Source organism: Brassica rapa, chromosome A07 (genome assembly GCF_000309985.2).
Source record: "Brassica rapa cultivar Chiifu-401-42 chromosome A07, CAAS_Brap_v3.01, whole genome shotgun sequence".
NCBI lineage: Eukaryota > Viridiplantae > Streptophyta > Magnoliopsida > Brassicales > Brassicaceae > Brassica > Brassica rapa.
In genome coordinates, this window is record NC_024801.2 from 15,165,887 (window position 1) to 15,234,814 (window position 68,928).

Here is a 68,928-nt window from a genome sequence, read left to right on the forward strand (position 1 = left end):
ATGCAAATAACAACAAATTCGTGACTCGTCACAAGCCCAAACTAATCATTTGAAATGTGAACATTGAAATTAGTACAAATAGATTACTTTTCCCAAATGTAAACGCTTAAAGGCGAAGAGTTATTGTCGCTTCTTGAGCCCTGTGTTTCCTTTTTAATGTTACCAGTAGCTCAAGGATTCTGGTTATTCTCTAGCTGATGCTCCAGGTAATGGATCGAGCGAACTTAATTAAGAAAACCTTTTAAATTGAATCATTTTGTACGAGACAGCTTCTAATTTGAACCATTATTCATGCATTCGGGGTTGATTAAAAAAACAAATTTAGCCTTACGTTAGAAAAGTAACTAAAGTTTATATTTTCATATGCACTTTTTTACAAAAAAAAACCGCAGATCTTAAACCATTTCCAACAATTCACTCTATTTTTCATTCTAAAATAAAATAACTTTATAATAGAGTTGAATTATATTCTAATAGTATTCTGTTTTAGAGTGAAAGATAGAGTGATGAACAAAATTTTATATATAGCTCTATTTTAGAATAAAAAGTTGAGTGAGGCTGGAAATGGTTTTAGTATTCTAGTAACTTTTTTTTGGTCAAAGTATTCTATTAACTACAAACAAAATTTTGTTGCCACTGTTCTGGTATCAATTTGCACATCGACACACATCTACCATCCAACATTTCAACTTGATTCGGTATATTATTCCCACGAGCAAAAAACAAGAAAAACGAAACATGGAAAGCACTTTATAAATAGAGAATAAAAAAAGTGAGTATGGGGTATAGTGTTTGTTGCCTTCTCAATATGACTTCTACATTAAAACTTCTATAAAATAAATCATTTATTACTTAACTGGATCGTTTTCTTACATAGGCAGAATTGGAGAAAGAAAAGACTGTTTGTTTTGACAGTCACCCGCTCTTTGCTTTTCTACACTCTTGTTAGTTTTCAAAACGAGAAAGCACGATTAGTTAATTATCATTGTCGTCATGTACCACATGGATCCCATTTTATTATAGAGTCCATGTCCCCTTATATATATTTCTCCTTATACTCAAGATATTCACCATTGAAAATGAATGCTAAAAAGAGATTTTTCAACAGAAAAAAGAGAAGATATTTTCACCATTCAAAGGAAAGAAATCTGAGTAAAGATTTTGTTCATGTGGGTCCCGAGAAGTGGAGTCATGGTTACTCCAAATGTCATTCTCATGCACATGCAGACGCTTATACTGTTTCTAAACTACTGTATCAGTTCAGTTAATTACTGAATGCGACATATTAATCTATTTAACTACTGTATATTTCACATAAAACTTATTTACCCCAGTGTTAATTATTTATTAATTTCACGAACTGTAACATTTTTTTAATATATATACATTATATAACTATATAGGTAACTCACACTTAACTGGGTCGTGGCTTGTGGGCAGTGCCGTGCGAAGAGATATAGGGGCCTGAGGCGAAATTATATTTTTTTTTTGTTTATATAATTTTATGCGTATTATATTTAAAATTAAATAATTCGAAATAACTTATTTTTGCCACATGGATTAAAAATTAGAAAATAAAAATGATACAATTAGAATGTAAAATTTTTGATTAATTTATTTTGGTTCTTTAATAATTTTCACCAAATTATCATAGTATATAAAATGTGATGTAAATTATTAAATTAGTAACATAAAAATGAAGGTTGTTTTTTTTTGTTAAAATGATGATACTTTTAAGAATATTAAATCTCTAAAAGTTAGTTACTTTTAAATGTTTTACATTTACTTATATTCAGAAAATGATACAAAATATATAAAACCAGATAAAACCTTAAAAATCAACAAAAGTTGCTTCAATTTTTATTTCTGTGATTTTTTTCAGCAAATCATCTTAATTTGCATGGGTTAGAACTTAGAAGTTGATGATTTTAAAAAATAATTAAAATCTCTAGAATTTTAACTAAAATAGATTCTAACAAAAAAAGTTTCAAACAAAAAGTGGATCTGAAATTAGGTAAAAATCTAACTAATATTTACTAGATACAAAAAATTAAAGATTTGGGGCCCCAAAAAATTTACATTATTAAGGGGTCCTAGGCGAATGCCTTTTTTACTCCAAGGTAAGCACGGCTCTGCTTGTGGGTTATAGAAAGTCCCCACTCTAGAAACGAAGGGTGGGATCAAAGTTAACAATATAGAGGCTGCTGAAAAAATAAGGACCACTGTTTCTCACGCCTAATTTTCTTAGTTACTTTATTATTGCAGACCTTATTAATGGCGAAGTTGCAAACCCCTGCTTTTAGGGCTAGCTTATAGGTTTATAAAAATTATTCGAATCTCTAATTACTGTATCGTGGAATTAATATCTGGTGTATGAGTAAATATATATAAAAATGGATTGGTTGTGTCGCTTGACTAATTATCAAAGTGAATATATGATTGAATGGATATATAATTACTATGTCCAGTGATCTCTTGAACAAGAAACTATTATCATCCGAAAATATGTTCTTTCCTTTTGTATCTCATCTTCCTCGTTTTGCATATTTTTTGCCTACTTCATAAGTTTGGGTAACAAAAGCTATGTAGTTTTCGATGTTTGTATTTAATTTGAAAACCATCTTCAAAAAAAGAAAATATATTCGATGTTCGTATAGCGGTAAAATATAGAAAGATATTCATATGCAAAGTACCATCTCAATCATGTACTTTAATAACATCTCATATAATATATGGATGCTCATAGATAATTACATTCTTCTTTGATGGTAACAATCAAACATCTAGATATGATTATCAATACGAAACTTATCAATACAACCTGATTCATCTCTGTTTGCTACATGTTATAATTCAGGATTTTACCATGTTTTTACCTTTTTCCCATGGCCGTCCCTGTTAGCTTAAAGTTTAAACTCTTTGTAACACAACCTGCTCATTCTCGTAATGCAATTCATATTCTTAGCAAATAAAAAAAACTTTTCAAAGAAAAGTAGAGCGTGATTGACGTGATATTTTGCAACATATAATAATGAAAAGTTGAGCCCAAATCTCTATAATATTATTTAAAAAGTTAGTATTACGACGGTTAATTATATTCTTAATGAATTTAAAATATTACATTTAAATACTATTACTAATATTTTTAGCATTTTTTGTTAATTAAATTTTTAATTAAGTTTATTTTATTCAAATAATATATATAATAAAAAGAAAACATGTATAAAATATAGAAAAAAATTTAAAAGCGAAAACAATTGTATATAATGTGATTTCATAAAAAAAATAAAAGTTCTCAATAATGATCTTAATATTAAGAAAGTATACAATATTCCCTTTAAATTAGTTTTAAGCAATAAAAATATATGTTCAAAGTAATAAAAATATTTTATTTATATCTATGTAGTTAACGAAAATATATTTATATATAATGTGATTTTATAATCAAAATTCACAAATATAATTTTGATATCAAGAAAAAAATATTTTGTAATTCAAAACACAATTTAAGCAACATAAATTATATTTTTTATATTTATCTATTTTCTTAGATGATTACATAAAATAATTAAATTACATAACTGATGTCTTTAATTGACTAAAAATAGTTTAGTATTATTGAGATTTTTTTTACATTTTCTGCATAATCTCTAGCTGATTATATATATATATCATATAATTACATAAAATTTAAAAATATATATAAAAAGGATTTTACTTTATAATATACTTTTAAAAACAATCACAAAATATTGGTATTTATTTTCAGGAGATATGAAAAAAACTAAAATATTTATTTACTATAAGCATATTTTTGATCACCTAATTACAAAAAAATCTTTTTATATAGCTTCACTCTAGATACTTTTATATAGCATCACTCTAGATTCTTGGACTGGTGGCCTTACCTTGGCGTTTTGGTGGGTCTTGTTCATTTCAACCGTTGCCGTGAGAGCTCCGAAAGAGCCTTCTACTTCGGAGGTACGTTCAGCTTGCGGCTACTATAGTGCGGTGGTGCTTCAGGCGTAGGCGTAGGGAGCCAGGAAGGGTTATCCTTGGCGTGGTCGTCTTTGGCCATCCCGCAGCTTCTCCGGCGGTCTTCCTCTCATCCTCATCTCTGCTTCTCGGTTCTTGTGTTCTGGTTTCACCGTTATAGCTGTTTTGGTAAGGTTCAACGGCATTTTGACTCCTTGTGTTCTGTGGTGGTTGCTGGTTTGATCGTCACAGCTTTTGACTTTAAGAAAAAATTGTGTCCTGGTTCACGGTACCGGCGTAAGGCGAGGTTGTTGGTGGGTTCGGGTTGTTTCCGGTCTTCATCATTGCCTTTGTGACTCCTTGTGGTGTTTGTAGCACATCCCAGTGCTGATGGTTTTGTTCGCTTGAACCCCTAGGCAGTGTTACTTCACTGAATCTTCTTGCATGTTATGGAGTTCTTTTGGACATAAACAACTGTTTTCTCCAGCCCATGTTTTAGAGTGTCTGTTGTTTTAGTTGTGGTGAAGTCTCTACCGTCTCTATTCGTAAAGGTTATAGAGGTCTTTTTATCGACTGTCTTGTGTTGTGTTTGGAGGATGCACATGGTGTTTTCTTCTAGAGTCATCAGCAGAGGCGTGCCTACAGTGTATTGAAAAAGGCATTCGCCTTAGGCCCCCGAATAATATTACGTTTTTAGGACCTCAAAATTTAAAATAATTTCTAGTTTAGTTGGTTAAATTTATTTCTAAAAAAAACTTTCCATGAGAATCGAATAACTCTATTTCTAAATCCATATACTTTTTTCTTATAGGACATAACATAGCATATTTACGTAATAAACTTATTTTTGTAAGTGTTAAACTTATGTATTTCGCGAAGGTAATATACCGTATTAGAAATTTTTTTTTTGTATAGTTGTATATAATTTTTTTTTAAACTTGCCTTAGGCCCCTAAAACTCTTCGCACGGCACTGGTCATCAGGTCCGTGTCTATTCATATATGAGCTTCATAGTCTACAGTTACCTCATTGAGGAAGAGAGTGGGACTCATATCCTTTACCGGATTAATCGGAGAAACGGTAATGAGGGAAATATCCGGAGTTGCGCCCACAACTTGGATGTGTATCCTATGACTTAGAGCTATTAATCCAATGATTGTATAGACTTTTGATTGAATCTTTGTATGATTGTAACTGTAAGAATGCCCATTTTTAAAAACTAAACAAATTAAATTATTTTTTTTAAGAAGAGTTTATGATCTTGTTATCATCATCGAGTATAACAAATCTACTTCCATTTAGAAAAACCTACGTCATTTAGTTGTTATAAACGTTTTCCGGGAGAAACAGCCTGCCGTTTCTACAGTCAGAGATCGAACGATACGTTGTTCGCATCTCACGTGAAGAGCCTGCACATGACAGTCTTATCTCGGTTTGTCGTTTCAAGAAATTGGCCACAAGAGACAATTTAAAAAGAAAAAGAAAAACAGACATACAGATCTCTCCCTCCGTCGTCTTTGACTCTTTTGGTTTCATTCTACTTGGTCGGAGAAAGATGTCTCCGATAGCAGCAAGAGCAAAGCTTCACGTAGCGATGGTGGTGTTTCAGACGGGATACGCGGGGAATCACGTGATCATGAGATTCGCTCTAAACTTGGGAGTAAGCAAACTCGTCTTCCCACTTTACCGGACCATCATCGCTCTCTCTGTTCTTGCTCCCTCTGCTTACTTCCTTGAAAAGTATACACTTATTTTGTTTCTTTAATCCAACCAATCTTTAGTTATTTATTCCAGTTTTATGTAATATTGATTAATATTTTCTTTGGTAAAATGTAATATTGATTCTTAGTATTTTTATTTGTATATTGGTAAACAGAAAAGAAAGGCCGGCAATGAACACCAGTTTACTGATTCAGTTCTTCCTTCTTGGACTTGTCGGGTACGATCTTCTTTTAAACCTTAGATTGTAGGTTGGACTTGATATGTTTTTTGTTTGTTTGTTTGTTTGATGGGTGTTTATATCTATATATAGCATAACATTAAACCAAGGCTTTTACATATTTGGATTGGACAATACCTCACCAACATTCGCATCAGCAACTGAGAATGCTGTCCCTGCTGTTTCATTCCTCATGGCCGCCTTGCTCGGGTATATCTCTCTCGTTCTTGATTCTTCTAAAATAAAAATCTCACTTTCACTCATTAATACTTTAGACACACACATTATTGTAGAATAGAGAAGGTAGAGTTGAAGAGGAGAGATGGTATAGCCAAAGTGGTGGGCACATTTGTATCGGTGGCAGGCTCTTTGGTCATAACGCTATATAAAGGGCCAACCATTTACGAACCGAGCTTGCGTATAATGGACCAACCCATATTAAATGGTGGATCAGAAGGAGAGGAAGAAAACAAGAACTGGACGTTGGGATGTCTGTGCTTGATGGGTCACTGCTTATGCTGGTCAAGCTGGATTGTGTTACAATCACCATTGCTTAAGAAGTACCCTGCTCGATTCTCCTTCATCTCGTGCTCATGCTTTTTCGCAGTAATCCAGTTCTTTGGCATCTCTGCTTATTTCGAGCGAGATGTGGAGAGCTGGAAGATACTATCAGGAGGGGAAGTGTACGCGTTGCTATACACTGTAAGTGTTTTTTTTTTAATCTTTTAGATTTAGTATTTTCTTTCTTTTATATTTGGTAAGTGTTAATATATGGATCAAATGAATAAAACCTGTGTATATAGGGATTGGTGGGATCAGCGATGGTGTTTGCAATACAAATATATGTGGTGGAGAGAGGGGGACCTTTGTTTGTATCAGCCTACTTGCCACTACAAACTCTAGTAGCTGCTGTTTTAGCCACCTTTGCTCTTGGTGAACACTTCTACCTCGGAGGGTACGTACATCTGTATAGGTTCTTCTACTCACAATAAATCATACCATAGAGTATAACTAAGTGCTTTTATAAATTGTTGTTGGTATGACAGAATGATTGGGGCAATACTAATAATTAGTGGACTCTACTTGGTTGTGATGGGAAAGAGTTGGGAGAGTCAAGCTCTAATTGTTAGCCGCCAACAGCAACAACGCTTTGTTTATTCAGCAACAGAAGAAGATGGTGATGAAGACGAGCATAACAAAGAAAGGAGATCTTGTAGCATCATTCAACCATTAATTACATCTTAATCTCTGCTCTCTCTCTCTCTGAAGGTCCGAATAGTAACACACGGGACTACTGCGAAACAATGGCTGTTCTGTTCGGTTCTAATTGCAACAAAAATATATAGATACACAGATACATGTAAAGATTTTTGTTACTATTAATCGAGCCGTCGTGTGGTTGGCCACCATTCAGAACTCGAAATAATAAAAATTGCACGATTACTTCATCCTTATTTCAAAATTTTGAAGATAAAAAGTTCGATTTTGTCAGGTACTTCGTTTCTTATAAAAGCGAACGAGGCAGCATATATATATATATAAGAGGCGGAGGCAGCTTAGTGGGTGGGAGGTCAGCTGACCCCACTTCTTTTTTGTAAGAAAAAAAATTTTAGATAAAATTTGAATAATTTTTGTATTGATCTCATTTAAAAAATAAATTTGACCCCATAAAAATAATTACAAAACACTAAAGACAAAATTTAATTACAACTAATATATTTTTATTTTTAAAACTTTGGATTTATATTAGTTTTAATCTTATTTTTTCTATAATTACAAAAAATTAGTAAATCACTAAACATATTTTGTAATTTTAAACATTGTTAATGTTAGTTTAATATAGAAAGTTAGAAACATTAAAAATAAACAAACTTAAAAAAAAAGTTTTAAGCTATGAATAAGTGTGAATACATTTGTAGTTTTTTGGTCGTTTATACATTATGCTCTTGAACTTTTTCTGACCCAGTCCAAAAATTTCTAGCTCCACCACTGTGTATATATATATATATATTTATATATATGTGTGCATGAGGTCGACACAGAGATAGAGATGATTCAGAAAACAGTGGGCAGTAGTATCAAATCAAGTACCTCGTGCTTATCTTCCTTCTTACTACTATTTCGACGAAATTCTCACTCGCGGATTCGCGGGTACGAGAGTAACGGCCAAGTCGTAGAGAAGAAGAAGCAACACGATGGGTTGTTTCTGCAAAAGAGCAAAGGCCAACACCTTCTTACCAACACCAGAATCCTCGACTCCATCGTCCGAAGCTCAGATGTTAGGCCCACCGACACTGTCTTGGAGATCGGTCCGGGTACCGGAAACCTCACCATGAAACTTCTAGAAGCTGCCCACCACGTCGTCGCCGTGGAGCTAGATAAGCGTATGGTTGAGATTCTCCGCACAAGGGTCTCTGACCATGGTTTTCAACATAAACTTACGGTACACTCTCTCTTCTTATTCATTATGTACATAAGCGCACACAACCTGTTCGATGAAATGACCAAAAAAAAAGACAGAACTGATTTAGAAGTCTCCAAACTAATATTTATTTAAAAAATATGATAGATATTTGTTTTTTTTTTCAAAATATCAGGAGTGATTTTATTTAAAAAATGTGATAGATATTTGTTTTTTTTTTCAAAATACCTGGAGAGATTTTATTTAAAAAATGTGATAGATATTTGTTTTTTTTTTCAAAATACCAAGAGTGATTTTATTTGAAAGATGTGATAGATATTTGTTTTTTTTTTTCAAAATATCAAGAGTGATTTTATTTGAAAAATGTGATAGAAATTTGTTTTTTTTTTTCAAAATAGTAGGAGTGATTTTTAACAATAAAATTGTTATAAAAATAAATATATTTTCATATAAAAAAATTTAGACCTTTTTCTTATTTTCTAATACAAAAAATACATGCATTTTTAAAAATTGAACCTTGTCTATTAAGAAATAGGGGACAATAGGACCGAGGGAGATCGCACCGCTTGTCCTCTGGCCGGCACTGGAGAGAGAACTGACTTCTTTGTTTTCTGTTATAGATCATTCAGAAAGATGTCCTCAAGACAGACTTCCCTGAGTTTGATCTCGTGGTTGCTAATATTCCATACAACATATCATCCCCTCTGGTGGCGAAGCTTGTCTACGGCTCCAACACCTTCCGCACGGCCACGCTCTTGCTTCAGAAGGAATTCTCCCGCCGCCTCTTGGCTAACCCTGGCGATTCTGATTTCAACAGATTGGCTGTGAACGTGAAGCTTCTGGCTGATGTCAAATTCGTTATGAATGTGAGCAAAAGAGAGTTTGTCCCGCCCCCTAAAGTTGATTCGTCCGTTGTCATGATCACGCCCAAGGAGGTCAAACCTGATGTTGATGTTCGAGAATGGCTGGCTTTTACTCGCACTTGTTTCGGGAAGAAGAATAAGACGCTTGGTTCCATGTTTAGGCAGAAGAAGAAGGTCGTGGAACTGCTGAGTTTGTCCAAAGTTGGAATTACTACGAATGCAAGTGATGTTGTTGAAGAAGAAGAAGGGGAAGACCGTGTCTTGTGTTTGGATACAGATGCAAGTATGTTCAAGGAAAGGGTGATTGGAGTTCTGAAATCGAATGGGTTTGAAGACAAACGACCATCGAAGCTTTCTCATGGTGAGTTATTGCGTTTGCTTTCTTTGTTTAACCAAGCTGGTATCTTTTTCCATTCTTTACCAATGGATCTACACGATTATTGATGCTAAGTTTTGTTTTAACTAGTAATTTTGTTTATTTTCTCCGAGTAATTTGAGCTGCTTTGCCTTTAATCGAACCCATTAATTTCCCAAGTTTTTTATTATGTAATTGTAAATAAAAAAAAATGACACTGTCTTCCTTGAGTTAAACCAAATAAAAAGATTAAAGATGATGATATATTATCCCCTTGGAGGTTGTTTTAGCAATTTCAGCATGTTTTCATAGACGATGAAAGTGATGGAAGAAGCAGGCACATTTTTCAAATTAGATGTTAGTCCCCTGTAGAAACCTCAGAGAGCATGAGCTGTGTTCTTGTACTTTACTATTGTTACCAAAAGCGCCCCAATACTTTTAAATTGACCAAAAGCATGTTCATCTAGTGCACCTTGAAAATTAGAGTAGTGAAAATTAAGCAATCACCAAAATAAATCTTCAAATACACTCGAAGGAGAGCACACATTCATACAAGCAAAGGCAAAAGAAATAGATGACACGTCGTCCATGCCAAACAAATGCATGAAACTAAACCATGATATATAGTATAAGGGTTTGATTAATAAGCTGCATGGTTAACCCTCCGACAGATTCTCCGGATCTCTCCCCTCGCGCCGGTCAATGGAGAGATATTCCCCATCTTCACCATCGACCTCGCGAACTGCTCAAAGAAGGCCTCTTGATTCTCTCAGCATAGAGCTCCACCAGCTCCTTGGACTCTCTGTTCTTTGTGAACAGAACCTCGTCAGAGCTCAATAGCCCTTTGTACATGATGAGGTTCTTGAAGTAGTGGTTGTCGAACTTGAAGGGTGTCACCAAGTCGAGGAAGAAGAGGTTTTGGTCACCGCCGGATCTTGGACATTGCTTACGCAACACGGAGGCGTAGTATTGGTTTAGGGTTAGATCAGGCTTGCCGTTGCCAGACTGGTTGTATAACCTCTGCCTGAAACTTGTGCACCTTGAGTTTCCAATGGTGTGACTTCCTGCAAATCATACGAAACAAAACCCCTTCTAAATATTTTTTTTTGAATGAAAACCCCTTCTAAATATTGCAACTGAACTTAATCAGCAAAGCGAATGTAACAATACTTCCGGGGCTTTCTTAACGGTTTTATTTATTTAAAATTTAGCAAAGCTGGTGTAACAAGCCCTTCAACATTTAAAATGTTTTCAAAAGCTAACAAACATTTTAAAATAAAAATAAAAGAGGAATAAAAGTAAAATAATATGGGGAGTTTTCTAACGATTTTTTAGGGTCGGTTAATATATATATAGGTAAGTTGTTACAAATGAATATTGTAATTAATTAATACCAGAGAGGGAGACAAGATCGACAAGATTAAGGCCTTGACGCTTGAATTTAGTGAGGATAGTTTGAAAAGTGTTGTTGGGAGCAGGAATGTCATTGTTGGAACCACTCAAGCTTGCTCCTCTCGCGTCTCTTCTTCCTAGAGGTACTTCCCAACTCGGTCCACCTGTCTGTATTAACATATGACCATGTGTTGAACTAATTAAGTTTTTAGTGATAATTCGTATTACCAATAATTTGATAATTTGTTATTCTGACTTACAATGACGGTTGAGTCTCTAGCGGCTAGAGCCAAGATATCAGCGCAAGAAACCGTTTCAGGACACTCTTGTTCTAATGCATGTTTGATCTCTTCGATGACCTCGAAACCACGAGCTGAATTTCGGTTAGGGTTTGATCGTTTCTCGCTGATTATGCTTCCACTGTTGTCCAGTAGTATGGAAGCATCACATCCCTGCGGTACGCGAGAAAAATAAATGTTAAAACGAAAATTTAATCGTTCATACTAAAATAAGGTTGAGAAGATGCGAAGGTTGAAACCTTGACGAAACAATCGTGGAAATGGAGTCTGAGCAAGGAGGCGGGCATGCGAGGATCCTGTGCGAATGCTTTGGCGACAATTAACTGAACAATCTCTTGAGCTTTAGGACATGAGTGGTCGTAGAATTGAGGGAAGAGATAGCCGCCACTTCCATAGGCTTTGGAACTCAAACAAAGAGGAGAGAAGGCGATGAGGGAGAGGGCTGCGATAAGAATGTTCAATGATACAGCCATTTTGGGGATTCTTTTGCTTGATTTTCTACAAAAGTAATTGGGGTTTAACTCAATCGGTTTCTTGTGATAGAATGAGTTCCATACTTCCATCATTTATAGAGTAGACTTTGTGGAAATTTTAGAAAGACGTTGGAGTTGGTAACTAATCTTAGATATTGGGTTAGATGGATACATTATTCTTTAAGGATTGGTTTGAATACGAGATATTTGTTGAGAGTTGTATTGTGTTCACCGTCGATGATGATCAATTTATATATGGAACTAATATTAAATTTGCAGTTAGTCAAGTCATATACCAAACCGAGAAGATGATTAGACATATTAATAAAATTAATGAATCGAGAGAACATCAACATTCAACACAAGCTAGCAAAACAATTGCGTACGTATTGGGTTTTTAGTTTTTACTTGGTTGACATTTGAGATTTGACCATATATAGTCAAGAAAACAATGCTAACTGTTGTCTGTTGTGTAAGCAAAGTAATACTCGTCTTATCGTGTGCTTAACAGGTAGATACGGTTGCTAGACTACGACAAAGACAATAGTAATTGGTAGATAATGCCAAAATTATTAAGAACAGCTCCAACTGCTATTCATCACAAAACCAAACAATCTATTTTTCCTTTTGTTTTCAGTGCAACAAAATAGAACAATGAACATTAAAAAAGCATGATCAAACAGTGTTTCTAGACTTTCTAAACTATTTAAAAGTCATCACTTATTTTATGTAACAAATCTTAAAGATATTGAATTATTGTGATTGAACATACTTGCTTACATGTGCAAATGAAAGCTTAAAATTTATTAGAACTTGATCCACGTCTCTGCGCAGATGTTTGATTTAACTTGTGTTCAATGTAAATTTATAAACCGTTGGTTTTATAAAAAAAATTCATGTATATATTTTTATGTTTTGTAATTTGATGATTTAGTTAATCCCATGAAAATGTTTTTTTCCTTTAATACATGGCTAAATATGTAAATAAAAGAAATTACTAAAAATATTACTATACATATTTCAAACAATTATCATTTAAATTTTTATATATGTTTCCAAACAATAACAAAAGATACTTCAGTTTTAATAATATAGATGAGTCTATGCGGAAGAGTGACACAAGAACAATTCTCATTCGATGTAGAAAAAGTTCAATGTATTGGGGAAACGGGAAAATTCCATTAGGTTTATAGAACTACAGCCGTTACAAAATACGAACCAACGATCGACAAAGGTGTATAACACATTTTAGCAGAAGTAACATATAAGTAAATAACTTAACAAGAAAGTAGATATATAGATATCAAAATACAGAATACAGTAAAAACATGTCCATAACATAAAAAGAGCCAGATTCCCCTAACACACTCCTCTCTCACACACACACTCATATTAAGCCATATAACACATCGCAGGATCGCACAATAAAAAGGCACACCTACAACGTCTAGATGCGACTGCGTTACTTTTTATTTATATGTATATGCGTTTGTTCCAAGTTTTAATAGTATGTTTTGTTATTAACGATGACGACCACCAGAAGCTTATCCTTGATCTTGTCTATCATGCCCTTTTTCTCGTGGCGCTCATCACCGTGGCCTCCAGCATCATAAACGGTGATAGTTCACATCCACTGAGATTGACCAGACTGATCATGATGACCATGCAACTTCTCCTTAATCTTATAGGTTATTCCCTTATTCTTCCACCTCTCACCTTTCCCAGCATCCTCCTATATACTATATATCATCATATCGGAATTGTCAAAACATACACCTGCATATGTATGATTATAGTAATTTGTTAACGTACCAAGATAGAGCTGGATCCAGATCCATAGCGGTGAAGCATTCCGCCCAAGCCGGCCACCACCACTTTCCTTATGGAGTTGCTCCTGGCTGTGGTGCCCAGGGGCGTCCCTGAACCAAGCAAACTGAAACATAGGTTTTGGGCCTCCAACTTCTACAGGCCCCAATTTTAATAAAAAATATTTATGTAATTATATAATTTTCTGATAAATAATAAAAAGAGTTCTGGAGAAAAGAAAACAGAAAAAACCTATAGTAGATATCTCTTATATACTAAAGCGCAAGTCGCCTGACGAATCAGGTTATGACATTTGGCAAATTTTTACAAAAAAAAATTAAAATAAAAACAAATTTTCGCTATCTCCTATTTTTATGCAATCCTCAACTACCTAAAAACATTCCTTATTTTTCTCAGAATTTTAATACCACGTTAGTTACTTTTTTATCAAACTGTTTTCTTCATCTCCTCCAATATATAATCTGTAAGTGTACTGGCTTTCTTCTCCACGTTTTATCTATTACCAAAAAGTTTTTAGTTTGTGATTACATTATCAAAACCAGGAGCATCACGTTTTAAAAGGAAGAAGTAAGTGATTCATTGTTATTATAATGATGGCAAATTATGAGAAATCCGTTCCATGTTTTACTGCAACTATAAATCTTCTTCTTTTTGTCACCACAACTAGACTCCCAAAGCACAATATCAATCTATAGAGGAAAAAAAGAAACAAATGAAGAAGAATATATTTTGATAAAAGGTAAACGAGTTTCTATTATTTCAGTAGGAAAGGATCATATTGTTAAACTGTTTTCCTACTGTGCAATAGGTTTTACACCAATAGGTAGATTGAAAACATCCTCAACATTCGATGGTGAGCAATTTGGTACTTTTTCTATAGTTTTAGTCTTTCAAATATTCAAAAATACAATTGATTTATATACGTTTCACATTTGTAGGAGCAAAGATTAGCATGAAGCATCGAAGATAGCATAATCAATGCTGCCATGGGATGATGGGAGACAAAATTACCAGAGGTATATATTAGCAGCTACATATTTATATTACTGCAGTTTTTTCTTTTTTGTTTTTTTTTTGTCAACTACTGCTGTTTTTTCAGTACACAATATTCTTTCAAATATTTGATATTTCAATAAACAACAATAAGAAAGTTATTTTTCAATCTACTACATCCTCTTGACTACCATAAATAATGTTTAGTGAGATAATGGAATTTGTCAGGTGATGTTATAGTTATCTAAGATAACTTTTTGAAGTCTTTCTAGATATATATAATGGTTATGTTTATCTTTTTGTGTGTTCTGCAAAATAATGTGAAACTATCCATTTATAATTATAGTTACCCATTTCTATTATATCCAACTTAAAAATTTTCAAAATATTTGTAAGAAAAAATAATTCCATGCGAAGCATGGGGTCAATACTAGTTATAAATAAACTGGGATCCACAATTAATCAAAAAAATCTACAGCAATGTTTCTTCTTCCTTCTCTCTCTCACGATTCTTCTTCTACTCTCCTTTTGAACAACTAAAATCATTTGAATGAGAATGTGTAATTATATTTCTATAATGTTAAGTATAGACAGGGTCCCCGTTTTTGTTTTGATTATGGCCCCAAGTATTGCAGGAACGCCCCTGGTGGTGCCTAACTCCAGGGCCAGCTCCCAAGGCGCAAGTTCCAGAATCCAGCCTCGTATCCTTCGCCACCTGTCCCATAGGTCCCACCGGTGGCTCCACAAGTTTTTGGTGGCTCCACCAGTTCAGGTGGCTCGAGATATGCGTAAAGTCTCTTCGCCGTCCTCTAGCAAAAACGACTCTGGCTTCCAAAAACCCTCACAACGAGAGACCCATGTGCCCGGTAACCTCGCCCACCGAATACTGCATCCTCACCTCTGGAAAGAGGATCAAGCTCATCCCTTCACTGAGGCGTCACGGATGGTAACGGCATTGGCAACGTTGTTGGCCAACTCATGTCTAAATTTTATTTTGCTACTAACTCCTGTCTAGTTTCATTATTCAAGTGTGATACATTTTTTATCATACCAAAGACGTCCATTTACTGTCCTTGCAAGTTGCATGTATAGTGAAAAATCCTGAGAAACAAATGAAGAAATGCATGCAGCCACCGCCCACCGAGCAATAAAGAATAATGCAACTTACTTGGTGATAATAGATTGTTAGTGAGAGACATATATAGTTACTCTTCTCTCTTTTTTTTCTTGTCGAGGTTGGTGTGTACATATATAGATCTGAAAATAGGAACTTCTATGATTACGTTCTGACAAAGAAAAGAAAAACGACAAGACCGGTTCAACTTCGCGGAAATCCTGCGTAAAATTAGAAAATAATAGCTCTTTCATATGGTTTTTTTTTTGAACAACTCATATGGTTTTAGTTAGTGTTCTAAAAGTCGGTACAGAACATCCCATTCCCATACGTGCCTTAAATCGGACATAACTGAAATGAATTTTTTTGAACGATTATTTTCGTTTAAATAACTTAACTAGATTTTAACCCGCATTTGGAAAGCGCGGGTTTTGTTTCAAAATTAAGTATATATTTTTGATGATTTTCTATATAAGAGTATAAGTTTAAGTACATTTATTTGGAATCTCGAATCGAATTGTACCAAACTGAAGAAAAAAAAATTTGAACTGAATTTCATAAATAACCGAGAATATCATATTTTTCTAGAATCTAAAATTAAAACTGAACCAAAAACTAAATGGGTACCTAAATATTTAAAGTACAATTGTATATTTACAAATATTAATGATGATGACTAATAGTGCATGTACATTTAATTGGTGAGAAGAAAGCATTATATTTTCTAAATTATTGAACTCTTTTTAGTGGAGTACATATGTGATCTATAAACGAATTAAGATATAAACAATTTTTTTATATCCGATCCAAACTTGTGATCGAACCGGTAAACATGGTGACCGTATATAATCCATACCGGCTTATGTTTGTCATATAACATTCTTTCAATTTTTTTTTACAAACTCATCTGTTTCCACAAACTTCGTATTTAGTGAAAACTTATTAATTAAAAATCCAATAAAACCAAAAAATCTGTCATTAACCTGTGGCCCGACACTGATTGACCCAGGAAAACCATAATTGTTTTTAATACTTATTTATTATTTCATCAATACCTTATAATAGTACATAAAACTAAATAAACTATTTTTGTCATATAAATATATTCATTGTATTTATATTATGCATTTTAATTTATAGGTTTTGTAATGATCAACATTATTACAATTTAAATGTACATATATTATTTTTTAGAAGCATACAATTGGTTCACACCTAATAATAAAATTAAAATTAAGATTGATAGAATGAGAATTTTTAATGTATCATGAATCCAAAGAATTAAATTAATAGGTATGCAGTCTTTATCCCAAAAACCAAAATACAAAATTTTAATCAATGAGAATTAAATTTTGTTTGTAAATTTAAGAAAATTTTGGAAAATAGTCATTTTCATTAAAAGAGAAAAAAAATATGAATGTTTATGTCTTAATAGTATAGATATTCTTATTTAACTTAGATTGTTGTAGTTGTTAGTATATTTAAGTGTCATTAGATTTGGTAATCGTAGTTGATGGGATAAATATGATCGATTTAATATAGTATTCTCGTATAGGGGTTTTAATTTTTTGACTTCTTCATCACAATGATTGTGATCCCACCATGTTAGGGGTTTTAATTTTTTATGGTAACATAAAAAGATAAATATGCATAGTTAATTATTAATTGCATATAGTTAAAGTAATTAATTGTAGGACTAAAAATATAATAAATTGTTATAAATAGGTCCAACAACCTTTTATAAGTAGATTTTTAAAGATTGCTTCCCTTTTAATAGTATAGATTTTGTCATTTAAAATAGGTCACAACACTTAATAATCGCCTATCGATTAGTTTTTGTTAATGTCATCCATTTACAATACTAGCTCACCATCAATGATATACCTTAGATCTGGAACGGCTTGGAAGCAAGCTTGGCTGATTAGTGATTAAATTTCTTACAAAAGACCCAATATATATATATATATATAGACTATATATACTCTATCTCTATGGTAGGTGTAATACATTTGTTTAGGCTAACATGGGACACGTTTTCTATCTGGACAATTGTATAGAAAGCAGAAAAGCAAAAGCAGTTCAGATTCGTACTAAGTGCATCCCATCACCATTAATACTGTACATCAATGTTCCACTATATGGTTATTTATTTACTCTTTTCCTTTCATTTTAGATAAAAACATCTTCCAACGGCCCCTTATCCCATCATTTTTTGAAGGGTACAGGCGTATAACATTACAATAGCCTCTCATCCTCTCATTTCTTTAAAATACTATTTACTTTTTTATTTTAGTCCATATAATTATATATTTTTGAAAATAACATAAATATTTTTTTATATATCATATTTTAGTATTTATCGTTATATATTCTTAAAAATATTTTGAATTAAATTATTTTATTAACATTTGTGTACTATTTATACTTATATCTGACTATATATTATTATATTTTTCAAAAATATTTTATTTTAATATGTTTCAAATAGTATGTTTTATTAAATTTTGAAAGTTTAGTGATTATAGTTAATAATTAATAATTTTAAGGACTAGACTGTAAATTTTTAATTTTTCTAAAAGTAAATTTGAAAGTGATAGTTGGAAAACCACTCTCTCTTCTCTTTATTTTAAAGGTGGACTCCATAAAAAATGAGGATGCTTGTTGGAATGCTCTAATGTTTAAAGTTTTTGCATAAAATTAGAAAATACAAATTTGTATGTATTTATTTTTGTTACTAAAATAACATTAAATAAAAACTAGTTCGACCAATTAAAAATGTAGCATTTTATAACTGATCATAAATTACAAGTGACATTAAATTTTATCTAAAATAATAAAAAAATCATTTATGTTGCAAAATGTTTTTTTTAAACACCAAATAAATTGAAACAAAAAGAGTAATTAGTTGCTCAGTACTCCGCAGTTTCTTCCAATGGAGTACTATATATACTACTACTAGTACTTAATTAACAAGTATTTAATTGACACCACCACCAATCCAAGAGTTATTGGGATACGGTTGTGCGTTGGCGTGTCACGTGAAAGTGTATCACCGTCACCCGTTTTGAGAAAAATATGATCATTTGTTGTCAAGTTCCTCTCGCTCCCAAAACACAACTGTATATGTCTCTGATAAAGAAGAATTCATTAGAGCTAATGAAATTACAAAACATATACGCATTAGATAAGAAATAATATATCATAAGATTAGTAGAATTCAACCAAAATAGAAAAAATGTGGTTTAGACTTGTTTGAATGGAAAACTCTGTTTGAAAAGACCAAGTCAACTTGTCAGACGAAAAGTAATCAGCATAAAATTAAAGGTTGTTTACTTATGAGACATAATAGCTTATATATATATATAGTTGTAAAAATCTTGGTTTTAACTTTTAATCAGAGAGTTGGGATTTTGGAGAAAGCGACTGGGATGTGGAGTACAGGCTGGGCTGACTATATAGAGTTGGTTAGAATCTAATAAATGTGTGCAAAATATGTGACAATAATAATCTCTAATAATAAGAGCAACATTAACGGCTAATACTTGTGGAGTTTCTAAAAAAGAATATTAATATTTAACTATTTTAGTATTTTTGAAATATTTTCTAAAGAACAACTGTTTTTTAAGTAACAAACCGGTTCTAAAAGATTAGTTATTAAAAAAATTTGTGATTTTTCATTTATTTTTATATTTATCTTTAAAAACTCCTTTTCACCCCCACATTGGAGATTTGGAGGTGCATACTTTGGTGCTGTTTTTCTTTCCTAAATTATTAGTTTGAAGTTTTGATCCAAAAAAAAAAATTATTAGTTTGAAGTCTTTCTCTTCTAATCACTCTAGCCTCTAGGCTTGCACACTATCGTAAACAAAATCAACCCACCCCTTTTTGCTCTATCAATCAAACCTTTTGTTTACTGTCCTGTAAATAAATAAATGGGGGAGAGTGTATTTTACTTACTGTTGTAGTAAAAGTTAAAAGTAGAAGGAAAGAAAAGGCAAAGAGGAGGGAGGGACCAAGGGGGGAGGAAAGTGGAGGGGAGATTTCGTTTCATGATTCACTCGCTCTTTGGCTTTGACCAACTCAACCCTCTTCTCCTTCCTCTCTTCTTCTTATTTTTTTTGTTTGTTTATTAAATCTTCATCCACCATCCCACTCTCTCTCCCTCAACTCCAAATCCATGCTCTCTTTGGAATCGCTCTCTCCGATCTTAGCATAATAAGCCAATGGGTGTGTGTTTCTCCGCCATTAGAGTCACCGGTGCCAGCAGTAGCAGACAGACCAACAACAACAACAAGGCTCATAAAGGATGCAAGAAACCTACAGAGAATAAGCCATCTACCACCACCACCAACACGAAGCGGAGAGCCACCGGGTCCGTCCCTTGCGGCAAGCGCACCGATTTTGGATACGCCAAAGACTTCCACGAACAGTATACCATAGGCAAGTTGCTAGGTCATGGTCAATTCGGGTATACTTACGTTGCCATCGACAAGTCCAATGGCGATCGTGTCGCCGTTAAGAGACTCAATAAGAGTAAGGTAATTATTATCATTAGGGATTCAACTCAATCATATTTAAATCGTTTTGATTTTATTTCCACCATTATATACTATTCAGTAGATTCTATCTTTGATTCACCTCAGAAAAGTTTGGGGATCTATTTTTTTTTTGTATTTTCGAAAATCACTGCTCAATGTCAGATTGATTCTCCTTTTGTAACGATTCCTTTCTTGTTGCTCACTCACACAGATGGTTCTTCCCATAGCGGTTGAGGACGTGAAGCGGGAGGTTGAGATACTTAAAGCTCTTTCAGGCCACGAGAACGTTGTACAGTTTTACAATGCTTTTGACGATGATGACTACGTCTACATTGTTATGGAGTGAGAGTCTCGTCTACCCCTTCCCTTTGTTTTCTTTATTTTATTTTATTTGTTTCTATCCATCATCACAATTTTGAATCTCACTCTCTTTTAGGTTGTGCGAGGGAGGCGAGTTGCTGGATCGGATTTTATCAAAGTTAGTTACCATCTCTCTGAGAAAATAATCTCTTCTTCTCCCCTATTGAATTGACTGACACCTTCTCTTGCTTTCAGGAAAGATAGTCGTTACTCCGAGAAAGATGCAGCCGTTGTGGTTAGACAGATGCTCAAAGTCGCTGGAGAATGTCATCTCCACGGTCTTGTTCATAGAGATATGAAACCTGAGGTCTTATTATTATTATTATTTTTAACGTCTTTAACTTTATTGATATCAAATCAATGTAACTGATTATGTGAGACATAAATTACAACAGACAAGAAGAACACTAAATAGAAGTAGCAATAACAAGGATAGGCTGACTCTCTAGCTTTTTTCATCTTCGTTCCACTAATTTTAACCTTTCTCTTTTCCCTCTTTCAGAATTTTTTGTTTAAATCAACTCAACTCGATTCGCCTCTAAAGGCTACAGATTTTGGTTTATCCGATTTTATCAAACCAGGTTAGTACAAGTCCACCACACTTAACTAAGTGGCTTGATTTTGTGTAGATTAACAATTAAAAAAAAACAAATTTCAGGGAAAAGGTTCCATGACATTGTGGGAAGCGCCTATTATGTAGCTCCAGAAGTACTTAAGCGCAGATCAGGCCCTGAATCAGATGTCTGGAGCATTGGTGTGATCACCTATATTTTACTCTGTGGAAGGCGCCCTTTCTGGGATAGGACTGAGGACGGTATTTTTAAAGAGGTCTTAAGGAACAAACCTGACTTCCGCCGCAAACCATGGGCAACTATAAGTGACAGCGCTAAAGATTTTGTTAAAAAGTTACTTGTCAAAGACCCTCGAGCACGTCTAACTGCTGCTCAAGCCCTTTGTAAGTGTTGTGGTCCTTGCTTTTTTTTTTTTTTTTTACTAATTGTTAGGTAATTTTAATCATTAGCCTAATCCTCTTCTGTCTCTCTTGCCTTTTGCAGCACATGCGTGGGTTAGAGAAGGAGGGAACGCCACTGATATCCCTGTCGACATTTCTGTTCTCAACAACTTACGTCAGTTTGTTAGATACAGCCGTCTTAAGCAGTTTGCTTTACGGGTAAGCCCGAACGAGAAAGTTGTAAGAAAAAAAAACTATAGAGATTAGGCTTGTCTCTTATGCTCTCTGACCCCTTTCTGGCAGGCGCTTGCTAGTACACTCGACGAGGCAGAGATTTCTGACCTCAGAGATCAGTTTGATGCAATTGATGTGGATAAAAACGGTGTCATTAGTCTTGAGGAGATGAGACAGGTAAGTGAACTTTATGACAAAATTGCTTTAAGAAACACAACTAGTTATGTCTATGCATGATTCAGAGTCTTTCTCTACAGGCACTTGCCAAAGACCTTCCTTGGAAACTTAAGGATTCACGAGTTGCTGAGATCCTTCAAGCGGTACTTACAGTTTTTCTTATTTTTTTCTTCCTTTTCCATTGCAACTACATCTTGTGGGTGGGGGTAATATCATTATCAAAGAGAAATGCAGTTTACATATAATCTGAAAATCTTTGGTGGACACAGATTGATAGCAACACTGATGGATTAGTGGACTTCACGGAGTTTGTAGCAGCAGCTCTACATGTTCATCAGCTGGAAGAACATGATTCAGAGAAATGGCAGTTAAGATCAAGAGCAGCTTTTGAGAAATTCGACATTGACAAAGATGGGTACATCACGCCCGAGGAGCTTCGAATGGTAAGCTTTAACCTCCTCTTGTGTTGTCTTTTGTGGAGTAGATGATGGAACAAGAAAAAAGAAAAAAAGAAAAATGAAGAGTGTATATTTGTTTTGGTGAATTTTAATCAGCATACGGGATTAAGAGGCTCAATAGATCCACTTCTGGATGAAGCAGACATAGACAGAGACGGGAAGATAAGCCTGCATGAGTTCAGGAGACTTCTAAGAACAGCGAGCATAAGTTCGCAGAGAGTTATTAGCCCTGCAGGCCACAGGAATCCTCGGTAGTTTTAAATGGTATTTTTGAGTAGAAGAAGAAGAAGAGGAGAATGGAGACAGGGCAGTGTAATTTGTTGTTGGGATGTAATATTGTCTTTATATGTAATGCTGGTTGTACAATAACTGGGGGGTTTGGGAGAGGTTGTATTGGCCTCTTGGGTGATTCCTTGAAAAACATCAGGAGCATTCTTTTGGGTCATCACCAGGTGGAGGAAGTTATGGAAGGCCACGTGGCATACACTGAGTGGACCAGATCCAATTTTAATGGGTGGGGTACAAAAAGAAAGAATTTTTTTTTTTGTCAACCAAAGAAAGAAAGAAAGATTCCAGCTGTAACTTGATTCTCTTGTAATATTATTGTGGGTGTGACCAAACGAACACACAATACAGACCATTTCTATTATTTTCCATGATCCTCCAGCCAGGATCGGAGTTGCTCTCTCTATTTTTGATGATTAATATAATATTACAAACGCAGTGACAAAAAAACATATTACAAACTTTTTAAGGAATATTTATTCAACAACGAAATTATATTGGTAAAATACACCAAGCTAGCTGCAACTAAGAGTTGGTTGGTTAATCAAATGGATGTTCACAACGCACCGAGTTTCTGCAAGTCATTGTATGCCTACGACAAGCACCAAAATGTTGGTATGCCAAGCTTACATCGGCCCTCAAACAATTTGGGTTTTCGCATGACTATGTGGATCACTCTTTATTCTCCAAAATTCTTGGGTCTATTTGTCTTCATATTTTAGTATATGTCAATGACTTTGTTATAGTTTGCAACGACGCTAATACAAGAGTTTAAAGACTGTCTATAACGTTACTTTCGTATGAAAGACCTTGAAAAATTAAAATACTTTCTTAGCATAGAAGTGGCGCAGAACGAATCTGAATTTTATCTTTTAAATACCCACTTGATATTGTCTCATTTCTATTGAACATGTAACTTCCAAGAATTAGCTAGCAGACACTTCAGTAAAGCTCTTCCTCATCCACTTTTTGAAGATCTATTATCCAATTTGGGTGTTCGAAATCTCACACTTCCAATTTGAAGAGTATAATGAGTTAACTACTAGATTACATAGGATAATTCCTATTACTCTTAAGATAACGATGTAACTACTCAAAGTCCTTAGCTGATTAGGATTTCATTGTTGTATATATACCGGCTATTTACATAGAGATCCACAACACAAACTATTCATTCAACACCCATTATATTTCACATTGCATGTTTCGGATTGATTAACAATATGAATGGAGTTAGGTGAGGTTTCGTAAAGAGAACGACAGTCGATAGGAGTGATTCCAGATGAAATTGACAAAGAACGGGTAGCTCCACAAGCTGAGGTTATACTTTATTGCCAGCAGTGACTTCAGTGACTCCAAAACCATGAGCTTTTCTTTTTCCTCTATCTAACAATGAAGACGATTTCCACAGAGTTGATCTTCTCTCTTATTTTCTATCTTTCAATGCAAGTTTCTCTTTGTGTCAAGAGATTGGTTTACACTCAGACCCGGCTCTTACTATAGCAAGAAAGGTTGTTCATAAAAAGATTTAGTGTTATTTTATTGATTATTAGGGCCCATTTTAAATTGTTAAATGACTAAATATTTGATAAAGTTACAATAAATGACCCATAATTAACTAATACTAACTCACATACAATAAAACAAAACCCCAAAAAATCTATACATTTTCCCATTTTTTTATTTTTCCGATGAAAATTTTTATTGGTTCAATTTAAAGAAATAAACTCCCTCCGTTTTTTTATATAAGTCGTTTTACAGCTATGCACGTAGATTAAGAAAACCATTAATTTTTTATATTTTCTAAACAAAAACATCATTAATTATTTACCTAACCACAATTCAACCAATAGAAAAATAGAAGATATATTACCATTGGTCATACAACATTAATTATTAATAAATTTTACATAGAAAACCGAAAACGACATATAATTTGAAACAAAAAAAATTCTCTAAAACGACTTATATTAAAAAACGGAGGGAGTAACAAAGAACAAATTAAAAAAATGTTTATGAAAGGGCCCATATTTAATGTTTCGCTAAAGACTATCTAAACTATTAAAACAGGAGTACAAATTAGTAATAGCCCTGACTTTTCCTAAAGAATTACCATCCTATGCCATTGAAAATAACTTTAAAATAAACTTCATAAGATATTCCTTAAAAATCGCCAATCAATTAATTATGCATTTAGTAATTTGTTTCCATATTCTGCGCCACATATTTCAACAATACCTAATATATTGATTATCATATATTTTCAAATATTCGATTTAGTTTAAAAATTGAAGGCAGAGGATATTTTCACTCAATAATTCATTGGCTTGGGAAGACAAACCCTATGACATCGATCAAGGATGTTGATTCTCACTGCAAGAGTCCTATCAGCAAAGGCCTTGTATGTGTAGCTGATATCAAGTTCCCTCTGCCGTACATGCCAAAATCTTTCTCTCATATGCTCTGGATTATCTCCCACACAACCTAAACAAGACCATGCCTGAATTTGCTAGAGTTGCTTCAGATGGTGTAGTTCTTTTTGCAGGTATCTATCTTAAAACTTTGAGAGTAATAAAAAAATTCATTCAAGTTTTTGATTTGTAACTTTTGAGCTTGGACTGTTTCTAGGTCTCCTGGTCAAGCAAAAGAGTAAAGTTGCTGAATTTTCTAAATTCGGGCGTCCAGTAAGTTTACTACACCATGTTCTCGATTAATTTATAAGTGGCATTAGCATAGTAGACTTAGTAGTTTATGTAGCTAGCCGTTTGTATTGAACACATGATTAAAAGGACAGTTATTACTTTTTCTTACTGCAGGCTAAAATGTGTAGCACATCATGGTGGGACCGATTCTATAACCAGACAAGCTTAGAAGGAAGACGCACCAAGCAAGAAGTTTGAACAAGCCTGCCAAGTCTTTCACCTCAAGCAAGCCATTGCATTAGTCAGCCACCACTAATCCAAACTAAAGCATATTCACACGTAAGGAATTAAATAGATAATTGTTATTCTCCTTTGTATTTTGCAACAAAGTCTTTGTCCATGTATCTATGAACACCATTTTTCATATTGAATTTAAATCATTAGCATCACCAGTAATTACCCCCATGAGGCCATGAACACTTGCCATCTTTAAATCAATGGAACCTAAGGTTATTCCTTTCTCTGATTTCTCTACCCGTAACTGCATACATAAATTTGATCGCATTGTGACAATAAACCCAAAAGCCACCGCTAGCCTCTCGATGTGATGTCCACCACCAAAAAATTGAAATTTCCTCTGTCCTATAAGGCTATAACATCAAGGATATCTATATTATTAAAGTATCTATATTATCTATATTATTAAAGTTGAAGTACACATTGAGATTGTTTGGCAATATGGATAGTAGTTAAAAAAATAGTATTGTTTGGAAACATGGATATCAGTAAATTAAGAAAAAAGATAATGGGCTTATGCTACTTAAAAAATTGTAAGTCCATTACATTATATTAAAAAGTAATGAGTCTATGTTACTTGATATATATATTCAAATCAAAATAATAATTTAAAATTGATTTATATCAAAAATTCATTCAAAAATATACATATATTCAAAATTTGATTTTACTAACATATTTTTCAATAACTATTATAAAAATATTTTTAATATATATATAAACAAAATACAATACAAAACCCAATTTCAAACACCAACTTAAATTATGGTTTTTATATTTCATATTAAATTTTAAAATATAATATATGTGATTATTTATATGATTGTAAGTATAAAATATTATTAATTATAAGAAAACTTATTTGATGGTACGCATAAAATACGATTAGTTATATGATAACACATATTTTGTAACCTATAATGACACATATAGGATATATATAATAGTGATTAAGGGTGGGCATTCGGGTTCGTTTTCGGGTTCGTTTTCGGGTCTTTTTGAGATTTCGTGTTCAGTTTAGATCTTTGAGGATTTGGTTCGGATTTGGTTCGGATTTGGATAATCAATTTAAGTAGGTTTGGTTTAATATTTGGATAGAGGATAAATAATTATTTAAGTATTTTTGGAGTTTTGAGTATATTTTAACTATTTAAGATATTTACGTTTGATTATTTGTATATATTTTCAAGCATTTAAGCAAACTTAAAAGTAGCATATATATTCTGGGTGTTTTTATATATATTAAATCTAAAAATAATTAATATATATAAGTATATAAATCTATTTTGGATACCCAAAATACTTCGGTTCGGATTAGATTTCAATTCTTCAAATACCAAAATTTTGAATAATTCAGATATTTAATCAATTTCGGTTCGGATTTAGTACTACTTATTCGGATTGGGATCGGTTCAATTCTTCGAATTCGAGTTTTTTGCCCAACCCTAAATAGTAACATAAAAATCAAATAGCATCATATTTTTTTAGATAAATACACCCGCACGGACGTGCGGGTCAAAATCTAGTTAATTGTTTAAGACTGCACTGTTTACACTAAGGGAGTCTGCTCCAACTTCTTTTGTAAGTCCAAGAACCATTAATGGGGATCAAACTCTTCTTACTGTACAGGTGACTTTAAGCCGGGTGATGAGGCAAAGATCACTGGACCCAGTTGGAAAGGAAATGCTTATGCCTAAAGATCCAAATGCCACCATCACCATGGTATTGTCATAATAATAGAAATGACCTCAAATAACATTCCTATTGATTACTTGTTTGTTTTCCGTTTCCTTAGCTTGGAACAGGAACTGGAATTGCTCCATTCAGATTATTTTTGTGGAAAATGTTCTTTGAGGAGCACGAAGACTACAAGGTGAAACCAAGAGCATGCTCTCTCACCCACCCACCAGCTATAGTAACCCACTCACCAATTGACTCTCTTTATATGTAGTTCAATGGTTTGGCGTGGCTCTACTTGGGTATACCCACAAGCAGCTCACTTCTCTACAAGGAGGTACTCCTAGTCACTTTACTCATTAAGATATACTATTCTTGTCTTGGAAGAAGAGCTGGTTGGCCTGTGTGCATACAGGAGTTTGAGAAGATGAAGGAGAAGAAGCCAGAAAACTTCAGGCTGGACTTTGCGGTGAGCAGAGAGCAGACGAACGAGATGGGAGAGGAAATGTACATGAAAAGAATGGCAGAGTATGCAGAAGAGCTGTGGGAGTTGCTGAAGAAAGACAACACCTTCGTTTGCATGTGTGGAGAAGGGTATCGATGAGATCATGGCCTCACTTGCTGCTAAAGATGTAAGTAAGGCACATTCATTTGATTTTATTATTTGGGAACCACACAAATCTCTGCTGCACATGGTCTTAACAAACTGGGGGCAGGAATCGATTGGTTGGAGTTCAAGAAGCAACTGAAGAGAAGTGAGCAGTGGAATGTGGAAGTCTACTAAATAAAGCTGATGCTATTGGCAATTCTTCATTTTATTTTGTTCATCATTACCACCAGCATATTACTCTTCCTCGCTTCCTTAGTCAACTTGTTATACTTCTTGCAACATAGTGTGTGTTTCTCATTGCCAAACTTTTTTTTTCTCAAGGGAATTTAATAAAAATACTGTATTTATTAATTAATCCATGTGTTACTCATAATTAACACAGCTTTTATTTGATGACACAGCAACACACTTAACATTCTAAATAGGCGATACATTATTACATCACAGTTTGCATTATACTTCTTTTTTTTTATTTTAATAAAAGAGGATGATTAGTTTGCAGATTGCTGCTGCTCCTTGTTGATGGGAAAGCTCTGATCCACCCAAGCCAAGTACCCACCTCCTATGTTTCTCACTTTCTTGTAACCCTATTTTTTACATTCAAGATACTCTGAATTGTTTTTTTTCTTCTTTCTTAAACAATAAATAATCCAAGTGCATTATTGGCTTTATGTATATAAATCAAATAAGCTTACTGCAGCAACAAGCTCACTTGTGGCATTTAAGGATCTGGCTCCACTCTGACAACCCTGCATGTATCATATTATCAGTTTCTTCATTTCTTGTGGGTGTGATGAGGAAGAAAAGAGTTATTACCACAAGGATATCATCAGTTGGGCTGAGAAGAGAAGATACTTGATCCAAAAAATTTGGATTCTTCACTCTCCCTAGTGTATCACACAGATCACGAGGGTCTTTATATATACATCTAAACTGGATAATAACTCAAACTTGATTTTGATTACCTTGAGGTGTGCTGAGCATGTAGGGAACGTTGAGGATCTTAGGTGCCACACAATGGCCTCTCCTGAACTCTTCCTCGGTCCTGCATGCGCACGAAATTAACAACTTGAATTGGTTACTTGCACATAGTCATGATGATGGGACAATAGAGCGTACCTAACATCAAGATATTGATGGTCGGACTGGAGGAGAGTCTTGGCTTGGCTCACATCAACAGTAACAACTTCTTCTGGCTTTGATGGAACCATCTTCTCAATAACAAAAAAAAAAGAGAAGAAAAGAAAAGATGAAAGCGTTAGGAAGAGAGCTGATGATAATAAATAACCCGGAGAGCAGAGCATTAACAGATAATGTTATTTTATTAGCATACGCATTATGGTCAGTATAAATATTATAAATGGTATATGATCTAGCCATTACAAATGTGTTGCTATAGACAAGGAAATGAAATCTAGAATAAAGAACAAAAAGATAAATCTTACAGACCTTGGACAGCTAAGTAAAGCCCACCTAGAAAACTTGTTCACTTCTCACTAATTTTAAAAAAAAATGGAAAGAAATTAGCGTGTAAAACTAAAATTCCTAATGATCAACCAAAATTTTTAAAAAATTGATGACCCTAAACACAAGTTTCTCGTGTTGATCATCACTGAATTCAGTGGAAACTACCTTGTCGATGGAAACAAGGATGGGATTGCGCAACTATCGACCCCATGAAGGAGTCATTGTATTGGTTGGGACGTTAGGTGGGGATGAGGGACGATGACGTCTCCTTCTTCCTTTCTTTATTTGTTTAACAATATCACCAAAACAATCAAAAGCCACGTTCCATTCCACCATGTATGGGATTTCGGATTCAGTATTACTAAACTTCGGGACAAGCGATTCATCATCAAAGATTTTTTTTTTTTTTTTTTTTTGAATTGAATGTTAAATTTAATTCAAAAGAAAAATTCCTTATTACAACAAGTGCAACCTATTTTAAACTTTCCATCCCTCCCCAAATTTTATAAAACGAAAAGATGAATAAAAAACTTATATCTTGTGCTAAACCACTGTGCCATTCCTCCTTCATACTTCTTATCACCCCTCCTTCTTATCACTGTAAACTTGTTTCTCATCTCTTTATCAATCTTCTTGACAATAAGCACTGCAGGGGCAGGCTTCTCTCCATGTCTTCGTCTATTTCTCTCCATCCAAATAGCATGTACTGCAGATTGAAACACATGCCTCACTATAAACAGACTGAGATCCTCCCATGTGGAATTAGTTGACAGCAGCCCAATGAGATTATCCCAATCCGTCGTATACAAACTCCTCATCACCCCTCTTACAAGTGTTTCCCAAATCTCCCTAGAGTAAAAACACTCAAAAAAACAGATGCTTCCTCGTCTCTATTGGCTCACTACAGAACCCACAAGATACATCCACATTTAAATTCCAGCTTCGCAGGCGATCACCAGTAGAGAGTCTGCCATGTATCGCAGTCCAAAGAATAAAAGAGTACCGAGGAGTTGCATGTTTAAACCACACAGCTTTGTGCCAGCCACATAAGAGATGCTTCTCTCGGATTATATTCCAAGTTTCTCTTGTAGAGAAAACCCTTTTGTATTTGCCCTTTTCTGTTTTCCACAATGAGACATCTTCTTCTTGAACCCAATTTGCTTTATAAAGCTCGATCTCCATCTCTACTCTATTCAAGAGTGGGATGCGATGTTGTCTTCTTCTATGGTTCCTACAAGCCGCAACCTTTTCATTAGCGAGTATTCCCAAATCAATGTGACCTCTTCCACTTAAAACATCTTGCAGACAACCCAAAGAAGACCACTTTTCAAACCAGAAAGAAGCTTTATTGCCATCCTTTACCTCCACCTTATAGAGCATTTTCGCCATGTCCCGACATTTCAATATCTTCCGCCACATCCAAGTCCCAGACTGATTATTATCCTTCACCATCCAGATAGACCCCTTCCTGATAAGATAGTTTTGAACCCAATTTACCCAAAGAGAATGAGATGATAATATCCTCCAAATCAGTTTGATACAACACACCAAATTCACTTCCTTTAACGGCCTAATCCCCAGCCCACCTTCTTGCTTCGTCTTACAGATATCCTTCCAAGCAATCTTATTCTTCCTACCATTAAGTTCCGGACCAGACCAGAGGTACGCAGAGCAGATTCTCTCAATCTCCTTAATACAACTACTAGGGAGTCGAAATGCAGCCATCCAAAAATTGGTTAGGCTCATTATAACTGATTGTATCAACTGTGATCTTCCCGCATAAGAAAGAAAACGCCCTGTCCATGAGCTTATTCTTTTCCTAATCTTCTCTATCAATGGCAAATAATCATTGACAGTCATGCGTTTAGTTAATAAAGGGAGCCCCAAATAACGTACCGGAAGCGTCCCTGATGCAAATTGAAACTGATTCTGAACTTCCTCTCTCTTCTGATCAGTACCACCCGCCATGAATAAAATCGATTTCTCCATACTTATCTGCAACCCACTCATTCTGTCAAATCTGTCAAAGACCATCAATATCCCTTCTATTGATTTCCTTGTGCCATCAGTAAACACCATTAAATCATCTGCAAAACATAGATGTGTAATGTCTATGTTTTTGCATTTCGGGTGATAACCAATCTCTCCTCTACCCGCAGCTTCATCAATCATTCTTGACAACACACTCATACATATAACGAAGAGGCATGGAGATAGAGAACAACCTTGCCTAAGACCTCGTTTGCTCTGAAAATAGCCAGCCAACTCGCCATTAACTTGCACAAAGAAGGACGGCGATGTGATACACAGAGAAATCCACTGAATAAACTTCCCCGGAAATCCCATAGCTTGCAATGTATTCAATAGAAAAGGCCATTGGACCGAATCAAATGCTTTTGCTATATCTATCTGCATAGCACAACGAAGCGAAATATCTTCTCTATGGTAATCTTTCACTAACTCTGATGCTAGGAGAACATTCTCCATCAATAATCTTCCTTTAACAAATGCAGACTGATTAAGAGTAATACATTTCGGCATAATACCCTTCAAACGATTTGCAATGATTTTTGAGATTACCTTATAGAGCACATTGCATAACGAGATTGGTCTGTAATCCTTCATCATTCTTGCTTCCTCCTTCTTTGGAATCAGCGCTAAAATGGTTGAGTTTAGTCCTTTTGGTAGAAATCCTTTTGTGAAGAAAGATTGAACCGCATTTACTACATCTGCTCCAATCACTGGCCAAGCTTCCTTAAAGAATTCCGAAGTGAACCCATCTGGTCCTGGAGATTTACTTGAGGGCATCCGAAAGACTACCTCCTTTATCTCAATTCATTTGTGATTTCCCTCTCAAGCTTTGTGCAATCAACCTCACTACACTGAAACCTCAACAACTCTTTAAGACTGTCCACAGTAGCCCCCTCAAAGTCTTGTGGAACTCTTTGCATAAACTCTGCGAAAAAACCCTCTGCCTCCTCTTTGATCTCGTCTTCTGTCTTAGCAAGAGTCCCATCTCCCCTTTGGATTTCATTAATGGCATTATGAACTTCCCTTATTTTCGCAAAGCTATGAAAGAATTTATTGTTCCCATCCCCCACGTCCAACCAGTGAACCTTCGATTTTTGCTTCAAACATTCTTCCTCTATCTCAGCCAGTCTCTGCCATTTCATGTACACCTCTGATTCTTCTCTGATTGCTTCACTCGTAGGATTTTCCATTGTTTCCTGCTGCTTAACACATAGGAGTTGATATGCTTCTCTGGTTCTCTTTGATAATTCTCCCAATTTCTCCTTGCTAAGAGCTCTTAACGGTTGTTTCAGAGCCTTTAGACGCTTTGTGAGACGGAACATTGCTGAGGTAGACTGATATAAAGCTTCATAGTTTTTCCATTGATCCTCCATTAATGGCAAGAACTCCGGCATTTTACCAATCACATTTGTGAACTTGAATGGTTTTCTCCTTTTCTTCACCTCCACCTCCATCTCAATTCTACATCTCATATGATCCGAACATCCACCCGCTTCAAAAACGCAATACGCTGGGTCATTATGTAACCATACATCATTCACTAACACTCTGTCTAGCTTTTTGCAGATTAATCCATCTTCTCTTTTGTTACACCAAGTAAGGAGAGGACCCTGATATCCCATGTCAGATAATCTGCAGTATCTCGAAACTTCTTGGAAATCCCTCATACCAGGTAATGGTCTAGGAGAAGCTTCAAATCCAGAATGTTCTTCACTCTCCAATATCTCATTAAAATCTCCCATCAACATCCATTTCTTATTCTTAAACATCGGAGCATCATTGTGATTTCTCAAATCTTCCCAAAGCTCCTTTCTTTCCTCCACTGTATTGTACGCATAGATAAACGAGCAAAAGAACTCTTCATCCCGTCCCGGTAAAAGTACAGAACACGTAATAATTTGTGCACTCTTAAAAACTGGAGTCAGACGGACAGTCGATCTCCAAACAACCCACAACCTTCCCAACCGATTAAACTCATAATTTGCCATCAGATTCCACCCTTCAAACACCTCTTCTACAATCCTCCCAGCCTTCTTCTCTTTAACCCTTGTTTCAATCAGACATCCAAAATTCATTAATTGATCCCCGACACCATTTCCTCACCACTGCTTGCTTCGTTCCTTTATTGAAACCTCTCACATTCCAAAAGAAACCCACCATGTTAATGGTTTTTACGAGAACCCCTTCTCAAAGCCCCTAGACTTTTGTCTTCGGCTTGGACTGAATTCTCTGTCAGTAACACTTTATGATTCGTCTTTGATGCTCGGGGCAACACTTGCCTTGCACCTCCTTTATTCTCTTCAGCCTTCTTTATAGCTTCCTCTATTACTTTATTCAAGGTAAATTCTCTCGGATCTTCAGCCACCATACTCCCCAAATTCTCATTTCCATTTCCCCCATCTTCCTCTAAACTCAGAACAGCAAAACGTGAAGGAGTAACAATTGTTTTTTGCGGTGGAGTTGTAGTTACTCTTGCCTGCGACCCTGTTTGCCATTCATTTATTTCTCCTTCTTCCCTCTGATTTGCACTCCCCACATCCACAATTTGTTTCTCTTCATTTCCTCTTACTGGTGAAACTTCATCCACATTCCTCTCAGAATCCAACCTTCTTATCCCTTCATTTTCCCTTACTGGTGAAACTTCCTCAATATTCCTCCCAGAGTTCAACCTTCTTATCTCTTCACTTCCCTCTTCGTTTCCAGACTTCATCCCATCACTCTCTACTCCTTCTTCCTTATCTTCTTTTGATTCCCTCATCTCTACCTTGCAAAACGTTTCATAGTGACCCCACTTTCCACATGTTTTACACTTCGGTGGAAGCCATGGGTAGGTAAAATCAACAACTGTTTCCTTCCCCTGAATCATGTAATTAATCTTCGTAGGCAACTCCTTAGACAGATCAGCTTTCACAAAAACTTTTGCAACTTCAAAATCTTTGCAAGCCAGAGTCTCCGGATGCAGATGATCTGGCACTCCTGCTGCACTAGTGATGAAGCTCAGACCTTCCCAAGAGTACATACTCATAGGAACGTTCGTCAAGTGAACCCAAAGAGGAATCATCTTAGCCTTTGATAGATCTTCAACAGGAGACCATTTAGAAACTATCATAGGCACACCTGCAATGTTCCACATACCCCTTCTTATCACCTTATCTCTCACCCGAGGATTAGTGATACGAACTCTCATCATAGTATCATCCATCTCATACACATCCAACTTCTGATTTTTATCCCCAAATGCCCAGATCTTGTTCAGGATCACGTGAACCTTCGCAATGTGTGGAGCAGCTTCTAAGAACGATACAATGACAAAATCTTCCCACAACGGATTTGATTTCTCTACGATCTCCATTGGCACCTCCACCGACTTTTTCCCATCTGAAATCGCAATATCGAACTCATACTTCTGTAGAATCTGTATCTTGTACCTCATCTGACATGGACAATCTAAAACACATTGTTTCTATCGATTTGGTTGCCTTATATGTACAAACACACACCAGAGGTCGGTCTTAACTCAAAAAAACATTCAAGTCATTCGCAAATAAAAGATTACGAAACAACAACACACACAATGATCATTTATATGTGAAAAAAAACAAAGCTAGTATGACTCCCAGCTTTATGTACATATACAAATAATGCACACATGTAAAGAACAACAATCAGGCAAGCAAAGTAACTCGGGATCTTTTCTTTTGTTTAAATAGTATCGACCAATATGGCAAATCTAAAGGCTTTACCTATACTTATCCCAACATGATTCCCCATTCAATATCACCGGGAACATCAGATCGATGCAAACATGGCCCTGGTCCACAGAAACCGAGCACTGATCTTACGCCCAATCTTAAAGGCTTTGACTGGATTGAGCAGAGGTAAATCTACCCGTACTTGTACCTGTTCTTGGACTATCTCGTTTATGTGCCTGAAACAACACAAACAGTGTATTGAATCCACCAAAAACACACAAAATAACAAGCCAGGGATTTGATAATACATATGGAAAGAGAGAGAGAGAGGTTTCACTAACTCTCATGGGCTCACCTCGGAAGACATAGTCTGGGTTCTTATATCATGCTTGCACACCGGACAGGATGTACCCCATTTTGTCAACCAGGAGTCGATGCAACTCAAGTGAAAAGCTGCACAAGTGGTTCACCCCCAGCTTAGATAAAACTAAAAAGGCCAAAATCTTGGGATGTTGTGTACACTAAAACCAGGGACGGCCCTGAGATTTCGGGGGCGATTTAGTGAAGAATTAAATAAAAAGTTTCTCTTGACAAATTTGGGGTCTATGTCTTACAAATTTGAGTGCATGTGTCTATGTAATTTTTTACATAAAATTTGGGGACTATAGGCCAATGTTTCGTTCGGCTTTGCCCAGGACCGGCCTTCTAATTACGAGTTTTGCTGCAATCTCATATAAAGCTACATCTCCATCACTTGAATACAAAATGAGAAAAGCAGTTAATAATACCATGTTGGCAGGGAAGTAATCTAAGAGAGTCTCCAAATCTATAATCCTCGAGGCATATAGCACACGTATCCCCTCCACGAAAAGAATCAGAGAAAGTGGAGGTGGGGAGCGTGCGGACCAGCTTCGGATCTAGTGACACGGTCCGGTTGCTGTGCCTACCGCGCCACTGAGTCCAGTGCCTGGGAGCAAAGAAGGCAAGCAAGAGGAAAGTAATGATGAGTAGGAGAGAGAAGAAAGAGATGGCGAGGACAGTCCAAGCAGTCCCCTTGGTAGGGGGATAAATGCAGCATTCACCCTCTCGTCCTCTGGCGTACTTGCTTAAGATCTCGCCAGCAACGTTTGAAACAAAGACTGCAGAAACTGTAATCTCCTTGGTGTTCACCTTCACTGTGCAAAAAAAAAAGAGATGTTTATTGTTTTGGAATATCCAAAATTGATATTAAAAAAAAAAGATTAGAGGTTTAATACTAATGAGGAGATCTTCGTTGTCTAAGTTGTCATAGACAATCACGGCTTGAAAAAAACCGGAGGTTTGGGCGTGGAGAAGCTTATCCTCGAAAGAGCATCCGCCACGGATGATAAGAGCGAACTTAGTAGTTCTCTGTTGAGAACTGTTAGATGAGGGGAGAAGAGGAGAGCAACCGTCGAGGGGATTTGCGACGAAGAGAGCTCCGCATATTCCGTTTCTGGGGACGGAGCCGTCTACAATGAGCAATTGAATTTAAACAAAGGAGGCAGATTCTGAGGATTTTCAGATAAGTAGTTAGCGAGAGAGAGAGAGAGGTTGACCGACCGAATTTGGCGGGGAGATGAGGAAAAGAGGCGGAGATAGAATTGAGTACGACGGTGGCAGTTGATAGTTGTAGGAGGAAAGGAGCTGCGAGTAGACATACAATAACATCTCTCATCTCTCTAACTCTCTCGGCCCCCGCCTGGTGGTGGATCGATTCGATTGCTTTTCCGTTTCAGCCGGTCGCGAAAACGCAAACGCCTTTGCTTTCTTCACCCGAACCTTCTACTCAACTCAGAGGCTCTGGTTCTTTTTGTTTTTAAATAAAAACAACGGGAAAATCACATTTTAAACATTCAAAATGTTGATTCTTCAGGACAAGTCATCAATTTTCAGAAGTCTGCGATCACCTTTGGGGCTGATATAGATGCGGTAACAAGAAGAGTTATAGCTGAGCTGTGTGGGATTGAGAATGAAGGAGGGGATGGTAAATATATGGGCCTTCCAGAGTGTTTTAGTGGTTCCAAACAGAAACTCCTAGCTTTTATTGGTGAGAAACTTAACAAAAGAATTAATGGCTGGTTTGCTAAGAAGCTCTCTCATGGCGGGAAAGAAGTTCTTTTAAAATCTATTGCCATGGCGTTGCCAGTGTACGCCATGTCATGTTTCCGTCTTACAAAACATCATTGCCGGAAAATTATGAGCGCCATGTCGAGTTACTGGTGGGATGCATGCAATGACAAACGGAAAATCCATTGGATCGCATGGGAGAAAATGTGCTTGTCAAAGGAGAATGGTGGTCTCGGCTTTAAAGACATTGAGCTCTTTAACCAGGCTTTACTTGCCAAACAAGCTTGGCGCCTTTTCAACAATCCAGATAGCCTTTTGGCGCAGGTGTATAAGGGGAGGTACTACTCATCGTCTGATTTCTTAGAATGTGGGAAAGGTTATCAGCCATCTTATGCCTGGAGGAGTATACTATATGGCAGAGATCTTCTCAAAAAGGGGTTGATACAATCGATTGGTAATGGTGCATCTACGCGGATCTGGTCGGAAAAATGGATTATGGATTCATGTCCAAGGCAACCGGTTAACAAGGAGATCAACATTGATGTGAACCAAAGGGTTAGCTCTTTGATCAATCCAAATGGTGAATGGGACATTAATGTTTTGAACGAGCTCTTCCCAGTTAATGAAGTTGCAAGGATTGTCACGATCCAACCGGGGAGAGTTGAGGATAGGAAGATTTGGTCCCTCACAGATCATGGTGCATACTCGGTTAAAAGCGGGTACTGGTTGGCAGCAAACAACTTTCAAAATGTTGGAAACTCTCGGTCTGTTAAGGAGCAGGAGATCATTGAAGTGAAAAAGAATATCTGGAAAATCAAAACGCTTCCCAAGATCAGAACGTTCCTGTGGAGAGCTGTTTCAGGCGCTTTGGCTGTTGCAGACAGACTACAAACGAGAGGTATCATTTTGGATACAGGTTGCAAACTATGCAATAGTAACACTGAGTCCATAAATCATGTTCTTTTCCAATGTCTGCCGGCGCTCGAGATTCTTCAATCAGTTAATTTCCCGCCTGATCCCTCATCCATACGAAGTCTCTGTCAAAACATAAAGCTGGCCTTGGAGATGATGTCTGATGTAACAATATCAGAGACCAACCGGAGAGCTGTACCTTGGTTGCTGTGGGCAATTTGGAAAAATCGCAATTCCATCATCTATGCTGGGACTCAAATTTCTACGGAGGTTCTAACTCGTCAAGCTGTTGAGGAAGCTACAATTTGGACGGAGGTAAACAGCTCTGCTACGACTCTAGCCTCCCTTTCTCCGGCTTTGGTTATTGCACCTCGTTGGTCCCCTCCAAGGACTGGCTTTGTCAAATGCAATGTCAATGCGAACTGGAGAAACTCATCGTCTCTGTATGGCGGAGCGTGGATAACTAGAGACCCCGAAGGTACAGTACTACACCATGCTAGAGATGCTTTCACAGGTGCCCCGAATAGGCTAACGGCAGAGCTGCGCTGCATTGTTTGGTCCATGAAAAGTCAAATCGATCTGGGGCATCAAGAGGTACGCTTTGCCATTGATAATAAAGAGGCATTCGCAGCTCTTGCAAATGTAGCAGCTTGGCCGCGATATAGATCAATACTCGAGCAGATTGTGGTTCTGAAAACGAGGTTTAGAACGGCAAGTTTTGAACAAGAATCTGAGAGATCCAATTCCATAGTGAGAGACATAGCAAGGAGTGTACTACAAGATGGCAGGTTCCAGTCATATTTAGCACTGGGTGGTCCGGCTTGGCTTCATAACAGGATTCAAGATGAGGCACACACCAACGTCTGATAAATCTTTCCCTTAAGATCCTATGTTGGTTTGAGTTGTTATCTTGTTTTGGTTTTGGTTTTTTCCTTATCCCTTATGTTTCTTGATACTTCCTCTTAATTGAGTTCAGACGTTTAAAAAAAAAAAAAACATTCAAAATGTCACTTTCTAGCACTTTAAACACTCAATTTTTTTGACTAGCACTTTAAACCTTAAAAATGATATTTTTTTTATAATAAACCTCCAAAGAAGTTTTCATGTTCATAGACGACCGATATTGTTCATTTTACAGATCAAAATGATACGTGTCAGTTTTTAAAAAAAAAAACAGAAAAATTCGAATGAAATTGGAAAAATTGTAAAAAATTCAAAACAAAATTAAAAAAAAAATCTAAAAATTCAAAAAACATAAAAATTAAAATTTCAAACTTAAAAATAAAATGTCAAGTTGAAAAATAAAATAAAATTTTAAAATTCTAAAATAAGATCTAAAATTAAAACTTCAAACTTAAAAATTACAATTGTAAATATTTAACCAAAAAATTATATTTATTTTAAAATTCCATTTTTTGAAAGTGACTGTCACTTAGATGATATCAAAACTTGCCACCATCAAAAACAATATATCAAAACTTGATACCACCAAAAACTTTTTTTTTTGATAATCCGGATATCTAGACACCTTGCATAACCCTACTAGCGCCTAAGTACACTTCGCAAAAAGCATCTCGGGGGTCGCCAATTTCACCCCATATTAATTGATGGTGGCTACACGCATGGCTAGTAATTCTCTCAAATATATTATTTTGAGTTTTGTCCCAAAAAGATTTTTTAAGAAAAAAATGACCAAAATGTTTCATTAGAGATGCAAAAGACTCTTATGCTCTAAATATATAAATACAAATCAATAAAGAAAAATTTCAAATTATTTTTAATATTTTAGCTCTTATTTTAGAATTTTTAGAATTTCTAAATTTTTTTTTTAAATTGACATTTTAATTTTAGATCTTATTTTTAAATTTTTATAATTTTTTATATTGAATTTTATTTTTAAGATTGAAATTTTTATTTTTATTTTTTTTAAACTTTTAGATTTTTTTTTGAATTTTTAACGATTTTTTCTAATTTCATTCGTATTTTTCTGTATTTTTTTTAAGAAACTGACACGTAAAATGAACAGTATCGGTCGTCTATGAATAGGAAAACGTCTTTGGAGGTTTATTATGATAAAAACGTCACTTTGAAGGTTTAAAGTGCTAGTAAAAAAAGTTCAGTGTTTAAAATGCTATAAGGTGACACTCTGAGTGTTTAAAATGCGATTTTCCCTAAAAACAACCAACGTGGCATCGTTTATTTTTGGTTGTGGTCGTGGTGAAGGAAACAAACGTACATAAGAGTTTTCTTATGTGAGAATGTCTTTTTTTTATACGAGGACACATAGTATGGTTTGGGTCTGTCCTTTCCTGCTGAGCCTTGGTAATCACATTGCCTTGCATGGCAGATGCTCGTGTCATGATTAACAAGCCCATGTTTGAGTGTCAGATCCACAAGCTTACACTAGAGTTACTGTTGAGTACATCACCCTGGGAGTATACCCAAAGTGGTGGTGGTGTTTCTACTCTCATCGTCCGCTTTTGACTCTTACTCTCGTCTGCTATCAGACTGCCACTTTCTCTGCCTATAAAGCTAATGCAACCGGGAGAAGTTCACAACTCAATTAGAGAATTTCTGGAGAAGAACTACAGAGAAACTTCTTGCCAATAAACTGTGATATATGGTTTGATTCCATATCATCGGCTTTGCATTTGGAGCTAGTTGAGAGTGGAGGAAAGAACATTGAGGTTAATATTTTTCTTTTATCAAATTTCATAATCATAAATATCTTATTACCCTCCGTCTAAAAAACCGTGACGGAAGGTTATCCTCCGACAAAAATAATGAAAATAAATTATGTATGTATATTATCTTTCGTCACGATTTTTAGATGGAGGATATCATATGTTAGCGGAATTAAAGTTGAAGGTTTATTTCACATGATTTTTAGTTGCTAATTTTTTTACGATTAAAAATGGGTTTAATTACTAAAAACCCAATATATATATTGAAAACAAAGATCTAATATGGACTATACTTTTTAGTGGAAAAGTAATACTGAAAATCTCAATTTAACATAAGTCATAATCCATGGATAACTTAATATCTCTGGAAAAGATATGAATAATAAATTATTAAGACATGAGAATGAGAATGCTTAGCATAGTTCAAGGCAAATGCATCAACTTCTATTAAGGAACATACCCAAATAGTATTAATTTACAAGCCATATGCTTATAAAATACTTTCTCCATTTCATAAGACACTTTCAATACATAGTCTTTATGTTTGTCGTTTATCTTTTAAATTTATTTCATTATAAGTGTCGTTCTACATTTTCAAAGTAAATACTTCCTCCGTTTTTAATATAAACCGTTTTAGAATTATGCACGTAGATTAAGAAACCCATTAATTTTTTATATTTTCTAAACCAAAACATCATTAATTATTTACCTAACCACAAATCAACCAATAATAAAAGGTATATTATCATTGGTCATATAACAAAGGTATTTTTTTTATTTTTAACCAAAAAGATCATATAATTTGAAACATAAAAATTTCTCTAAAACGACTTATATTAAAAACAAAGGGAGTATTAAATATTTTTTCAGTTTTTACTTTTTCTTTTAGCTCATTAATTAACAAAATCAAACAAAATAATGTGTTAAATAGGAGCAAAACAAAAAAATTTAATGATTTTTTTAATTTGTGCGAAAAACTTTAAACAAGTTATAATGAAACTCATGAAATATTAAAAAAATAATTGAAATATATTTATATTTTTATTAATTACATCTAATTAACCAATAATATTTGAGATAAATAAATTTATTTACTAAATCAATGGATTTTACAAATTACCAATAAATATTTGAGATAAATAAATTTATGGAACAAACTACAAAATTTTGGTTGTAATGATGCACGATTATCAAGTGGCAAAACTTTTCTACGTTAACCGAAGGAGATAACAATATTACAAAGAAGATTTTATCACTTCAAGATTGTGTAATTACGAACTTCTTCAATTAGAACGACTAGATTATTCCATAGAAAAAGGTTTACTGTTATATTGGGCTTGCTGCTAAAATATTAACCCCCTATTAAAAAAAACTGAATTGGGAATATGTGTCCCTCTTGTCTCCTCCATTCCATTACTTCAAGAGAACACATCGCGTGCCTTCCTTCCATCAACCATGGCTTACTCAGCTCCCATATCTCCATCCCTATCCTTCTTCAAAAACCCCCAACTCACCAGACTCTCGTTCCCTTTCTCCCCACTTTACTCTCGCCCTAGGGTTCAGAATCCAAGTCTGCTCACGAAGAACAAGACGTGGTCGTCGTCCGTGGTGGTGGCGGCGACGGCGGCGGAGAAGCAGAAGAAGAGATACCCTGGAGAATCGAAAGGGTTTGTGGAGGAGATGAGGTTTGTGGCGATGAGACTTCACACGAAGGAGCAGGCCAAGGAAGGTGAGAAAGAGACAAAATCTCCCGAGGAACGTCCTGTCGCTAAATGGGAACCGACTGTTGAAGGTTACTTGAGGTTTTTGGTGGATAGCAAGTTGGTTTACGACACGCTTGAAGGGATTATTCATCAGTCCACTTTCCCAACTTGTGAGTTTTTTTTCTTTCTTTCTTTCTCAGTTTGATGATTTGGAGTCGATTGTTCAAGTGTTTTAGGTGTTACTCATCAACCCACTTCTTGTTTTGGATTTTGATTTAGACAAGTTTCCCACTAATTGTAGTTTTTGTTTCTTGGTCCGTATTAGCTCTAAGATACTGGTCTGAGAATAGTTAGTTGCAAAAGTAGGTCTCTTTTTCTTGTGGATCCATTGTGACAAGTACTGTATTTATTTATCGGTAGATGCGGAATTCAAGAACACTGGGCTGGAAAGGGCAGAGAAATTGGACACTGATCTGAAGTGGTTCAAAGAACAAGGCTACGAGATTCCAGAACCAACTGATACTGGTAAAAAATATTCTCAGTATTTAAAGGATTTAGCAGACAAGGATCCTCCATCATTCATTTGTCACTTCTACAACATCTACTTCGCCCACAGCGCTGGTGGTCGAATGATTGGAAGAAAGGTTATAAAAAAAAAAAAAACTTTGTGCACTTAGAAAAATAAAACTGGCAACTCTCTTCTGAAGTTTTTAACTAATTTTTTTTTTCAGGTAGCGGAAAGGATTCTGGACAATAGAGAACTCGAGTTTTACAAATGGGACGGCGACCTTTCCGGATTGTTGCAGAACGTGAGGGAAAAACTGAACAAAGTTGCAGAGGAGTGGACGAGAGAAGAGAAGAATCATTGTTTGGAAGAGACCGAGAAATCGTTCAAGTATTCTGGTGAGATACTTCGTCTCATATTGTCCTGATTTCCCTCTCTTTATACGCGCTTGTGGCAACTAAAATCCCTGCTCAAGTTTTTTATTCCTGTATTATATTTTTAAACTCGCTTCTGCTTGTTTGTATCATCAAACTCTTATTTGCTTCAAAGCTTAATACGACGTTGGAAGTTCAGCGTTCTGTATCATAGTCAAGATTTATTAGTCTAAGACGAGTCACTGGATAAACCAACAACATCAGATAATTAGAGTATTATCAATGGTATATAATAATCATATGGTTTCATAAAAATGTAAAATATTAATATTTCATTTTTTTTTTTTTTTTTTTTTTTAGGTGTGACAAAAAAAAAATTAATATTTCATTTTAAACCATCAAACTACTATTTAATATACCACTCCTATTAGTTTTATTTTTATTTACTGTAATTAGCAGAAAATGAAAATTTATTTGATAGTTACTAGTTAACATCGAACTGATCAAACAAAAGCTGTCTATATTTACAAGAAAAACAAACATTACTGAACAAAAATAGCGACTTCTCGGGGACACTTTCCGACCATGCTGTCTACACTTTCTATATCAACACTTTTTAGGAAATCTCATCTCTTTCGAGATCAGCGAGCAAATAGACAAAAGGATACTTGAGGTTGAGGTTCTCGACGACAGTTGCAATTATGGATTTTGATTGGGGACATCTGAAGCAGTAGAAAAGAGGGATTGGGAACTGGGTATCATGGAAAGACTGGGATTGGAGTAGTTCTGGGGAGATGAGAGGAAGATAATGGAGAGGACAAGAAGAAACACATGTAATAATTACATGCATATAACTAAAAGCATGTAACTATTACTTATTAAACATTTGGCAGTACTGATAAAAAAAAAGACATGTGGCAGTAATATAGACTATGGTTATACTAGGAAAAAGGGTCTTCACGAGTCTTCCTCGAACGCAAACATTATGTTGATCTAGGGAAATGTCAAGATAACAGCGGACAAGACCCTTGGACCAGAGTATCTGTTGAAAGCGGAGATAAAATATCCGGTAATAGAGAAATCATAATCAGAGTTGAATCTCGTGGATACACCTTGCAATTTTGTAGCAGTGATATGGCGAGCCAAGTTATACATACCGACAAATACATTTTTGATTTGGACATTTCATACAAGGAAAAATAGTTCAACACCCAGATACGATTCTCTACATTCCTTGAGAGCCGATCACAAACACTTTTGGACAGCCATTTCTTTTACTGTAGTCGCCAGTCTCTTGAATACCTTCAAGTTGTGTCCTACTTTTCCCTGCGATCAAGAAAAGTCCTTTCACTTTAATCACATGATGATTACGAAATAATTTTTTTTTGTAAATCGATTAGGCTATATACATACCTCATTCAGTAATGCAAGCCTTTCTATGATAGGTGACAATTTGCCACAGAGATCTGCAACTTCCTGTTGTTGATGAGATTTTGAACCATATGATGATGCCCACTCATTCGAACTACCAGATCTGCGTATATAAAAAAAGCTTTCAGCATTGACGCACAAGAGCGATTCGTTTGAACATCATATATTTCTATGCATAAACCTAGTCAATATTTGGATTTGCACTTGCAGCCACACAATATGTAAAAGAGTGAGTTATTCGCTGTCACAATTTGCGTAATCCAGGAGTCTCATCCAGAATCATGACTAAGAGAGCCTTAGAAAACTAAGATATCTATGGTTGAAGACAAAGTGGCATACCTATCTTGGAGATGGATCAGGATGATATTCAGTACATGCTCTGTGAGTTGTAGTAACAATGTGATTAACTGGTCCCTGGTGCCCACGATTTTGCACATTTCGACCATAGCTATGTATCTCCTGAGGTTAATAACAAGCATTAAGAACATAAATACAGTACCTGACAGTGTCTCTTCAGGTGACATTTACTTTCATCAACTTGTGAAGTTTAACTATTTGCTTACGCATATTAGGTGTTTAAAATAACTGGGTGAATTTACCCACCATCATGATACAAAGAAGTAAGCATTATCTCTGCTTAATCAACATATCAAAGATACATACTCTATGTATATGACCTACTTCTTGGGCGATTTAGCAAGCAGAAGAAATAAATTTTCACTGACCTTTTATGTATGTTGTCTGATGCTGTGACATATTCTTGGCAATCACACATCTTGATTATTGCATCTACATCTTGTCTTGAGACCTCGTTAATGTCTCTAATCTGCAAATCATACATACAATTCTGAATATATAGAAGTTAAAAAATTGTGAAGAGTAAGAATTAGGATAGTATTAACCTTATGAAGGAGTAAGGACTTTTTCTCTGCTGCTCCCTCGAGGGAATCAGTCACATGCGAAAGAAGAGATGCGAGCAACATAAGCGTTGGTTGCCGTAGTTTAGCGGAGTTATCACAAGAATCATTTGATATCTGTGGCGGCGGGGGAAAGGGGAATAGAGAAGGGGCATGAGTATTTACTTATGTTTGGTAAAAACAACGGGATGATGAGAAACGGAGAGAACATAGAGAGGGAAATAGCTACAACAGTACCTGTAACCTCAAAGAACTTTTGGTCACTTGAAAATATAAGAAAGAAGTCAAGCTGAATCGCAACTGAGACAATTTGAGCTCTGATCCCTTCTGTCCACCAGAGGAGAAAACAAAAGAGAAACACAAATATAAGAAACCAAGGACTAGATGACAATAATTTGTGAGGCGCTAGTCCATGTACCTGAACTATTTGTCCTTCTCGAGACGGTATGAAAAGCTTGCTCATCAAATCAAACAGCCCTTGAACAAATCCATATTCATCGTTCTCTTCGAAAGGCCAGACCTACAAACACGGAACGTAATTTCTATGAAAGTCAATTTAACTCGCTTGTGGTATTTCGGGGAACCTGCTTGAAGATACAGTTATAAAAGATGAGCAAAAGCCCTTCAATAAGAAAAAAATATTAAGAAAACTGTAAGCACCCCAGAAAAAATACCTTGCTCAATATTCCTACTGCTAGGATAATTTGCTCCATCAATAAATCATCTGCTTGGGTTACGTCTTCACGAAGAAGTTGGTCAAAAAGCAATTGATGTCCTTTGATAAACTCAATAACTTCGCGAACAATTTTATTCCTCCCCTATCAAACGCCCAGATAAAAGGAGAATAAGAAACGTAAATGCAGTTCGCATTTTAAGATCAGGTTACCCAGGAAAAAAATGACGACTTGGTAACTAAATAGCAAAAAAAGACTACGTGACAATAAGTCCAAATAATAAGGTTCAGCTATCCAGTATAATTAACAAGAACAATACAAACTGTTCTAAACTTTACAAATGCTTCTGATATCCAGTATTAGTTAGATTGCTCTCTATGTCTTACAAGCATACTGCAATTGGCAAGTGATTGTCCCTGTACAACTTAAATTCTCAAAGACGAGTACCATTTTCTACTTCTACTTGTTAAAGGCATCATAGATGTATAACAACTACAATAGAAAAATCAGTAACATGATTCAACTTTCTACAATACGTAAAACAACACACTGGTTTAGGGCAGAGAAAAAGAAAATAATACTGATTTTAATTTTCAAACAAACTGAACTCGGTATATGTCATTCAGCGTTCATTCTCACATAACTCCTCAACTAACTCACAAAGTCCGAAGATGAAAGCTGCATTAGCAATGCAAAAGATAGTAAAAAAGGTCTTCTAAAGAAAAGAGGCTGACCTCAACAAATTCAGAGGTTTCAACCAATGAAGTGAGGGCAAACACCAATCTAAGGGCAGCAGTAATTATTGTTCGTTGCTTTTGAACATCATATCCTGTGTCAGTCTGAAGCTTCATATTGACCCGCCTCATATTTCCCTGGAATGTACTTTTGGGCTTATAACCAGAGAAATATCGAGGTCACATACAAAAAGCAGATAACTAGAGAAATATTGTGGCCACATAAAAAAAGCAGATACCTTTTGGGCTTATAACCAGAGAAATATCGAGGTCACATAAAAAAAAGCAGATCACTACCTTGAAACTGGTAGCTCTACATGAGGCGATATGTTCCAGTGCACCCATGGAGAACAGAACCTGGCCTCCTGACTTTCCGTACTTGTGGCTAATTCTAAGTAGCAATGCAAATTCTGCCTCTAAGGTACATGCTCGCTGTTGTGACTCCAGCAAATGTCTTCCATCCTGGGCCTAATGATATATCAAATACACATGTATAAATGCAAGTCCTAGAAATAAGTATACCCACATATTAATCATGTCTCCAAAATTTAAAAACGGGAGGCATATGAAGATTATATAATCATCAAGACCTAATCAGTAAATGGGGTATAAAAGACACGAGTTAAGGTGTATCTGCTTTTCATGTGGATCAGAAAGTCAAACCAGCTGCTAATTGGCCACAATATGCCTCTTAAAGAAGATTTAACATGCTTGCGACACTAATTTGACCAGCTTACATATATGTATACTGTAACCTTGAATTTCCATTAGTGAACTTGTACACACTGAGGGCATTTTTTACTCTAATGCAATTTTATCTATTGGTGCTGATTTTTAAGTCAACTCAAATTAACTAACCTTGAATTTCCATGAGTGAACTTGTACACACTGAGGGCATTTTTTACTCTAATGCAATTTTATCTATTGGTGCTGATTTTTAAGTCAACTCAAACTAACTAACCACCAGTAGTTACCAAAGTTAAAGCAAAAAAAAAAATTACGTCAATGAGCTTACTATAAATATTTTACAATACATAACGCAATCAGTAATTAAGAGGAAACATACCTGGTGGGAGATATTACTAATGCTGCCAAGGCAAGAGCGTATGAAACCTCTGCTCTGAAGCTGACTAAGAAAATATCTCTCGTGATCAATACAAACAAGAGCTTCCAGCACGTAAAGTGAAATCGTTTTTCCAAATTCACTGCCTTGACATGCATCCTTGATTACCTGAAATTCGTATTCTCAATGTGAAAAAGTGCAAATGATTATACGCTTATAGCTAATAATAAGAAAGAAGTAGCATTTACCAGATCCAAGATGCCCTGAGCTTCTTTCTTTATTATAGCAAAGTTGGCACGAGCAAGGTCAGCCTGCTCCTTGTCAATCTAAAAACACAAGAGAAATTGGCATCGAAGCATACATGGCCTGAACAAATACGTCTCTAATAAGCAAACACATACCTTCTGGATATCCAAATCTGCATCATCTTGATCACTCAGCAACAAGAATTGCACGACTGATGTTGGCACCTCCAGAGCAATCATATGCTGGCAATACTGGAAATAGCTCAAGAGCAATGCATATTGGCTGATAGAGAAAGGAAAATGAGTTAGGAACGGGGATAAACTGAATATAGATCATCTGGGCAGAAAATAACTGCGTGTTGTATTATAACTAAGTTCAAATAGAAGAACTAGAGCTTAGAAGCATACCGCCTTCTCAAGGATTCTGATGACTCGTGCCTTAGAATTGCCATAACAAGTTTCAAAAGAAGTGAATGGCAAGCACCAGTGGATAAATGTTTTACCATCATGACATCTAGACATGTCACTGTGTCAGAACTCAAGGCACCATGAAACAAAAATCTATCATCACGAAGTTTGGCAATGCAGGTAAGGGCGACCTAATAAAACCTAAAGTTAGTACATGGAGAGCACATTTATACAATATAATAAACTCAAAAGCTAAAACGCACCTGAGTAAGTACAAACGCCATTTTTAATGAACAATCTGGAGAAGCAGAGGCACTTAGAGAGGCGTCAAGTATCCTGCCAACGACCAGAGAAGAAAAATTCAGGCAATGTTCAAGAAAGCTATACAAACAAATAACCTCTGGCACGGAAGGAACTCACCGATACAAAATTTCAGATCGATTATCGAGAGAAGATATTCTTCTGCAGGCAGATATCTAAAACAAAACAGATAAAGCATAACAAAAAGATAAATACGTTATATCTTGGAAAAGTGGCACATAATCATGATTACTAAAGCTGATCTGAGATTTTTAGGAGAGCAATCAACCTCAACAATCTGAGACCAGCCAGCTAACATATGGAGTTGGGCAGCTTGCTCCTCAAGGTTTCGATTATACTTCCATCCCCATTTCAACAGCTGTTGAATTGTCTCTCTAACTTCATTAACCTCAGCAACATTTTGAAAACTATCCACTAGGGGAAATCCAGAATGTAGTTTCTAAACATAAATAGATTTAATTAGCACAAAAAAAAGTATTACATGAAAAATTTATTGGAGAGAAGATCTGGTCTCAAGTATCACAAGAACAAACCTGATAGAGTTTGTTACTGAAGGAAGATAGATCAATCAGGCGATCACCACGCTCAGAATAATAGTAGATACTGCCACTTACAGAGGGATCACGGTTCCCAAGTATTTCCTCCACCTGTAATTAAACTCCATATTCAGACCACTATACTCAACGCAGACACACAGACATATTCTCAAGCCTTACCAATGTGTCATACTTTCGGCTAGACACAATTTGAGGAAGCTGCATCGAAGCATCAGGAGATCTAAACTGGAGGATTTCAAGCAACGCCAATACCTGAACTCATTTCAAAAAGAGAAACAAAAGTAAGAAAGCTGTTCCCATGAACAACCTCAAACTAGGTAAGAAATGATGACACATAGAGCTTTCAGAAGTCCAGTGAAAGAAAGTGATGTTGCATGGGAAAAAGCGACATATTTTTTTTTTTCAAAATACTACCGTTCAAGGAAAACTAACTATAGGGTGATGTGCATGCTGGTGACTTCAGAAAGTGGAGTCAGTACAGTTATTTGTACCATCCATGGATTGTCTAATAAATAAAATGGTAGAATGACAGATCAGTGCTACACATGTAGCCCCAATAAACATACGAACTAATAATCATTCAGGCAGAACATCAGCGAAAGTATCATTACTAGACCGTAGGATAAAACAAGGAAGTTTCTAAAGTCGCATAGTTTAAGCATCAAACCACTAGAGATTCTTAACTCACCTTACTTTTACTGATTGAACTAGTTCCAGCATAATCAAGACCATCCTGAAGAGGATATGTACTGGAAGAATAAAGTTCGTTCCCTGCTTCAGTTACCTCCCGCCCAAAAAGATGAGAAAGTATGCTCTGACACGCCTCCAGGTGATCTGAACTGCTTCCAGAACCATTGTGCAATGCAATAGCTAGGAGTTTTAACAGCCACGCCCTCTGAGAAAGGTATAGATGAATGAGAAATAATATCAATAACATAAAGGACTCCTTAACATTGAAATAAAATATAAATTCGGAACACAATTCAGAACCAGTATTGATGTGTTCTAGGAACACATTCGGAATTTCGGATGATGGATACTATTACGAACGGAAAAAAAGAGATAAAGCGTAGTGCATACAATATTTTAACCACAGGCAGAAACAGAACACATGATATCTTAGCAAAACAGAAATGGAATACAGATGACATAACAAGAAACGAATCTACCGACAGAAATTTCAAGCCGACAGAAATTTCAAGGTGTCGCAATATTAAGAAGGAAAGAGTGCATATATGCAGATTGTCATTTTCGTCTATGAAAAACTAGCCGAAGAAATATTACGTATAGGTAGTATCTTATTGGATATGGGAGGAAAAGAAGAACTGGTATGATTATAGATTTGCGAAGAAAAAAAAAACTTACAAGGGATTGGGTGAAAAAATAATAATAATAACCTAGAGACACACTCCACTAGAAGAAAGAAAACCGCTTATAGGCAGTCAATATTTTATGTGAACTAAAAATATGTTTGATACAAAGAATGAACTGGTAACATACTATCATGAAAGTAAGTAGATACCTGATGAAGTGAACTAATACGGAGCGTCTGGCTACCACTTCTTTTTGGAAGGGTAGCAATACCGATGGTATCAAGATGCTGCGACATTAAGGCATATAAGAGGGGATGAGTAAACAATAAGTCACCTGTGACTTAGATGGGACAGCCCACCAAGGATAGAATGGCACATTCAAGTACAAGGAGAAGATAATCTAGTGTACCCGAAGAAAAAACTGATACTTTTTGCTGCTCAAGAGATCCATGATTGGACCACTAGTTAATGGATCCAAACTCAGCTCACACAAAAGCTGCAAAGAGTGAAAGATGGTTAAGAAAACAATTGACCAAATAGAACTCGCTTTTTTGAATAGACCGGATAGTTATCATCCTGGATCAGCATGTCTCACCTGAAAGCCACACTCAAAGAGTAAGAAGTTTATATCAGGGTTTGGAAGTTTTTCCAGCATTTCAAGAATGACCTTCAGACAACTGCAGATTGCAAAAAAAAAATGAAGATTATGGTTGGGAGATATACGTTATCATACAATGCCAACAAATGACAATCAAACCTGTAGTGGAACTTAGGCTGCAAAACTGTGCCTTCCACCGGGGCATCCAGGTCAAACTTAAGAAGCAAATGTGTGATATTTGGTGCAGGCCGGTTGATACAGTCAACCAGAAGCTACAAATGTAATGGTCATATCGTTGAGGATAGAAGGTGTACGGATAAATAAATAATAAGGAGAGACAATAAAACCCATTAAAACGCGAAGAAACCCCATTTAACATCCCTAGACCAAACCATAGTGCAGAGAGTATGATATTCTACAAAGTGAACCCATCAATTGATGAAAATAACCTGCATAATAAGGACCCCTAGATCATCGCAGCTGTTCTCTACAACTTCACCCTCTTCAAGTCGTAGCTCAAGGCAGGATGCATAATCCTCAATCAAGGAATTTGCAGCGTTCATTTTAATCAGCATTGGAACGAGTCCAACCAAGCGAGAACTGTTTCAAGAGTACGATTAATTAAAACCCATGTACATAGCAAATTAAAACACAAGGTCAGACAAATAATACATAGCAAAGGAAATCAATCACATATTTTTAAAACTAATGTATCTGAAAGCAGTTTGTAATGGTATATGCCAGTGCTATCTGAGAAACAAGTTACATGTGACTGAACAGACTACAAATGAAAAGAAGTGGCTCTGTAAAATTTAGTTATCACCTTAAGATGTTCATCAATTTGATTGACGATCTTTGAATCTGAGGAAGAGAATCATATCTGACATACTCCAGCAAGGCCACAATTTGATTATGATCTTGCGAGAGAATTATATCCAAAGGCTGCAGAAATAACAAAATTAAACATAAGTACCTGACCGTCTTGTGCCTTATAACATAAAAACATGGAAAGGGTGATTCATGAAGAAATAAAAAATGTTCGTTTAATAGACGGTTGGATATTAATTCACGACTCATCAAGCAATAACCAAATTAACAACAGTGTCCATGTTCATATTTTACACCACGTAACACAACAGTGGAGCAGGTTGGAGAAGGAATACTATTTATTGCTATTAGTCAAGTAGGTTATGATCACAAAGAAAATTGCCTGAACTTCTGTACCCTTCACCTTTGACTTAATGTTAGTAACCTTAATTGAATGGTATACGCGAAGATAAATACATCACTGTTAATAAGACAATAGAATGCTGAACAAATTTAAGAGAAAAAAAGGCAGTCGAGCAAAGTGTGCAAATTCTAGAATATATCATGTATGGATTGGAAGTTGTATAAATTGATGAAATACCTAAACTTAGTAACAGATAATGTCAACTTCCTACACAGTACCAGAAACCTCTGACTCTGTTCAGAAGAACATATTAATACTCTTTGAAAAAACTACTTTATATATCTAACTGCATTTCCACTACATATTAAGAGATCGAGAAATCAGAAGAAACACAAAGTAAAGCTTCGAAGCATCACAAGAACAACAAGGTACCTGGTACAGCGGACGCCAGACATCAGAAACAAGCAAATCCTTGTCAAAGACAAGTAATAAGATTTCCAAAGAGAGTTGCACAGCCTTTTCCAAGATCTTCCCGTAAGTTTTACTCATTCGCTCGCTCATGATAGAATTGACCCCAACCTGAAGGACACTCATAAGGTTCCTATACAGCGTTTTCCCACTCATGAAATCCTGAGAAAAAAAGTTGAACCTATTATATATATATATATCATATATAACATGTCTACTAGAGATAAGGATTGTGTTTCCACTGTAAAAATAAAAAGCAAGAATATTTTAGTTACTACTTTTAGTAATTCTATAACTGGTAGCTGCGTTTGTAGTGAAGATGTTTCAGCTGACACCAAAAACTGTGAATGCTCAGTAAATCCATCAAGATCCTCCTCCTGAATATCATACATGCTTAAGATCCTGAAGTGAAATGCAGAAAATGTTAATCCACTTCAACATGCATATACACACATTTAAAACATGTCCTTATTTCTGCTAAAAGAAAAAAAAAATTTTGGCAGAGCAAGAAAAAGGAAAGCATCAAAGATAGAAGCACAAGTTTACATGTGAAAATGTTGAAGGCACGCCACAACCAATTGCCACTTCTCACAAGGATCTGAGTATGCCCTTTGAGGAAAGGGGGCGAATACATGATCATAAACAAATCTGAAGATGCCAATAAATCTACAAAAAACATGTATATAAAAAACGTCAGCCCCAAAATTTCTATGACTAAGATTCACGTAGAGATACGACAATCTAAGGCTACTACCTACGACCACGATCAGTCACATCTTTCTCTCCCGCAATCAGAGCGTTAATAAGATTAAGGAACGATATTGTTGAAGGATATTGTTCTCTCCTTGCTTCAATTTCATTTAACTCGAACTGCATATCATAGACCTGCATATAAAAAAATCTTAATTAGTTTCAAAATAAGCCAAAGATTCACTCCAGCTGGAATAACAAAAAGATGCACCAAACAACACATGCCATACTAACTTTACCTACAACGAACATAGAGCAGCGAGTTATGTGAATACTCAGAGAAAAAAACATCACATGAAAGTCTTTCATACTTAGAATATTATGAGGTTGTTGAAGGAATAAGACAAATATCAATATTGTGACAAACAGCTACTTTACATGGCAAAATAATTTTTTTATGCGAGATGACAAACCTTCTTTGATGCGTAAGTTAAAAAAATCAATGCAGTAATAAAAATCTAAACAACTACAGAAGAAATAAAGTTGAGATGTCTATTCATAATATTCCCTATGAAGCCAAGCATTTACCTGAGAAGATTGGTCAGTCTTTCCAACCGGTGATCCCACGACAACCGGCAGATCATACTGCTCAAGAAAAGCCCAGATAGAGTCCCTCAATTCTGGAAATACATGAACAAAAACAGCAATGGTCTTCCTAAGAGCACCCTGCAGAAAATACAGTTACCATAAACGCAAGTTTGATATGTACTGATGCCAGAGGCTTTTTACAGATCATATGACAGTCAAAGCGTAAGGAGAAGGATCTCCAGCATGCCACTGACCTTCAGATATGGAGGAACGTTTTCGTAACCAAGAAGCTTAAAAAATGGTTCGATATCAGGAAACCAATTTTTCCTCTCAGTAGGATTACCATTCTCAACAACCTGCAGAATATGAAAAACACACTTACTGACCAAATAAAAAAATATATGCAGTGTAAAAATCAGTTCACAGTAGAAAACATTTGCAAAGAGGTTTAAACAACATATTGCCAAATCCCTCCCAGATGAGGAAGCATTTGCAAGTATGTTCAAACATATGTTTCAAAGATGAAAAGGATCCACTTGAAGAGAGAAAGCACGTATGTACGCAATTAGAACTGAATCGGAGTTAAGCCATGTTTCTTAGGAGCCATCTTAGTTATCAATTTTCTACAAAAAGGTTACTAAATTTAGAAGGAAAGTAGAGCCAGAATATATTTAAACAACGTTATATAACCTTTTGAAGTACATTCAGATATGCAACAAGTGCTTTTGCATCGCCCTCCAGGAAGTCTGGCATCACCGTTCCAGCAGTTTGAAGAGACTGCTTGAACTTATCATCGTAAATTGCTATGCAATCAAACAAAGTGGCCCATCCTATACTGCGAAATGTTGTACCCTTGAGCAACTCATAGACCTTAGAAGCACCTTCTTGAGTTGAAGCCTGGCAGAGTAAAGATGACAGTCAGGAAACTTAATGGATAAAGGGGTAAAAGGGATCTCACAAAAAAAAACGATATAAAGACTTCTCGTACCAAAGTCCGCAGCATTTCCAAGAATGCCACAAGAGTTTTGAAATTTGTGTGATCCTCTCCGGCAAAATTTACAAAAGTCCACAAGACATCATTCCCGTAGAGTAGCTCCGGTTCTTTCTGCAAGAGCTTGTAATATCAAGACTCGAAAGAAGGTATATGGTATGAAAAATGAAATGTGATCCAATCCGTTTGGTTTTCGAATGCTCATTATTATGCTACGAGAGACAAAAATAGCTTCAACAATAACTGTTCGACTGGCTAGTGGTTCTTTACCTGATATATGTTGCTTACAAACTCCATAAGGGAAATAAAGGGCAGTGGCCTGTCAGCCTCTTCAGTCTGCATACTGCCGTCAAGTGAATCATTAATTCGGTAAGAATTAAGAACACTCATAGCCATGTCCTTGGATTCCTTCACCTGGAATATAAGAATGATCAGGCTAGACGCAGGAAATAAACATGCAGATGGCATATATTAAACTTATCAGACACTATCAGATCAGAAAATATCCAGGTGCAGTCGTAAATTTTTTATTTTCTATGCCACTAATCTCAAAAGTGATTAAGAAATCATCAGAGATTGCGACTAATGCATTACTTCCTCATTCGAAAAGCATATATCACCATGTTTTGTCATTCTTATCAGAACATGAACCTAGGGATAAAAAACTACCAAGCTTTACTCTATTATATGTTGCAGCGTTCAAGCTTTGATCACCAACAGATACTCAATACTACACAAATGCTAGGTAAAGATACTGAACAAACCTTGTCTCTTGCAATCGGGTGAGATAAAAAATAAGAGGTTAACTTGTGTAGATACGCATTGTATATGTATATCATGTCCTCCTCATCATTCTGCGTGTAGCAACCACCAAAATGTCAGTCATTGATAGACCCACACAAGGGGGTCAAAGATAAAAACTGTAACGAGGCTAAAATTTGAGAGTCACTAAATAAGCAAGATTATAGTGACTATGCACGAATAAATCAAACATCCAAGAGGAACCCATCGAACACCAAATAATAAAACCATATTCTCAAGTAGAGATCTATATCACAACTTTTCTTCAATAAAAGCTCAAGAATTCAAATATGTCATCTACTAGCTGGAAATAAAAGTAACTCTTCACAGTTAATGTTCGTCAAATGATATTAAGTCGCAGAAAATCCAACAGGCGCCCAGCATTTGAGAGACATTAACTGAATACGCAAAATTCCTGGCAATGATGTCTAAAATTGAAGTACCTGGTAGGCTGCAGTTTGAAGAACATTATCCAGCAAAAACTGAAACACATTTTTTGAAAAGATGGACTCCAGGCAGGAGCATATGTGCCCCATATCAGTTGTTGACGCAGCAGAAATTGTATCCATTCCAGATATTCCATCATATATCAACATTAAATGCACAGCCCATGCAAGCCTTATGCCACCAATGAAGCCATCAGCAGTGAGGTCACTGCCAGAAGCCATGACCTGAAGTGTGTTTTAATGTGTCAGTTTTCAGTGATACGGACAAGCCGCGACAGAAAATGTATCAACTCGTCTTACAATATTCTGAAATTCTGTCCTAAACGAAGCATCTTGAGATATCATAGATGACTTATCCGATAGTGCACTGATGGCATCTGATATGAAGGTAATGATGAGAGAAAACAGAAGACTAAAATTGATCTGCAACAAAGAAATTGATCATGTCACGTAATACAAAAATATACATATAATACGCGCAAATGAAGTGAAACTCATAAAAGCTTCCATGTCATGGAGAGGATTAGCATGAACCTGATAGTTTATGGTGTCATTTCCTTGAGTTAATTGAACTGCATTGTCTTTTAAAACATTGTATATGTCCTTCACATCTTTTGGACCTGCGAAGAACAAATTTCTTTGAAGCATGACAACAAAATAGCAAAAATCCTCAAGAGCAGAAACAAAAAAAATAACAGCAGTGCTTTAGTACTATAGATTAACCATTTTAATATCCATAGAACAAAACAAGAGCCAAAATATAGCATATGTATCAAACACCATAAATCACATACGATACTCAACTTCAATCAAGCATGCAAGCACATTCAATGCATGCCAACAGACATAGCGTAAGTGAAAACACAATATATTCATAGCACATTGCGTAACGACCTAACTAGTCTGGCACATAAGTTTCCTAGCAAACTTATACGACAACTTATCAGTAGTTTTACTTGCTATGGTATACAATAGAACTTACGAAAAGCAGCACTCAATTACTTAACAAGTGGCACCCTTCGTGCAAAAGCTTTATTAAAAATAGTCAAGCTTACCAGGTCTATCAACCAAAATCGAAAGAACAAGGCAATGTCCCAGGATCAGTCTTTCCCTATGAACAACAGCTCTTCGTTCAACAAGAGCACCTCTCGAGTCAATAAGGTATTGTTCACATAAGGGCCCACCCAAGCCAGAAGGTTCCTCCCGATTGAGTTCCTAACAACAAAAATTTGCTATCATGAAAATCATAACATAATGATGGCTAAGAGAAAGTCATTAACTGTCTGAGTTTAAAATGAAATCTTTCGTTCGGTATGAACTCTATCAGCCGAAGACAATGTCCATCAAAATATTCAAAAGATTACGCTTGAACTCATGTTGGTCGTAATGCAAAGAAAGATGTTAATAACAAGTGTTAAACAAAATGGAATCGCAACTCTCTTTGAATTTAACGCTAACATAGAGTCACCTAAAACAAATTTCAAAGATGAGGCTAACATAGGATGTAAAAATACCCAAGCGTCTTGTGTAGTCGACAATTTTAAGAGTATCATAAAACATTAACCAAACGATTCAAAAAAAGAACAGGTGAAAACAGTAAACAATCATTTTCACGAGGTGGACCAATTTTTAGTAGTCACAATACCTTAATGTTTACCCCATGGTTCAATGTGCACTAAAGTAAATAGTTACACAGTAGAAATTTTGAAAAGTTTGTGAAGACTTCAAATAATTAATCGGAAAAAAATTTGATAAAACTCTCAGAAATAAATGGATAGCAAAACAGATGTCTCCATGGATACTCCACGAACTATACAGATATCACAGCATGAACGTATGAGGATGTATCCCAAAAGAACCTAAGCGGTAATTACCTTTATAAGAGTAATTAACCGTTGTCTGAGCCCAGCTTTAATCAGATCTTCTAACAGTCCCTGAATGTCAGCTATAAGATCAGGCTCAACCCCCTGGTCCATAACAACTGCCTGTTCAACAAGAAAAAGGGTAACGCGTGATGATGCAAAGAAGAAAAAAAGGAAAAAAAAAAGCTAAAAATATAAAATGAGTGCCAGCTATACCCTCAGGAGTGTGTAGAGCGTTGATGTAAGATCTCTTCTCCCTGTGTACCATAGTCCAATTGCAAGGCGTTGGATCTCAAGCGGATCCCGTCCCATCAAGCCCCACTAAACATAGGATAAAATATAAGAGCATATCCCAAAACAAAAAATAACTTTTAGAATCTAAGAGGTGAGAGTGAAAGCAAAGTGAATGGGATCGACCTCCTGGTTTGCAGATACAAGCAGACGAACAGAATCTATCTCATTCAGGTGAAGCTCATCACTCAGTTTCAAGCTCTACAATCAGTTACAGTACCGTTAGATCTTATAGAACATAGAATCATCTAAAGATAATGAAAAATTGCATCTACAGTTTGCATCATAACTAGAGAGAAACTTTGCTTATAATCGGAGTCCATTGAGAAGCAGCGACACTTACAATCGCAACATCTTGGTCATCCAACGATATCGGCAACGAATCAGGAAGTCGAATCTCTCGGGACTGAACTTGCGCTCTATCGGACGCCTTCGGAGGCTGAAACAGAAAATTAAAAAAAAGATTCAGAGCTCGAGAGAAATCGGAAAAATTGAAATCGAAAGCTAACGGAAGGATCTCGAATCGAGTACCGGGAAGGAGAGGAGGTTCTGGAAAGAGGAGAAGGAGTTGCGAATGGCGTGAGTGAGTTCGATTCGCTGCGTGGGGGTTGTCGCCGACGATCCCAGCAGCGAGGACTGTACTATGGCCGCTAACTCTTTCGGCGAAACCATTTCAGGTAGCAGACGAGAAACTAGCCGCGGAGTAACGAACAAAACCCCTCCGAAGAAAAAACCCTAACACGAGAGAGCTTTAAAGCAATAGTGCGCCTCCAGACCTTTTTAAGGCGATGATTGTTTCCATTAGTTTCTGGTTTTAGTTTTTGGTTTTTAGATTTTAGTTTTAGATTTTGGTTTTTGGTTTTTAACTTTTAGATTTTGGATTTTGATTTTCAGCTTTTGGTTTTGGTTTTTGGTTTTTAGATTTTGGTTTTGCTGTATTTTTAGTTTTTTTTATAAAATAAGCAATACATTGTTTTAAAATAATAATTTTTAAAAAAATAACCATTAAAATGTACCAAAATATAGTGGCTGTTATTTAAAATAAAAACATTACCATGTTTTAAATTATTTTATTTTTAAGTGTTATACTTAAATATAATTAATAAAATATCTATAAATTATTAAAATTAAATTATTTTAAAATTTTGAAACTATTTATAAATTTTATTACATAAAATATTTTTCGTTTTTTAGAACTTGAATGGCTATTTTTTCAAATTAATATAATATATTGTATTAATAAAATATTTTTAAATTTATAATTTTTAGTTGTTGTTTAGTATGTATAATAAAATTATTCAATAATTCATTTATAGATATTAATAAGTAATTGGTTACAACTAATACTGAAATTATCTATATTTATTTACATATATGAAACACATAAATTATTTTACATTAATGTTAAATGATAAAAAAAATTGTATTGGAATTTTATCTTTATGAAAACATTATTTACTTAATTAATTAAAATATAGTATTTTATACAAAATAAACAAAATTCGTTTTTGTATTGAAAACCCACAAAAGTTGGTTTTTGGCTTTTCTTCACAAATTGGTTGAAATTTTGAAAAACTAGTTTTCCTAAATTTTAGAGAATCTATTTGTTAAAAAACTTGATTGGCAAGTGAAATGGTTTTTACAAAAACAAAAACTAAAAGCTAAAAATTTGATTGGATAAAAAATGATTTTTACAAAAGCAAAAACCAAAAACTAAAACAAAAACTACAAACAATCAACCTCTAAGATTTTGACGAGCTGCCCTCCTTTTTTACGGACTCATGAGCATTTGATATCATTAACGGTGTTAGATAGGAGTATATAAATATAATAAATTTATTGTATTTTAGAGTAAATTAATAGTTTTTTTACACCAAGCAGAAATCATAATTTTAAATATAATATTTTCAAAAAGAAATTTTTTATTTTTATTTAGACATCATTATATTATATTTTTCTCTCGAACTTCAATGGTTTAATAAAGTTAAAATTACATTTTATATAAATAATTTTTTTATTATATTATATTTAATGATTATTTTAAATATATTTTTTATCATCTAGTTTTAAATATATATATATATATATAGGGCCCTCACATAGCCATTTTGAAGTTTTGGTCACCAAAATAACCCCATGAAATAAAATAACCAAAAGATATTTCATTAAATAGGTAAAAGACTCTTCTACACATTTTAATATTTATGTATTTATTTTTAAAATTATAAACTTCACCCCTAAAATCTGACCCCTCAACTCTAAACTCTAAATTTAGATTAGTTAACCGTAAATGTATAAGTGTATAGTTGCTCTTTAATTGAACTTCTTTTGATCATTTTTTCCGTGTAGGCTCTTTTGGTGAAAAAACAAACTAAAAAGGCTATTCTAGATAATTTCTCATATATGAATTCTAATTAGTTTTGGATTTCTGTTTGTTTTAGTTAAAATATGTTAAACTGAAAAAATCAATTTGAAAATCAACCTAATAACCGATAAATTTATATAAAATTTTAATCATTTACCTATAAAAACAATATTTGATTAGTGTTGCTTTAGTTTTGTATTTGTTAATTACCTATAAATTTTTTATTAATGTGATATATATATATATATTAATTTAATAGGATATATGAGTTATTAATTATTAATATATTTTAACAGTTGTTAGGATAAATTTGTGCAGATACTTTGTTGATACTACGCGAAGTAAGCAATATAATAACTAGGAAAAACGGTTAAAAATATAGTTTTATTGATTAAAAAAGCCATAATTACAATAGTTTGGATTATGGACCCCAGTTCTAGCCGCCTATCTATAGTCGAAGTTTTAGATAATTGATCCCTAGTTCTAGGATTTGTGTCCTTCTTATTAGTTGAGAACACCCTTAAGTAAAAATACTATAATTTGACTGGTTAAAATATGATATAACTAAGATGGCGTGTATTGATGAGTTAAATGTGATTCAATTCCACCAAAAAATATAGTAAGATGGGATTATTAACCAAATCTAAATCCAGCAAGATGGATTTCTTAACCAAATTTTTGTTTATAAATGTCTTTCTTTGGTTTTTGAAAATTATTTTCATTTTCTTTTGCAGATCTATAGATTTGTATAAAATTTTAAATTTTCCTCCATAAAATTTAAGATATGAGCCCATTATAATCGATTTCATCTAAGCCATAAAGATTATGAATAATCGAGTAAACTTTAGAAATCTTATGAAAGTGAAATTTTGGTTGAGTTTCACTTGTATTTTAGTTATGTTTCTTGCTTCAATATACCTCTTAAAACTGATCACGTTATGTTTCTTTTATTTTATATTATTAATTTGTGTAAGCTATCAAATTTAACATTAATATAACATACTTCTTTGGTAGACATCAAATTTAATATTTTACTATATATTATTTAATATTAAATTTCTGTAATTTGACATGAATGATTGAAGTGCACCAACAAACTAGATTTTTGTATTAGACATGTGTTGCAGACCAACTATGTATGTCACCAATAGTATCACAATTTCAACATAACACACTTTCAAAATAAATGATGTTAAACAATGGTTTTTTTGTAGAGCACGAGTTCAATATAACAAAAGTTCAGATTTATATAGCCTGCTTTTGTAAGTGACTCCCTAAAGAGATGGGTTTGACTTACACAATTTGGAGAAGGATGATCTGATAGTTTGCATTTAGAGCAACCATATTCTAAGAAAAACACATTAAACAACATAAGAAAACATAAATAGTCTTGTTCAAAAACTTACTAGAGCAATCTTCAAACAAAATTCCCATACATTAGCCAGAAGCATAATTTAACAAGAAATTTAATATCTCATAACTGTAACACATTAACTTGTAAATTTCATTCATAAGTAAAAAATTTCTAAACACACACGAAGGAACAAGTAAATCTTAAAAATTCATTATGAATATGAATGACATACAAATTTACCAAAATTCACACATATGCTTCAATTGAAGTCTGCTTTTTAGGTTAACATTGAAATTAGAAATTTCAAAAGAATACTTCAAACAAAAGCTGCTCAATGTTCAAACTTCATTTGAAATCTTCCTACGTATATTAGTAGGTTGTTTTGTAAAAGTTTGAGTTTATCAGAGAAGAATAAAGTTTGCTTTGATAATCAAGTTAGCGTTGCAATTGAGTATAATTTTACTAAATTTTGAATTTTTGGAGTAAGATACAAAAGAAGTCTGGACAAAAAGGAATGTTAGTTTTACAACTGATGAAGTTTGATTTTATCGTATAAGATTTTGTTTGAAATCTGAAAATTTTCATACTTCACATGAAGTCGATCAAAACCAAAAGTTCCTTTTATGTTTAACTAAAATCGAAATAAAATAACAGCATACTTCTTTTAAAGTTTATTAGAGAATTCTACTATTTGATTTTTTTGTTAATGTTTTGACGTTTTTTTCCGAACACAAAACTGATATGAGTAAAGATTTCATATGAAATCTAGAAAACCTTCATATGAAGTTTTTTTCTCAGCAGAATTATCTTGAAGTCTACTTTCAAAAAATTAAAGTTTGGTCAAATGAAAAATTAACTTCACTTTTAAGGGACTTCAAATGAAGTATACACGTTTTCGAATGATAATTACCATACTTCAAATGAAACATTCTTTGAAATTGTCAATTGCAAAACTAATATATACCATCTGCTTTCGCGACACATATCTGATGAAGACGAAAATCAAGTGAATAATTACCTTAATGCGGTGTGATTTCGTGTTTAACTTTTTCAAGCACCCACAAGTTCGAACTTCAGACAAAAGTAACCAAAAATTATCAAACTTGAGAAAGTTCTATTGTGATTTTGAAAACTAAAATATGAGAGTTTTTGGATGAAATTGGAGATACAATGGAAGATTATGGAGTGTTGTGTGCAAAGAGTGAGAAGAAATAGATAACAATTTTTTTTGGTCAAAACATAACAATTTATTTTAAGGCATTTCAAGCTTCAATTTTGATTGTTCTTAGCGGGTTGCATAATTAATTGTGATAAAATATAGTGAAGTGAAAAAACAGGAATTATTCTTGTGTTTGACAACAAGTTTTAAGTTTTTGCAAGTCTTAAAGAAAAAACTCCAAACTCGATTTTAGTGGATTCGTTTGAAGATCTGAAGTAGACGGCATTAAATAGATCTAAAATAGACGAAGGAACAGGAGGAACGGAGTAAAGCAAATTTTCTGACCATCCGGCAGGGCCGGTATAACTTATTTTTTAAACATGTAATGTCCTGCACTGAAATACAATTATGCCCTCATTCTTCATATAATTTTTTTTATAGTGTGTCCTACAAACAACTAAAACAACTAAAAGTGTTGTATAAAATTGGGATGCTTTAAGCGGACAGTTAATTTCGCCGAAACAGTTACACTGTGGAACGAGCAAGAATATTATTATATATCCCACATCATATTTATCTTGTCTAATCATAATCAATCATCACAATATGACAAGACGAGAGCATACATAAGTAAATAAAAAACGAGTACTGCGTATATGAACTTAATTAAAACTATTCTCTTTTCACTCTGATGGATACCAAAACAAGAAGAGAGAAGGTGACAAAGGTTACAAATGTTACAAACGTAACTAGTGAAGGCACAATAATTTTGACAAGTAGGAATTTAGACACAAGTCACACAGCCCCGTTACTTGGAATACAAGAAACATGATGGGGAAGCGACTTTGTTGCATGATAATATGATACACCAGAAACGTAACTGAAAAAGAAAACTAGCAGTCTTCAACTGAAAACCCCTTACCCTTTTCCATCTCCTCTGAGTCTTTACTCTTTGTTGGCTTGAACCATAAGGCACATATGACATAAACAACAAAGTTGATTCCACTGAGAATGACTAAAAGCCAATAAAAGAGATCAAGCCGGCCATGGTTGATGTTATCAGCCAACCATCCTCCATTTACAGAAGTTGCAGTGACCTTTTTGACGATTGAAACCAAGAAACTGCTGACGAAGAACCCTAGTGACAAAGTAGTCAAGAAAAGTCCAGTGCTCATTGTTTTCATTCCCTTGGGCGATTGGGTTATGAAGAAATCAAGTTGGCCAGTGTATATAAAGGCTTCCCCAGATCCTACTAGGAAGAATTGTGGAACGAGTAGGAAAACACTTATGGGCAGTGTTTTCTGTGTACTAGATTTCGCCACTGATAAACGCTTTTGCTCAACTATGGCTGCAGCTGCCATTCCAATGGTTGATAAGACCAATCCAATAGCCATTAATTGCAGGCTAGAGAATCCTGAATTATCAATACATAGGTAACGGATATTAAATAAATATACTCTAAGATAATTAAATAGGCCGTATTTTATACCAAAAGTGACAAAATAATCTTCATGTTAAGAATTGATAAAATAGTCTAAAATTAAACCATTGATTTTTAAAACTAAATATCTAAATTCTCAAAACTAAAGCGTGAGTTGAAGAATTAGTCTATATGTATATATGAATGTTATATGCATCTTGTGTCACCTGGTTTTCCTTTCCATTTCTTCCAAAAAGGCATGATGACACGGTCGTAGAAAGCCAAAGTTATAAGAATAGCCGCGACGAAAAACACGGTGAGGGACCCTGCTGGGATCTGGAAGTTTCCAACGTTGCGTCTCATGGTTGAAGCTTGCTCAACTGAGAATGTAATCATTTGGGCATATGTTGTCCAGAAAATTATAGTGGTTGCCCAAATAGGCAAAAGCCTAACCATCATTTTCACTTCCTCAACTTTGGTCACCGAGCTTAGCTTCCAAGGGTTCGGAATTGCGATGCCATCTAGGGTTTGTTCAAAATCTCCTTCGGTAACTACGGCCGCCTTGTCCAACATGCTGCACTCAAGAAAATTTTTAAATAAGAATTTAGTTTAATATACAACTGCTAATGTTCGTAGTAGAGTAGGTTAATTAGCTAGTCATCCCCCTAATAGCGAAACTTGACCTGAGCACTCTCTATGATCTCTACTAGATCATTAATGAAGCTAGGAAATTCTACATTAAATTACTTCTTTTTGTTCGTTATAACTGAAATAGACTAACGTACCGAAACTGATCAGTATGTTCGATTCTCAAGCCCTCGGGAGTATCTTCATAAAGATAGACAATGCTTTGAGGCAGTTCCGTTTTTCTCTTCCTAATCGAAGCTGCAATTATTTGAAAAATTTGCACAACGGGACTTCCTTGGCTCTTCTTATAACGGTAACTCTTAGTTCCCGACAAGAAAACTGCAATAGCTATAGCCATAGATACAGTGCAGATTCCATAGGCCCAAGATCTTCCCACTTCATCTTGTATGTAAACCAAAACAGTCACAGCCATTAACGTCCCCATGCTAATGATGAAGAAGAATCTGCACGGGCCAAGTTCAATTTTGTTTTTAGTGAATAAACAAAAATGTTACTTTGCCAATGAAAAAAAAAAAGACTTAACCTAACCTGTTGAAGAAGAAAGCCATCTGAGCTTTTTCTTTAGGATCCTTGTCATCAAATTGGTCAGACCCAAAGCCGGAGATGCTAGACTTAAGGCCACCAGTTCCAAGGGCTATAAGGTAAAGTGCAATGTAGAGAAATGTCATTTGGAAAGCGGTGGCGGGCGTACAGGCTTCGCCGTGGTGGCATGTTGGCGGACGTAGTTCGGGCAGCTTTGTTGCCACCGCTAGTGCACCGGTTCCCTATATAGTGATACAGGATATTAAAACCGTTTCAAACTATTAATTATGAGGTTTTACCAAAAAAAAAAACTATTAATTATGAGGTTGTTTCGAGTTTAATATCAAACATATGTTTAATTCTTCTCTTGATTTTTTTTGTTTCAAATATGTTCTCAGTCGAAGGCCGTATCAAAATTTTATATTGAAGGTATATTTAATTAGTTTGTTTATTTTTGACCAAAACAGTTGACAAAAAATAGTTTATTTATTTTTGGTAAAATTCTGGGCTTTGTATATATTCTGAAACAGAAAATTTAATTTTGAATCGGAGTTTTTTTGCCAACTGTTCAACTTACTAAGATTTACTAAGAAATGATATCTTCAATGGCGCATCATATGAGAAACCATAAAAAAATTAAGAAAAATCTATTTCTATCATTTTCGGGGACAAAATGAGGATGTGAATAATTTACACCATATTTGAGGAAATACTATTTACAAACTCATTTTGATGTTCGAATTTTTTATTTTTTTTTTTGCAAAATGATCCCTATAATTTTGATAAAACTTTTATTTATGCAAACTTTATTTTATGCATAAACAAAAAAAATATCTTTAAACTTTTTATTTGATATGTATAAAATGATTATACTTTAAAACATAATTATAAATAACAAGTTAGTTAAACATTTAAATGTAGAACTTTATGATTCTGTAGTGATATATCAAACAATAACATTAAACATACATCATACCAAAATTTAGAAAAACACAAAATATGTTAAATAGAGTAATATAGTACTGTCTAAATAAAACTATAATATTATTGAGTATGTGATTATGTAATTTTATTGATGTATAAATGTTTTTTTTAAATTTAAAATTTAGTTTAAAATTAAAATAAGTGAGTGAAATTTTAAATCTTATCAAATAAAAGGGTGCTATTAGAAATAAACAAGAAGTTTTTGACCAAAAAAAAAGAAATAAACAAGAGGTGTAGAAACAAATATTTTAAAAATTGAGACAAAATAATGGAAACCAATCAAACCACTAGAGTAAAACTTAAACTTATTTTGAGTTTACTTTATTTTAAGAGAAAATAAAAAAAAACCATTGGAGCAGTCTAATACTCTTATTTATTTTAAAATAATATGAAATATAAAATATCATCGTTTTAAGGTATCAAGTTATTGGCCATAATGATTTTTAAAAAGAACATTAATAACTATGTATACATATATATATATATATATATATATATATATATATGTATGTATTAACCAAAGCTGTTTGTTTTAGAGTCTTACCAAAGCTTGAATTGTTGAGAAAATAGCGATAGTTTTGAAACGGCCGAGGAAGGAGTCAGCTAGAAACCCGCCGAGTAAGCAGAGGAGGAAGGAAGTGCCCATAAAGTCAGTGACAATGTTGGCAGAGTTTGAGCTTGGGAGATGCATTGTCTCCATCAGGTATGTTACCAAATTCACTGCTATTCCCATTGTTGATAGCCTCTCCACAACTTCTATCCCTGCAATATTTTTAAAAAGATATTCTATCAGCTCTTTTATGTTCCAAGACTACTAGTCAGTTCATTTTACATATAAGAATATTCTTCTAATAATGTTAGTGTTTCGAGATTTCACAACCCAGATCCAAGTAGTGAATGACTCAGTGATTAATACAGTATAACGAAATACGGTAAGGCGCAATAATTTTAGGGCATCTCCAACTATACTCTATTTTCCACTCTAAAATAAATTTTAGAGTAAAAGTGCTATAATGATACTCTATTTTTATACTATAATAGAGTAAAAAATAGGTTTATTTCATATATAAAGTAACTTATTTTTTTATTTTTTATTTTAGTTTGAAAAAATAAAAAAAGTAATTTTTTTTGTCATTACTATATTTTTTACTCTAAATATAGTACCCTTGGAACAACAACCAATTCTATTATAGAGTTATTCTATTTTAGAGAAAAGAAAAAATAGAATAAACTAATTCTATTATAGAGTTATTCTATTTAAGAATTTCGATAATGTTTGAAGGTCGCATTTCTAAGGAGTCATAAATGAGTTTTGACTGTCGAAAGGTAAATATTTTAGAGTGTAATGACACTACCAATCCATAGAATTTCCGGACTCCAACTACAAATTTATTTATTCTTGTAACTTATACCCAAATGAGATTGTTGCATTATTAAATCCATGAAAGAGTCGTGGCTGTAAAAAATCAATTAATTTGTCGTTACAAAATGTAGGGAACCAATGGAAATGTGCTGTCTCAGAAAACAACGAAACCAAATTTGGATTATCCGGAATATTATAACAAGACAA

The 68,928-nt window shown here is 34.8% G+C and overlaps 10 protein-coding genes and 1 pseudogene across 12 annotated transcripts in view; 5 read left to right on the forward strand and 6 right to left on the reverse strand.

Annotated features, from left to right (window-relative positions):
• The window catches only part of LOC117126656 (protein SHORT INTERNODES), a 6,476-nt gene extending 5,054 nt beyond the window's left edge, over positions 1-1,422 (reverse strand). Inside the window, exon 1 of the mRNA XM_033275344.1 lies at positions 1-1,422. This exon is cut by the window's left edge and continues 2,948 nt beyond it. The gene's annotated coding sequence lies outside the window, so the exon portion shown is untranslated.
• Positions 1,423-3,639: 2,217 nt separating this feature from the next.
• Positions 3,640-7,363, forward strand: LOC103829617 (WAT1-related protein At3g53210). The gene is made up of 6 exons (XM_009105293.3): positions 3,640-5,714; positions 5,851-5,913; positions 6,007-6,123; positions 6,207-6,615; positions 6,717-6,868; positions 6,960-7,363. Exons 1-6 carry the CDS (start codon positions 5,530-5,532, stop codon positions 7,156-7,158), a joined length of 1,125 nt encoding a protein of 374 aa, XP_009103541.1. The 5' UTR covers positions 3,640-5,529; the 3' UTR covers positions 7,159-7,363.
• Positions 7,364-7,608: 245 nt separating this feature from the next.
• Positions 7,609-9,726, forward strand: LOC103829618 (ribosomal RNA small subunit methyltransferase, mitochondrial). The gene is made up of 2 exons (XM_009105294.3): positions 7,609-8,356; positions 8,956-9,726. The coding sequence occupies exons 1-2, from the start codon at positions 7,964-7,966 to the stop codon at positions 9,640-9,642; spliced, it is 1,080 nt and encodes a 359-aa protein (XP_009103542.1). The 5' UTR covers positions 7,609-7,963; the 3' UTR covers positions 9,643-9,726.
• Positions 9,727-10,026: 300 nt separating this feature from the next.
• Positions 10,027-13,225, reverse strand: LOC103829619 (peroxidase 72). Its single transcript, XM_009105295.3, is given in 5 exon segments — positions 10,027-10,322; positions 10,325-10,617; positions 10,948-11,113; positions 11,206-11,397; positions 11,484-13,225. Coding segments are annotated over 5 exon segments (1,107 nt in total). The 5' UTR covers positions 11,811-13,225; the 3' UTR covers positions 10,027-10,193.
• A 6,415-nt stretch (positions 13,226-19,640) lies between these two features.
• Positions 19,641-23,118, forward strand: LOC103829620 (calcium-dependent protein kinase 28). 2 transcript variants are annotated; one of them, XM_018653000.2, is made up of 11 exons: positions 19,641-20,189; positions 20,401-20,531; positions 20,626-20,667; positions 20,745-20,856; positions 21,052-21,130; positions 21,208-21,504; positions 21,605-21,720; positions 21,805-21,912; positions 21,993-22,055; positions 22,182-22,355; positions 22,435-23,118. In XM_018653000.2, exons 1-11 carry the CDS (start codon positions 19,875-19,877, stop codon positions 22,453-22,455), a joined length of 1,458 nt encoding a protein of 485 aa, XP_018508516.1. In that variant the 5' UTR covers positions 19,641-19,874; the 3' UTR covers positions 22,456-23,118. The 2 variants fall into 2 exon arrangements, with proteins under 2 accessions (XP_018508516.1, XP_009103544.1); XM_009105296.3 differs by having other exon boundaries at positions 19,651-20,189; positions 22,467-23,056.
• A 4,037-nt stretch (positions 23,119-27,155) lies between these two features.
• Positions 27,156-28,356, forward strand: LOC103829889 (annotated as a pseudogene).
• Positions 28,245-29,200, reverse strand: LOC103829622 (thiosulfate sulfurtransferase 18). The gene is made up of 5 exons (XM_033275349.1): positions 29,001-29,200; positions 28,847-28,926; positions 28,698-28,768; positions 28,577-28,630; positions 28,245-28,468 (listed from the first exon to the last, which is right to left on the reverse strand). The coding sequence occupies exons 1-5, from the start codon at positions 29,183-29,185 to the stop codon at positions 28,373-28,375; spliced, it is 486 nt and encodes a 161-aa protein (XP_033131240.1). The 5' UTR covers positions 29,186-29,200; the 3' UTR covers positions 28,245-28,372.
• Positions 29,201-34,931: 5,731 nt separating this feature from the next.
• LOC103829623 (receptor homology region, transmembrane domain- and RING domain-containing protein 1) lies at positions 34,932-36,977 on the reverse strand. Its single transcript, XM_009105299.2, has 5 exons — positions 36,653-36,977; positions 36,328-36,561; positions 35,860-36,246; positions 35,427-35,524; positions 34,932-35,307 (listed from the first exon to the last, which is right to left on the reverse strand). Exons 1-5 carry the CDS (start codon positions 36,765-36,767, stop codon positions 35,230-35,232), a joined length of 912 nt encoding a protein of 303 aa, XP_009103547.1. The 5' UTR covers positions 36,768-36,977; the 3' UTR covers positions 34,932-35,229.
• A 5,142-nt stretch (positions 36,978-42,119) lies between these two features.
• Positions 42,120-43,548, forward strand: LOC103829625 (heme oxygenase 1, chloroplastic). Its single transcript, XM_009105300.2, has 3 exons — positions 42,120-42,628; positions 42,879-43,102; positions 43,190-43,548. The coding sequence occupies exons 1-3, from the start codon at positions 42,211-42,213 to the stop codon at positions 43,388-43,390; spliced, it is 843 nt and encodes a 280-aa protein (XP_009103548.1). The 5' UTR covers positions 42,120-42,210; the 3' UTR covers positions 43,391-43,548.
• Positions 43,549-44,380: 832 nt separating this feature from the next.
• Positions 44,381-59,697, reverse strand: LOC103829626 (nuclear pore complex protein NUP205). 2 transcript variants are annotated; one of them, XM_009105302.3, is made up of 45 exons: positions 59,438-59,697; positions 59,250-59,345; positions 59,033-59,107; positions 58,832-58,936; positions 58,628-58,738; positions 57,809-57,968; positions 57,288-57,373; positions 57,054-57,176; positions 56,751-56,978; positions 56,271-56,360; positions 55,777-55,920; positions 55,504-55,620; positions 55,206-55,412; positions 54,770-54,871; positions 54,516-54,653; positions 53,992-54,122; positions 53,784-53,903; positions 53,516-53,639; positions 53,202-53,399; positions 52,422-52,540; positions 52,048-52,198; positions 51,758-51,870; positions 51,596-51,677; positions 51,410-51,496; positions 51,210-51,287; positions 50,376-50,582; positions 49,847-49,939; positions 49,664-49,777; positions 49,399-49,569; positions 49,230-49,285; positions 49,073-49,145; positions 48,810-49,000; positions 48,558-48,684; positions 48,405-48,482; positions 48,160-48,324; positions 47,391-47,561; positions 47,094-47,231; positions 46,360-46,503; positions 46,104-46,205; positions 45,923-46,009; positions 45,671-45,802; positions 45,494-45,594; positions 45,108-45,227; positions 44,751-44,871; positions 44,381-44,663 (listed from the first exon to the last, which is right to left on the reverse strand). In XM_009105302.3, the coding sequence occupies exons 1-45, from the start codon at positions 59,576-59,578 to the stop codon at positions 44,583-44,585; spliced, it is 5,598 nt and encodes a 1,865-aa protein (XP_009103550.1). In that variant the 5' UTR covers positions 59,579-59,697; the 3' UTR covers positions 44,381-44,582. The 2 variants fall into 2 exon arrangements, with proteins under 2 accessions (XP_009103550.1, XP_009103549.1); XM_009105301.3 differs by having other exon boundaries at positions 45,923-46,012.
• A 4,718-nt stretch (positions 59,698-64,415) lies between these two features.
• Positions 64,416-68,928, reverse strand: part of LOC103829627 (protein NRT1/ PTR FAMILY 6.2) — a 5,843-nt gene continuing 1,330 nt past the window's right edge. Inside the window, exons 3-7 of the mRNA XM_009105304.3 lie at positions 67,903-68,120; positions 66,381-66,616; positions 65,990-66,295; positions 65,432-65,778; positions 64,416-65,198 (exon numbers count right to left, since the gene is read on the reverse strand). Coding sequence (XP_009103552.1) covers positions 64,678-65,198; positions 65,432-65,778; positions 65,990-66,295; positions 66,381-66,616; positions 67,903-68,120 — 1,628 coding nt within the window. The 3' untranslated portion in view covers positions 64,416-64,677. The remainder of the gene's footprint in view (positions 65,199-65,431; positions 65,779-65,989; positions 66,296-66,380; positions 66,617-67,902; positions 68,121-68,928) is intronic.

What these genes read in the sequence shown, in the direction of transcription:
- LOC103829617 (XM_009105293.3), top strand. Translation starts at nt 5,530, where the DNA reads ATGTCTCCGATAGCAGCAAGAGCAAAGCTTCACGTAGCGATGGTGGTG. An exon ending in CTCATGGCCGCCTTGCTCGG is followed by an intron (nt 6,124 to 6,206) that starts GTATATCTCTCT and finishes ACATTATTGTAG; the next exon opens with AATAGAGAAGGTAGAGTTGA. An exon ending in TGTACGCGTTGCTATACACT is followed by an intron (nt 6,616 to 6,716) that starts GTAAGTGTTTTT and finishes CTGTGTATATAG; the next exon opens with GGATTGGTGGGATCAGCGAT.
- LOC103829618 (XM_009105294.3), top strand. Translation starts at nt 7,964, where the DNA reads ATGATTCAGAAAACAGTGGGCAGTAGTATCAAATCAAGTACCTCGTGC. An exon ending in GTTTTCAACATAAACTTACG is followed by an intron (nt 8,357 to 8,955) that starts GTACACTCTCTC and finishes TTTCTGTTATAG; the next exon opens with ATCATTCAGAAAGATGTCCT.
- LOC103829620 (XM_009105296.3), top strand. Translation starts at nt 19,875, where the DNA reads ATGGGTGTGTGTTTCTCCGCCATTAGAGTCACCGGTGCCAGCAGTAGC. An exon ending in AGAGACTCAATAAGAGTAAG is followed by an intron (nt 20,190 to 20,400) that starts GTAATTATTATC and finishes TCACTCACACAG; the next exon opens with ATGGTTCTTCCCATAGCGGT. An exon ending in ATCCGATTTTATCAAACCAG is followed by an intron (nt 21,131 to 21,207) that starts GTTAGTACAAGT and finishes AACAAATTTCAG; the next exon opens with GGAAAAGGTTCCATGACATT.
- LOC103829622 (XM_033275349.1), bottom strand. Translation starts at nt 29,185, where the DNA reads ATGCTCTGCTCTCCGGGTTATTTATTATCATCAGCTCTCTTCCTAACG. An exon ending in CATCAATATCTTGATGTTAG is followed by an intron (nt 28,927 to 29,000) that starts GTACGCTCTATT and finishes GTGCGCATGCAG; the next exon opens with GACCGAGGAAGAGTTCAGGA. An exon ending in CATGCTCAGCACACCTCAAG is followed by an intron (nt 28,769 to 28,846) that starts GTAATCAAAATC and finishes GTGATACACTAG; the next exon opens with GGAGAGTGAAGAATCCAAAT.
- LOC103829623 (XM_009105299.2), bottom strand. Translation starts at nt 36,767, where the DNA reads ATGAGAGATGTTATTGTATGTCTACTCGCAGCTCCTTTCCTCCTACAA. An exon ending in CAACGAAGATCTCCTCATTA is followed by an intron (nt 36,247 to 36,327) that starts GTATTAAACCTC and finishes TTTTTTGCACAG; the next exon opens with TGAAGGTGAACACCAAGGAG. An exon ending in ATTACTTCCCTGCCAACATG is followed by an intron (nt 35,525 to 35,859) that starts GTATTATTAACT and finishes CCACTTGTGCAG; the next exon opens with CTTTTCACTTGAGTTGCATC.
- LOC103829625 (XM_009105300.2), top strand. Translation starts at nt 42,211, where the DNA reads ATGGCTTACTCAGCTCCCATATCTCCATCCCTATCCTTCTTCAAAAAC. An exon ending in TCAGTCCACTTTCCCAACTT is followed by an intron (nt 42,629 to 42,878) that starts GTGAGTTTTTTT and finishes ATTTATCGGTAG; the next exon opens with ATGCGGAATTCAAGAACACT. An exon ending in GTCGAATGATTGGAAGAAAG is followed by an intron (nt 43,103 to 43,189) that starts GTTATAAAAAAA and finishes TTTTTTTTTCAG; the next exon opens with GTAGCGGAAAGGATTCTGGA.
- LOC103829626 (XM_009105301.3), bottom strand. Translation starts at nt 59,578, where the DNA reads ATGGTTTCGCCGAAAGAGTTAGCGGCCATAGTACAGTCCTCGCTGCTG. An exon ending in ATGACCAAGATGTTGCGATT is followed by an intron (nt 59,108 to 59,249) that starts GTAAGTGTCGCT and finishes AACTGATTGTAG; the next exon opens with AGCTTGAAACTGAGTGATGA. An exon ending in CGCTCTACACACTCCTGAGG is followed by an intron (nt 58,739 to 58,831) that starts GTATAGCTGGCA and finishes CTTGTTGAACAG; the next exon opens with GCAGTTGTTATGGACCAGGG.